Source organism: Anabrus simplex, chromosome 1, assembly GCF_040414725.1.
Source record: "Anabrus simplex isolate iqAnaSimp1 chromosome 1, ASM4041472v1, whole genome shotgun sequence".
NCBI classification, from domain to species: domain Eukaryota; kingdom Metazoa; phylum Arthropoda; class Insecta; order Orthoptera; family Tettigoniidae; genus Anabrus; species Anabrus simplex.
In genome coordinates, this window is record NC_090265.1 from 665,331,003 (window position 1) to 665,399,542 (window position 68,540).

The 68,540-nt window shown below is 40.8% G+C and overlaps 1 protein-coding gene across 1 annotated transcript; it reads right to left on the bottom strand.

Moving 5' to 3' along the window:
• Nucleotides 1–18,084: 18,084 nt before the first annotated feature.
• LOC136871789 (protein lethal(2)essential for life) lies at nucleotides 18,085–25,455 on the bottom strand. Its single transcript, XM_067145378.2, has 4 exons — nucleotides 25,346–25,455; nucleotides 23,862–24,071; nucleotides 21,517–21,738; nucleotides 18,085–18,308 (listed from the first exon to the last, which is right to left on the bottom strand). Exons 2-4 carry the CDS (start codon nucleotides 24,069–24,071, stop codon nucleotides 18,207–18,209), a joined length of 534 nt encoding a protein of 177 aa, XP_067001479.2. The 5' UTR covers nucleotides 25,346–25,455; the 3' UTR covers nucleotides 18,085–18,206.
• Between the last annotated feature and the right edge of the window lie 43,085 nt (nucleotides 25,456–68,540).

The following is a 68,540-nucleotide window of genomic DNA, read 5'->3' on the forward strand; positions in this document are numbered from 1 at the left end:
CTTAGTGGCTAATTTCTTTATGGAGCATTTTGAGGAAGAGGCTATTGCTACGGCGCACGTCACACCTATGATGTGGTGGAGGTATGTTGATGAAGCATTTGTGGTCTGGACACAAGGTCCTGAGAAACTTCATCTATTTCTAAACCACCTAAGTCAGCAACATCCTTCAATAAATTTCACGATGGAGATGGAGTCGGATGGATGCCTTCCTTTCTTGGATGTTCTAGTAAGAAAGAAACCGGACAGCTCCTTAGGACATACCATCTATCGTAAGCCTACCCACACAAATCGCTATCTTCATGCAGATTTTCACCACCATCCAGCATAAAAACAAGGCATTCTCACGACACTCGCCAAGAGGGCGAAACGAATTTGTGAGCCATCAAATATCCAGGTGGAGATGGACACGCTCAAAGTCGTGTTCAAGTGTAATGGTTACAGCGATTTGCAGATTCATAGAGCCCTGCATCCCAGAGAAACGACCAAACAAAGCTCACAGAAGGAAGATGTGAAGGGAACTGCCTATTTGCCTTACATTCACAACACCACAGATCAAATTGCAAAGGTCCTCCGGAAACACAATATAAAACCATGTTTGGCACTGCCACTAAAATTGCATACAGTCTGAGTAAAAACAAGGACAAATTGTCCCCACTTTTGCATCCTGGGGTATACGAAATTCCCTGTACTTGCGGTAAGGTATACATCGGCTGAACATGCCGGTCCATTGGTACCCATATCAAGGAACATGAAGGTAATATTCGTCTCAACCAACCAGACAAATCGGCAACAGCTGAGCACGCTCTATCATCGGGTCATGATGTCATTTTCCAAGATGCTCGACCTCTTACCCACACTAGACACTACAGGTCCAGGATTATACGATAAGCTGTGCAAATATGTAGAAATCCTAAAAATTTCAACAGGGACACTGGATATCAATTAAGTAATACCTGGTTGCCAGCCATTAAGAATTTACGTAGGTAGTTCCTCTCCCTGTCCCTTCACTATTGTTATTTCGTCTCTGTGTTTTCCAAATTTGTACGTTCCTCACCGCCAGATGTTTCATTCCAGGCTTGTGTCAATGTCATATGTTACGTACACATGTTATGTGAACCTCTTAGACTGATTCTGATGGTTCGGTCAGCTTCTGCATCGAACACTAGCACTGTGCCACGTCTGGGGAGCCATCTGGTGGTGAATGAACGTACCATTTCAACATCAATTATAACGTCTAAATTTAAAAGAGTCATTGTTTAAGAACCCTTTCTCGTGGACAGTCGAGATTTTCTTCTGATGACAGAGCACAGTTCTCTGCGAAACGTAAAGAATTTCACCTTATTTTCTTGACACGGCATAAGTCCAAAAGTCTATACAGTATTATATGACTACATTGCTTGCATCTTATAGAGTGTGGAGGTCGTGGTTGACTTTGGCGTTGTTTATGCCTCTGATGTTATTCTGCTTCCTGTCTACAATGTTCACGCTCAAATTGTGCAACAATGCAACAGTATCTGCAGTAGTTATGTACCAGCGAGTGCAGTCTTCTGCAATGGTATACCGAGTACTTGGATCAATGTTAAATGTCAGTGCTCCTGAGGGTCTTCTTAATCTGATCTTTATAGCACTTCAGAGGGGCACCATGGGGTCTCCTGCCTGTGCTTATTTCACTACTCAAAAGGTGTATAGCAACACTAACAAGATATTAAGAATCAATAACGTCACACAAGTTTTAATAATTATTTTGACACCCATGAAATCCCTTGTGGTTTAATAGGACGCGATGATTGCTATAACAGTTTGTACTTTCCATATATGGTAATGTATCTAAATCTAAGAGGCTTTTCAGTAAACTAATCTCAACTAAAGACAGAAAAATGGAATATTTTAGAAATGAAACTGGACTGTATAATGGACAGGGGAGTATGCTGTCAATTCTTTCGTTTCTAATGGTTACGGATGAAATTGTACAGGAGATAAAGGTAGCATATAGAAATGGGCAGATTAAGTTATTATTATTTGCAGACAGTATTATGGTCTGGGGAATGAACAGCAAAGAAGTACAAGAACAACTTGATCACTGAATAAGAACTTTGAAGAGTATGATATGAAAATCAATGCAGAAAAAAGGCAAGACCATGATGATATCAAGAGGAGAAAGACAAGGGAAAGGCAATGTGAAAATTGGTGGTCAAAGCCTTGAAATTGTTGACAGTTTCAACTACCTAAAGAGTGAATTAATCCAGAATATAAGGCTGGACATGGAGATTAGCAAGAGGGTGCAACAGGGCAGTGCATTCTACCAGAGTATAAGAAATGTTGCCTGGAATAAGGAAGTACCAAGGAAGTGTAAAGAGATAATGTACAAAATGTGTTGTGCACCCGAATTAACTTATGTGGCTGAGATCTGGACAGTGACAAGTAGGGAGGAGAGTAGAATTATGAAATACTTAAAAAGTATGATAGGAAAGACAAGAAAAGACAGGTTGAGAAACAAAGATGTGAGAAAGGAGGTTAGAATGGAAAACTTAACCCTCTTGGAGCCAAGAGCCGATCTAGTCGGCCGCTCCCCATCAGCTGGAAGAGGCCAGAGCTCCGCCTCCACTCTACTACTGTAAAGTGCCAGGCCGTTTTCAGTGGAAATACATGTATTTTAAAATTCACGTATATCTACCGGTGTATAGCAAATACCGGCATGAAATTTTCTACATATCGACTACGCAGAATAAGAAACTGGTTTGGAGTGATATAAAGAGTCAAAAACGTTTTATTGTTGATTTATAGTTGTCGAAAACGTTTATTTTTAGGAAGAGAAAAATATTTTCGCACTTTCTCTCTCAATATCTACTTTGAAAAAATAATTTACGATACAAAAGAATATACGTAATTATGTATAATGTATTTCTAAATACAATTCTATAGAATAACTAATTTGAACGAGAAAAATAAAAATTCAAACATATGTCACTAATAAAAACAAGACAATTTTACTCACCGATAAAATTCGCGTGTATGTATCGATGTTTGGCAAATACTGACAACAAATTTTCTATGTGTGGACAACACAGTATTAAAATAATTCTGAATTATTAAATAAGTAAAAAATAGTAGTTGATATTATAGTTTTTTGTTTTCAGAAAAAGTAGTTTCTTGTTTTCTGTTGTAGTATATATTAGAAAAATAATTTTACAATACAACAGAATTTACGAAATTAAGAAATGTATGGCACTAAAGCCGTGATTTGCTTTGAACTACTAAGCGACCGCTGCTCAGTTCGGTACCTGCACTTTACGAGGTGAATCATGGTCAGTGAGACAGATCCTCTCAGTAATTATTCTTGGTTTTCCAGACCGGGGTCCCCTACCCTCAGATATCTCCTCAATTGCAATCACTTAGGGTCACTTAGATTGAGTGAACCTCGAACCAACCCTCAGAACCAGGCGAAAATTCTTGACCTGGGCGGGAATCGAACCCATGACCTCCGGGTGAGAGGCAGGCACGCTACACTTCGCCCGCGGAGTCCGGCATTTAGGTAATGATAGAGGACTATATGTGACTATAAGGTTTAGCAGAGAGTAAGTGAAAAGTAAATAGAAGTGTGATATGGGCGGAGAATCAGACGGTAGGGCATGTTTAGGTCCAAGAACTTTCTTGAAGGAGACAGGAGGTTGAGGAATGTTGTCGGGTTCATTGGGACAAATTTCCACAAAATGTTCTCCAGAGACAACATCATCATCATCATCATCATCATCATCATCATCATCATCATCATCATCATCCTATTCGTTATCACTAGTTTCATCTACCACCATATTCAGAGCAGCTTTAGTGCTGTTAGACACAATTAAACGTCTCTCCTTTAGCTGCGGTGATTCCGCGGACGTGTCCGGTATAATTTCGTCGCTACTCTCTGAACTAAATTCCCTATCGCTATCCGATAAATCATCAGCGTTAACTTCGCACTGTTCTAAATACTGCATTAATTTATTGTCATCAATACCTGCTGAAAAATTATCACGTGAATAACATGCCATTTTCCTGTCACAAAACCACTCACTGCAAGGAGCAATCTCTTACTGACCGGTTAGCGGTATTTGTAAACACAGGAAACGACTCTTGTGAAAGGTATAACACCCTCTTAGAACTGCCAAAGCAAGGCCAGGCACACAATGACGTGTAGCCCCTTTACTACCGGTTGTAACAAAAGTATGCACTTCACTATAGGTTGCCTCAAAATTACGTATATCACAGAATTTTAAGCCGGCCGATGTAATCGGCTCTGGCAACTTCCGACTGGATTGTTAACAGTCGACCAGATCGGCTCTGGCAATTTAAAGGGTGGATGCTCGCACTACCGCCTGGCACCAAGAGAGTTAAATAAGAGAATTGATAGGAGTAAACTAAGATGGTTGGGACATGTAAAGGGGAAGGAGGAGAAAAGAATACCAAAAGAGATGATGAAGATAAAGTTCGAGGGAAAGAGAACGAGAGGGAGACCTAGAAGAAGGTGGATCAATTCAAAAAAGAGTGCAAGAAGAAGAAACCTGGACTGGGACAAAATGATGGAAGAGGAATGGTGGAAGGAGAGAGGAAGGTGGAGAAGTGCCATCAATGCCCCAACCCAGCAGGAGCAGGATCAGGGGAAAGGATGATGATGATGATGATGATGAATCTCAACTCAAATTTCTTTTAAAATCTCCAGATGCCTAGGAATTGCGTGCCGGACTGTAAGTCGAATTATGATAGCACTGTAAATGAAAATGAAAATCCACAGCCTGTTTCCAGTCATTCGACCGGGTCAGGAATGGAATTAATGAAGCCCCATCTAGCGACGAGGATAAGAAATGTGCCGGCTGCCAAAGCCTGTCGCACTCCTCTGGGGCAATGATTAATGAATGATTAATGAAATGAAATGATATTTGAGAGTGTTGCTGGAATGAAAGATGACAGGGAAAACTGGAATGTCCAGAGAAAAACCTGTCCTACCTCCACTTTGTCCAGCATAAATCTCACATGGAGTGACCGAGATTTGAACCATGGTATCCTGCGGTAAGAGGCCGACGCGCTGCTGCCTGCGCCACGGAGGCTTCAATAGCACTGTAAAACTGAATGGAATTTCATCAACATTTTCATTCCCTAGAATAGGCAAGAAAACAGACATGGATGCATGCCATTTTGCAAAGAGATTAATATCCAACGCCAACATCAGTTATTGATGAGGATATTACACCAGAGGTGCATCCTGGAATCTCCACCGAGGCATGCTACCAGTAACTATGGAGTAACAAAATGTTTTTTCTTTCTTTCTTTCCTCCTTTCTTTCTTTCTTAATCTCTTTACCCTCCAGGATTGGTGTTTCCCTCAGACTCAGCAAGGGATCCCATCTCTACCGCCTCAAGGGCCAATGTCCTGGAGCGTGAGACTTTGGGTCAGGGGATACAACTTGGAAGGACGACCAGTACCCTTCCCAAGCGACCTCACCAGCTATGCTGAACAGGGGACTTGTGGGAGGATAGGAAGATTGGAAGGGATCGACAAGGAAGAGGGAAGGAAGTGGTCATGACTTTAAGTTAGGCACCATGCCAGCATTTGCCTGGAGTAGAAGTGGGAAACTACGGAAAACCACTTCCAGGATGGCTGAGGAGGGATTTGAAACCCCTGGATTTGAACCCCCTCTACTCAGTTGACCTCTCGAGGTGGAGTGGACCCAGTTCCAGCCCTCGTACCACTTTTCAAATTTTGTGGCAGAGTAGGGAATCGAACCAGGACTCCGGGGGTGACAGTTAATCACACTAACTACTACACCACAGAGGCGGGCTAGTAGAACGATGTATTAAGTAAATTCTAATTATATTAACCCTATTTAAATGAAGGTGAATTCGACCCTGCGATTCTTTTTGCAGAATTCCTTGGTGACATCACTGTAGAAGTCCTTTAATCTCAACAAGATGATCTTTTTCTATAGACATCATTCCCAATGCAGAGAGACGATGTTGACTTTCAGAATTGTGGACAAAAGATTGTATTCGCTTTAGGGTCAAGAAAGAGCATTCTACAGATGATCATGCAGCGGAATAGATATAATCCATGTGCACAATTTACAAAGCTCGGGAAGACGGCTGTGAAGTCCACTGGTCAATAGGAATTTCTGGATTTGAGCCACAGTGAACATTGCCCTCAATTCTGATTTAAGTTGTACTATATCAAAATATTTTCCATAGACTTTAATGAATTTACTGAATTGTTCTTCAGGAAAATTGCCAGAAGAAATTAAAATTTCTTACAATCAAGCATTTCAATGAAGGACACATCTCCTAATGAACAGAGGCAATATTTTAACTGTGCTAGAATAATATTATATATTTCCAGGTAAACCCTCCTATACTCATCTTCAACCGAAATTGAAGTTCTTCCTTTCTTCTCTTCCTTGGTGGATCAAATTTCTCTTCTGTTCTGTCCCAGACGTTAGCAAATCCACTGTTTTGCATTGTACATACTTTGTTTCTAAATAATTCACTTCTCTGGTGCAAAATGCAATGTCTAGGTTCTTAGATTGAAAGATGTTATATGTAACATCAGTCAATGAAAATATTTCATTAAAAACGTTCAAAAGAAAATTGAACTGAAATTCCATTAACTTTGCAAGAAACCCGCTTGCCTCATTGATTGTATTGTTATCCCAGTTCCCAGGTCCCTCCAAAATACTTTCGTAAAGCTCTTGGAGAGGAGCACAATATTCCGGGATGGTCTGTACTAAACGACTAGAATAGTTCTACCTTGTTGGAGCTAAATTAGGAAAGCTTTTCTTGAGGATACTGTCCAGCATGTTAGTTCTCTTAGAAGAACTACTAAAAAATGTTGCACTGAGCTCGATAGCTGCAGTCGCTGCAAAAAGTTAGTTGTGCAGACTTTCGATGGAGCAGCAGTGCTTGCAGGTCAGCTGAATGATGTGCAAGCTAAATTAAGTGGTTCCTGAGGCTGTATTCACCAACTGCTATGCTCACAAGCATAATTTAGTCCTCTCTCAAGCCATGTCATGCACAAAAGAATGTCGTATATTTTTTGCAGCAATGAATGGCTTTGCAACATTTTTGTTTTTTTGCAAGTTGCTTGACGTCGCACCGACACAGATAGGTCTTATGGCGACAATGGGACAGGAGAGGGCTAGGAGTGGAAAGGAAGCGGCCGTGGCCTTAAGGTACAGCCCCAGCATTTGCCTGGTGTGAAAATGGGAAACCACGGAAAACCATCTTCAGGGCTGCCGACAGTGGGGCTCGAACCTACTATCTCCCGAATACTGGATACTGGCCGCACTTAAGCGACTGCAGCTATCGAGCTCGGTGACCCAATAAGTACACACATAATTACATTCGATTATGAATGACCACACTCCACTAACTGATGTCTGTTTATAAAGTCTCTGTCCTCCTGATTGGCAGCCCACTCTTACCTGGAAGGTGGTAATCCTGATTGGCAGCACACTTTTCACTTTTACCTCGCACGCTCGGTTGCCTCATTCAACAGCTGCATGCATACAGATATGAACACAAGGCTACTGGCCACCATAACACACAACTGTTCCTTGGCTCCACTCCAGAGAAAGTCCACCACTCACACGGCCAATAGAGTCAATACCCATGGCCACTCCACACAGTGAACTACTTAACACTAACAACTAAACAACGGTTACACAACAGCAGCAATTCAACAGTGCTAGCCAGCAGTACAATACTCCTCACAACAATGACTGTTAACACTACTCCAGTTCTCCAGCTATTCCACGATGGTCTACGGTAGCAGACACACAGTACTCCATACTCCAAAATAACAATACTCAGACACTGATACAGCCATCAATTCTTCCGTCCCCATCAAACTACTCACTCAACACTCCGACATAACAACTGATGACAGCCAGCCAACTGCCATCCAGCTCAGACTATCACTCAGTCACCTGTTCACAGCTAGCCTCCTTTTATTTTTTTTAATATCCAAATGGTGGAGTACTCGAATATTTGGGGCTCAGCTACAGATGGATCATTTTTGGTGCACCTTTGAGAAAGTGTACAGGAAAACCAGAGGAAGAGGCCCTTGGACCAGCTGAAAGGTCCCCAGTCTGGCTTAGTCATCCCTTCCAGGAAATACTGAAGGGCCCTACGACAAGAGCTGGCACTGTTAAATCGTTCTGTAACTGACCTCTTAGTAGAATTTTACCAGGCAGGATATGATAGTACCTAGTAAGCAGATCCACTTGTCCTTCTTGGGATCGCCAGAAATGAAGTACCGTACGCTGAGTGGCCTGACTGCAATGTTCGGAACGTCAAGTCCATGTGCACCTGCTGCTTCTGTGTGACTGGTGTGCACATTGTCTGGTCGAGCCAGGTTTATCCATGAGCTCAGATCATGTTCCAAGAATAGCCATGTTAGATGTAAACCCATGGTGTGTGTGGAACTTTGCAATCTCATCACAAGAATTTGTTGCAGTGACCCGTTGGTCATCTTCATCACACAGAGGGAATTCTTCATTGTTTGTATGTATCTCTCTGTTTGGCCATTGTTCTTTTCTGACCCCGATGGTATTAGGTTTGTGAATTCTAGTCTTTAATTTTCACGCCCTTCATGGTCCTTGTCTTTCTTTGATCGATACCTTCATGTTTTCAAGTGTCGGATCCCTTCCATTTTTTCTCTCTGATTAATGTTATAGAGAGCATGGTTGTCCAGTTGTACTTCCTCTTAAAACAGCAATCACCACCACTACCACCATAATCCTGCAGGCAGTTCTTGAATTCCAGGCCATTATCAGAGTGCAATTGTCAAAATAGCTGTCACTGAAGTTGTTGTTTTGACTTCCAGCCACTTAGTGTAGGCATATAATGTATGTTTAATGCCAAATAAATGATTCAATGGTAGGTGGCACTATACCTATCCTGTTTTGGCCCTCTTCACTTCTTATCCTCACTTGCACCATAAGTCAAGAGCAACACCTTAAATATCCCATTTCCATCCCAGTTAGCTGCATTGTTAGGGTTACCATCATTTCCCATACCTCTGAGCTATGGCAATACTGTCTACTTTTCCTGGGGATATGATTAGTGTAGTGGCTTATCTGCCAGCTTTCTACCCCGACAACCAAGCTTTAGTTTCCAGTTGATCCTCAGTTGGAACTACTGTATCACCTGAAAATTCACATGGTGTCAGAAAGGGTATCTGGCTTTACACCCCTGGCCAAAACCCAGAATGAGCCAGGTAACTCCAGCAACACAAGAAATAACTGGGATAAGATGAAGAAAGTTGATATATTCTAACTTTAGTTTTTAGTCTTACTTTTCTTAAATCCATAGAACAGAATTTGGGTGTTTGGTAGCCTGTTTCCCTTAAGCAATATTCTTTCTTATTTCTGTCTGAATTGTACCATTGCTACTGATGACATCAATATATCTGAGCTTATCGACTCCCTTCACAAAACTTTGTTCCAAATTCAACAACATATTCTGTTTAGTCTAACTGGAGAATCCCTCTTAACATACTGTGGGATTAGCTCCCATCATCTTCTGCCAGGATAATTTGATTATAGGCAAAATTTTGCAAAGCAAAAAAGCAAAGTCATCTCTGTACACGCCATGAAGGCTCCTGAAAGGGTGGAAGGTAAAGGCTTCCTCTATCTATAACCTTGGCATTTGGCAGGGTAGAGTGATTAGCTCTATGCCTGGCTGTCTTTGCTCCCAGGAATTAACCTGGTGCTCGTTTTTGGAGTAGGCTGAGTGAACCTCAGGGTCATGTGCACCTACGAAAGTGGAAATCTTGTGTTTTTAAAATTTTTGACTTCCTGACAGCGAATCAAACCCACGTAAGCAAAATGTAGAGTAAACATTTTGTCACCATTGATTTAAACCCCCATATTCTTACAACACCACCAATTTTCTTAATGCAGATATTAAGCACATTTTAAAAAATGTTGGTGCAATTACAGTCTTGTCACAAACCCTTACTCCAAATAAATTTACCTGAAACATGTCTACCCACTTCTGTTCTACTGGTTATGTTAGCATACATTGATTGATTGATTGATTGATGGCATTTACTGCTTGGATATACACATTCCTTACACCATTTCTTGGTATTGCCTGCCATTTTATACTGTTTTTAGGACTATGAAGACTAACTGAGTTTCAAGAGTTCTGTTAATCTCTTGTCTAAAATTTTTCTCAGGCAGAACAATTATCTTCCATCCATTCTGTTCTACATCTGACCCTCTGTGGGTAGGGGAGATAAAATACATCCATGGTTTCTGTCCTCTGTTGTAATAGGCAGCTGAATGGTGCACCATATGCTCTCAACTTGGGAGCATTAGTTGATCACCATAGTTCCCCTAGCTGAGTCTGTGGCATTGCTTCCACTTACTCGGGTTATGAATGAAGAACTGGAATCACAGATAAGGCTTTTAGTGGATGCTGTTATATTGCAAAGACCAGGGCCTCTCAAACACACAAATTCTCACGCGTGCAAACCGAGGCGCAGAGGTTTTATATACTGTGCATCAGCCCAGACAAGCATTTTGTCTCGGGCAAGCTCGGCTCAACTCTGCTCGGTTGGCGGAGCGCTGCAGAGCAAGTGAGGAAGGGGGAGACAGGCAGAGCGAGCGAGACAGGTGTAGGGAAAGAGAGAGACAGCGTTATTGCTTAAAATCCAGGAGTGGGTGTCTGCACTCTGATAAACCTAGCGGAGTCATCTTTTGCACCTTGCACTGTGCAATGCACTGGTACATGTACCCTGAGAGACCCTGGTATAGAGTAATAAATAAGAAGTTACAGGATTGTGAGCAACTGCAATAAGACCCTGCCAAAGTTGTGAGATGAACTGCAGACAATGGTATATTGGTGAATGGTGTAAAAAGTCAGATTGTAAGTTCCACCAAGAGGAAGTCCACTCAGTTTTAGTTGCTGTGTTGATGCAGTGAAAGAATATCATGGGGATCACTGTAAGTACCTAGATATTAATATAAGGAAAAATCTTCATTGGGATAATCACATTAACAAGGTTGTAAATAAAGTTTATAGATCTCTTCATATGGTTATGAGAGTATTTAGGTGCTGTAAAAAAGATATAAAGGAGAGGGCTTATAAGTCACTGTAAGACCCCAATTAGAGTATGGTTCCAGTGTATGGGGTACTCACCAGCATTATTTGATTTGATAATTGGGGAAGATCTGAAGGAAAGCAGCACGATTTGCTCTGGGTAATTGCCGACAAAAGAGTAGTGTTACAAAAATGTTGCAACTTCAGGCTTGGAAGACTTGGGAGCAAGGAGACGAACTGCTTGACTAAGCAGTATGTTCCTAGCTGTACATGGAGAGATGGCATGGAATGACAGTATATCCACTGGTAAACACTTCTCTGTGGCAAAATATTGTCCCCGTATTGTGTTGAAAGTCTTCTATGAATTTCCACTCCTGGTAAACCCTCAGACCACAAAAATGGATTACAGAATGCTGTTCTTCCTTGGTTCAAACAGAGAGTGGCGGAGCCGTCTTTAAGTGGCAACAGTGCAAGCTGTACTAATCTGAAACACTGAAACCTACCACAGATGTAGACAATGGTGCCATCTACCGGCTGGTGAGCACACAACACCATAGAGCTAACCTAAAGACAATTAGAGCAAAATTGCAAAACTGCCTATTCCTCTCGTAGCATTTTCCACTTACCTGGCGCATACTGAAAATCTGATCCTGACAGCCTCCCTGTGGTCTGAAACCACACTGGTTTTCATCCAACTTCCTCTCAACCACTGATCGCACCATCCCTTCCAAGACGCAAGTGATTACTTTGCCTGGTATACTAATCAATGAGATACCTCGATAGTTGTTGCAATCCTTCCTATTCCCTTGCCTATAGATAGGTGCAATTACTGCTTTTGTCCAATCTGAAGGTACCTTACCAACACTCCATGCTAATCTTACTACTCTATGAAGCCATTTCCCCCTGCCTTCCCACTTTACTTCATCATTTCAGGTCTAATTTCATCTATTCCTGCTGCTTTATGACAATGGAGTTTATTTACCATCCTTTCCACTTCCTCAAGCGTAATTTCACCAACATCATTTTCCTCCTCCCCATGAGCTTGGCTGTTCGCAACACCACCAGGATGATTTCCTTTTACATTGAGAAGATGTTCAAAATATTCCCTCCACCTCTCCAGTGATTCCCTGAGATCTATTATGAGTTCACCTGAATTACTCAAAACACTGTTCATTTCCTATTTCCCTCCCTTTCTAAGATACTTTATTACTGTCCAGAAAGGTTTCCCTACTGCTTGACCTAGCCTTTCCAGGTTATTACAAAAATCTTCCCACGACTTCTTTCTGGATTCAACAACTATTTGTTTCGCTCTGTTTCTTTCATCTACGTACAAATCGCTGTCTGCCTCGGCCCTTGTTTGGAGCCATTTCTGATAAGCCTTCTTTTTACGTTTACAAGCTGCTCTCACTTCATCATTCCACCAAGATAATCGCCTTTTCCCATCTTTACAAACAGTTGTTCCTAGGCATTCCCTTGATGTTTCTACTACAACATCCCTGTATGCCACCCATTCACTTTCTATATCCTGAACCTGCTTACTGTCTACTGTTCGAAACTTCTCACTAATTATATCCAGGTACTTCTGTCTAATTTCCTCTTCCTGGAGATTTTTGACCCTTATTCGTTTGCAGACAGATTTCACCTTTTCTACCCTAGGCCTAGAGATACTTAGTTCACTACAGATCATATAGTGGTCTGTATCATCGAAAAAAACCCGGAAAACTCGTACATTCCTAACAGATTTCCTAAATTTGAAGTCGGTTAAGATATAGTCTATTATAGATCTGGTACCCCTAGCCTCCCATGTGTAACGGTGAATAGCCTTATGCTTGAAGAATGTATTCGTAACTGCTAAACCCATACTAGCACAGAAGTCCAGCAAACGCCTCCCATTCCCATTAGCTTCCATATCCTTCCCACATTTACCTATCACCCTTTCGTATCCCCCTGTTCTATTCCCAACTCTCACATTGAAATCGCCCATTAGCACTATTCTATCCTTGCTGTTGACCCTGACCACGATGTCACTTAATGCTTCATAAAACTTGTCAACTTCATCCTCATCTACACCCTCACATCGTGAATACACAGAGACAATTCTAGTCCTAATTCCTCCAACTGACAAATCTACTCACATCATTCGCTCATTTACGTGCCTAACCGAAACTATGTTGCATGCAATGGAATTCCTGATAAAAAGCCCTACCTCAGACTCTGCCCTTCCTTTTCTAACACCCGTCAAGTACATTTTATAATCTCCTATCTCTTCCTCGGTATCTCCCCTTACCCGAATATCACTTACTCGTAGCATCCAGATGCATCCTCTCTGCTGACTCAGCCAGTTCTACTTTCTTTCTTCCATAAGCCCATAATATTGATAGTTCCCCATCGAATTCCATTTTGTTTGCCAAGCTGTTTCCAAGGAGTCCCTCGCCTGTCAAATGGGAGTGGGACTCCATTACTCCCATAGGTCCGAGGCTTCCTTAAAATGTTCTGAGCTCGGTAAATTCATGAAGCAGGATGCTGCCCTACTTGCACATAGTCCAAGTGAGGATCTCTCCTGTAATGAGTTATGGACCGCCGGTGAATTGTGTAGTCCTAGCCGCCTGAGCACAAGGAGGGCCAGGACTCAGAATATGTCCGAGGTGCCCACTCCCATTCCATAGCAACTGGTATCCCGACTCTCAGGACCACTTACCAGGCCACTCAGCCATTGCCCATGGTTCACGAATTAGGACATGACTATAGTAACCCACACCATGAACCATTCTAAAAAGTGAAATGTAAATAAATTTTAATATATAGTATTGACTAGGCAGATTACCCATCTCTCTCTATTTACTCTGATTTTAAGTCAATACGGACCCAATACTGGCCATTATGGTCACGATTATTAATAATGTAGTGATGAGAAATTGTATATCACCACCTTTCCTACCCTGCTGGCCAACATTCTGGTGATCAATTCCACCGATGGAATTCAAACCAGCTGATCACAGTGTCAGACCATAAAGACTTGATGCCTTAACGATCGTGGCCACTAAGTGGGCTATCCTGTAAAAATGTCAGTGTGACATAAAATGTTCTTCCATCAAGGTACTCAAGTTCCAAAGGTGAATTTGAAAAAGAAATCAATATAGGTAACACAACTGCATAATAGCCAATGAAGAGATCCATGGTCAGATATTGGACAAATAGTTTTAGACCTCTAATCATAGTCCATCAACATATGCATTTTCCTATTATTAAAATAATTCCTTATATTTATTCAAGGATTCAAAGATTAAAGATCAATTATGAGAAGAACAATTTTCCTGTATAAACAGGAGGTTTTTAACATGTTGATTTTAAATAATATGAACTGAAGAACAACATGTGTTTTATTAACTTTTTATACAGTATATTGAAAAATAAGGCCTCCATGACTCGGGCGGTAGCGTGCCGGTCTCGCACCTCTGGGTTCCATGGTTCAGATCCTGGTCACTCCATGCGAGATTTGTACTGCACAAAGCAGAGGCGGGACAGATTTTTCCCCGGGTATTCTGTTTTTCCCTGTCATTCATTCCTGCAACACTCTCCAATATCATTTCATCTATCAGTCATTAATCATTGCCCCAGAGAAGTGTGAAAGGCTTTGGCAGCAGCACAATTCCTATCCTCACCGCTAGATGGGGCTTCATTCCATTCCTCACCCAGTCGAGAGACTGGAGACAGGCTGTGAATTTTCATTTCCATATTGAAAAGCAAGTCTAATGAAGTTGTGAACTGCTTGTGTTGAAATAATACAATAACAATAGTACATAGAGCCTTTCAGTCGAGTAATTATTACAACCTAGATTACATGTTGTAATGGTTTAGGTTACATTATTGTCTTCTGCGCAGGTCGGCAATCTTTATTTCCAAGGTTGCTACACAATTTATTTTATTTATCGTATGTATTTTAGTGCTGGGAGTGTCTGAGAACATATTCGGCTCGCCTAGTGTAGATGTTTCTATGGGTGACCTATCCATCTGGATGTGGAATAATGAGGAAAGGAGAGGGTGCAACCCGATGCCGGCACATAGCGTTATCGAATAACACCACAGGATCTGTCAAGGTTTTAACGTCTCCATCCTCACTTCACACAAACATTGCTGAGGTTTGGAATTGAATCCAGGCTTTTGGCACACAATCTACGCTGCCAACCAATATTCTGATAGTGAAATCTTTTTCTACCAACAGGACTCAAACCAGCTTAATGATCCAACACAACCAGGCGGGCTGCTACACAATCATTTAGAAGAAATTGAACATGTTACACATTACAAATAACTTTAAAGTTGCTTCAATGAAAGGTGGGAGCATAGTCAATAGTTCAAGATAAAAACTGAGCAAGCACAAAGCACCTTCATCAAAAGGAACTCCTAACAACCACCTAAACTTGGACCCGAGACTTCAAATGATCACGGGATATATATTTCACTACGATTTACGAGATGGAAGGACGGGCTTTTGACCTACACCCTGTTTAAAAGAGTGGGTCTATCAACAAACATTATGAATCCCACACATGGGGAGAGAAATTCCGAGGCGTTGAAAATTCTCTATTAAAAACGGAAAAAGGAACCATTTCAGGCATGTACCCTATTTACTATCAGCGTCTATCTAAAGTTGCAGCAGCTTGTAGGTACAGCACAAGTAACAGATACTATACTTGTAGCCACAAACATCCGTCGTGACAGACAATGCCACCCTGAATCGATGCCCATTCAGTATCAAACTGTTCATTAAGCAGTACATACAGCAAATGTGTAGCTAAGGTACAATTCCACTACCACTTTGAAACTTCATGACAGCACCTCAATTCGTAAGTCACTGTGGACAGAACATGTTTATTTTCGGGCCTTGAGATTTGAGATACGTGCATGTGCAGTAGCCATGCTTACCACGGATCCACACGACGACCATAGTAGAAATTCATTTCCAAGGGGTCAAGGACGCAAGTACTCTGGTTTGGATGTTGAGGAAAATATCATTCTCAACGAAATGATCGACCACTGTGGCTCGATGGCACAAGCATAATCATCCACCACGGCAAGACCTTGTCCACGGTGGCAGTAAATCCTCTAACTATATGCTTAAGGTCATCATCTCATACCAGACCAGTTTTGTCCCTTGATGGAATATGTCAACCAAACATGATCCCACCCCATGTGGCACGAACCCTATGTTGCTAATGCAGAGGTGCCAACTATTACAGATTGCCCGTAATTATTAGGGAATTCACCTCACGATTACGGAGTTATGGTCAAAGGGGAAATTACGGAAAAGCCAACATTATCACAAAAAAATAATTTTCGAGGGAAACAAAAGAAAAGGAAAAATGTTGAGTCCTTTCGAGCCTTTCTCCTAAATCATCTTTATTTCAATGCTTGCGAGTTGGCAACGATACTTATTCGATTGCGACTTCCTTTTGCTACCCATAAGCGTTGTAAAATACATCGTGAATGAAGGAGCTCAGGCACTGCTCTTCTCTACTACAAATCCTTCAGTAATGTTGTATTTGCTGTGTTAAGTGTACCTGGCAGTTGACAGAAAGATTGAGAAAGAAGTGAGGCCTATATTAAGCACATCTGCACTGGAATCGCTTATGGTTCAGAAAATGAAAATATCACAGTCGGAAGGATGCTTCACGAAAAACTACACTGAAAAACGGCTGCTGCGGGAGAAACAAGCTACAAGGAATGTTTTATCACAGAAATAACAGGTTGCCTGCAAATGTTGTTTAATATGATATACTTTTGGATAGATTGCTAGAGGGAAGGGCAAAAGGGGTGTCTTTATCAAGGAAGGAGTATGCTTTGGACTCGACTCAAAATTTCTCGGGGGGGGGGGGGGGGGGGGGAGGGCAGAGGGCGATTACTGATAATCCACTTCAAAGTTGGCACCTCTGCTAATGGCACCCCAAAGACTAAAGGCACGTTCCATCTCAATTGGATCGTGTCCACACTGCGTAGGCCATTTTATGGATAGAAACTTAACCGAGACTTCACCAGGAAAGAGTATGCTTTCACTGTTCCTCATGCCATGGGCTGCAAGTTGTCGCCCAACTTCAACGAGCTTCCCTACTGTGGGGTTTAAGAGAAGCATTTGGGACAAGTCCCTCATTCACTAGCCAATTCACAGCCCGACTTCACACATTCACTCTAACGGCAATAGCAGAAAGTGTGCAATATGCTAAACGCAAAATATTGAACCTCCCGGCATCCATTGCTGGTCAGCAACAGTTTTCTTCTCCAAGAAATACTTCCTAACTCTGGAAACTAGTGATGGGCAATGCTCTCTCTCAAATCCAGAGACTGATTCTCTTGTGCTGCAATCTGTGCAACATTCCAATAACTGCAAGTTTAAGTTTAATAGTTATTGTGTGAAATAACATTCTCGCATGGCAATTTGTGCCAATAAATTTTGTCAAAAGCCTAGGAAAGTACTGCATCTTCAACTACGAACCCCTAAATACCATTAAGGTAAGTGAAAACGGAATGCGTGTCTGAAACAGCTCCAGGAGTCGTCTAGCTGAATAACCTTGCATAATCTGTGTTTAACTGTAGATAAGATCTACACCTACCTGGATACCTCGCAATTGTCCTCGATAGGGTAACTTCTTGTGGAGCAAGCCCGGCCTGAGGTGTTCTCCAGGACGACTCCCCTTCAGCAATACAAGATTAAATGCCAGATCATCCTACCAAGTATTTCTGCAGAGATTTTACTTGTTTTGAATATAAACAGCGGGCTGTGCTCCAAGCATGCTGCATTTTGGAAAGTCTTAAAAGTTTTCAAGTACAATTAGAAATTCCACACTGCAGTCATATACCTTGGTACCTAATGACAAATACCTCTGGAACATTTCAAGGAATTTTTTCCCTTCACCACAATATTGAATATTGAATGCAGGGTTTGATGATGTGCACTTAGTTCTATACATAGCTTACACATCAGGTTAAGTTGAGGCAACACAAGTTACGTTTCACAAGACACAGTTTATTAGCAACATTTTAAATTACAAAGAAATAAGTAATAGGAATCAGTCTTAGAACAGTCTTCTACATTCAATACAGATTTTGGCAAAGTGATTTGAACTTGGAACCAAGTTAATGGACCATTTTCTCTTCGCTCTTCTTTCCCTCGGTCACAGCTGGAGCATTTGTCTGGGTGATTGGTATGACCTTTTCGTCCTTGCTTTCGGGCAAAGCCTGAAAATAAAACAGTTTAATAAGCAAGCAGCTGTACAAGGTTATCCAATGTTGGTTGGTTACACCAAAATTTTTTTAAGTGGTGCCACAATGAGACAGTTACACCAGTTCAATACACAAACTGTACCACTATTCAGAAGGACAACATGAACCCTTGACAGCAATTAAAATTAACCCCTCAGCGCCGACCTCTATACGTGGTATAGACCCATACATGGTTTCACATTTACGGCTTTAGCTCGAAGAGTTTTGGAGTTATTGATATGCAAATTGTTTTGTTTCCAAGAAGACATTTCTGGGTTTATCAGTGTTGTAAATAAGAATTGAAAAATAGTTATAATGTAGTTGTTTTTGCAAAGATAATTATTTGTCAAATAAGTCTGAGCACTAATCTCTTGCTTTTTTAAAAGTCTGTTTGCTTCATTCGTTCCCACAGAATAAAATAAAGAAATGATGATCTGAGAAGTTTGTCTTTTCGTGTGATGTTCTTTGCTCCATTTGTACATTGGGAGTGCGGTTTATTTATTATATTTGTCTTTATTTCTCAGCTTGTAATATTTTCGTAACTCTCCACGAGCGCTCTGTGTAGGCAACAGTTAGTGCTGCTTTCTGTCATACGATACGAGAACCAGTTGTTCATGGTATATATCTCGTTTGAAAGACGTTGTCTCGATCTTTTATCTGACATATGTATCGAGTTGGTTTGTTTTGTCATAAATGTTATTCCCCTCATTCAGTTTCGTCCTGTTGCTTTCGGTCTCGCAGCAGCTTCACCAGTCCGTGTGACGCGCCGCGCTCAGCCGAGGTATGACTGACAGTAACGTGCTTGAAATATTGTATAATTCAGATAAAAGTTTAATCGGAAGTAGTAGCGACAGGATAAGCAGCAGTGATAATGAAATAGATGAGGTAGCAGTGGTAAATGATGAGTGACGATGAGGAGGAAACAGTACTTGGAAATTTCGTGTAAGAGACTATACATAATTATACAGGTCAAAGAAGTTTTCAACGGTGAATTCCGATTGCTAAATTCTCTAATAATACTCACAGAGGTCACAGAGACAAATATTGAGCAATTATCTTATCGGGTTCAGCTGGTGAAAGGTTTGTTTACAAAATACGCTCGGGAGGGAGAGGAACGAAATATTCAAGGCCGGCGCGCATCAGATAATACAGTTCCAAGGTTGCAGGAAAGACATTTTATCATGAAATTAGCACCCAAGAGTTGGAAATCCAAACCTCAGAGACATTGTATCCTGTGTTCAAAACACGGCAAAAAGAAGACGTCAGTGTACTGCTGCCAGGAGTATGACTTGAGTCCCTGTCTCAAAAAGTGCTTCGAACTCTATCACACGGAACTAAATTACTAAGGAAATGTGGAACAATTATGTAATTATCTGTATATACATAGCTCTGTGATAAGGAATTCCAAATTTCGTGAAAATCGGGCTACTCTTATACTTGTAGTAACGCTTTAAGTGAATCGATGCATTTCAGTCGCACGTAGTTGAAATCTCATCCGGCCGCGGAGTAGAAAGCTATTTAAATGGCTGCGACGCTGAGGGGTTAAGCATTGATTAATTTACTCCAAGAGCTCACAGTTATAATAGAGTGCCATTTGAAGTGGGCATTTCCACAGAATGAACTATCACCAAAACAATACAAAATAAATTCTTAACATACCGAGCCTCTTACTCCTGGTTACACCATGGGAGATGTGTTGGACAAAGCAGAGGCAGGACAGCCACTCCCCCCCCCCTGTCATTTCATTCCAGCAACTCTCCAATACCATTTCACTTCGTCATTCATCAATCATCGACGGAGCTTGATAGCTGTGGTCGGTTAAGTGCAGCCAGTATACAGTAATCTGGAGATAGTGGGTTCGAATCCCACTGTTGGCAGCCCTGAAGAGTTTTCCGTGCTTCCCCCCCCATTTTCACACCAGGTAAAACGCCTGGGGCTGTACTTAAGGCCACGGCTCCTTCGTTTCCTATCGTCGCCATAGGACGTGTCGGTGTGACGTAAAGAAAATAGCATTTATCATTGCCCCCAGGAGTGCAACAGCTTCGGCACAAACCCTATCCTCACAGCTGGAGAGGGCGGGTGCTTGATTCATTCCATTCCCGACCTGGTTGAATTAAAATGCTCTAAGACTTGTGGACCTCAGTTTTGGCCAGCGGATTGACGTGCGAACATATGCTAAAAATACAATGGGTGGGTATAACGATGAATTAGGAAAGAACTAGGCATTTTTTGTTTAAAACAGAACACAAAGTGGGGAGGGGGGCGGGCGACAGCAGCAACCAGCAAGTCTTGTATACATCTGGTATAAGATATTGGAAGGCGTAGAAGGGAAAAGTTGCTAATGAAAAAGTCTGGTGTACGTGGAATAAGAACTGCCACCAGAAAGCAACTTTTACTGAACATTAAGACCATGGCTATCAAACTACTGTATTGGAGGCTTGACTAAGGAACAGATCGGTCATCGTAAAAATAACATTGTAATGGAAGTACATCGCCAGAAAGAAGGCAGTTAGAGAACCATTATGCCATCTTTCTATCCAAGAAAGGACTATTGATTTTAAGTTTCCTAACACATGGGTGACAGGCCCCGAGAAATCTTGGTTCTTCTTAAGTTTTGAAATGTCTACTTTCTGCCAGTTCAGTCGGAGCGCTCGTGGAATACGATGCTAGACGACGATATTTTAGAAGAATTATATGCCGATGATCATTCAAATGGATATAGTGATAATGAATTAGTGGAAACAATGTCAGAGTGATAGTGGAAGCGATATTAGAGCCTCTATACGCCGTAATATACCTAGTGTGCTTATTTATTCAAGTGACTGACAACTATATAAACATCAATGACAGGTTAGAAATTAATACTGAAGATGGCTTTGTAAAGGCAGATCCACCAACTTTAAAAGACAAAATCTTGACTGGTTTAATATTTACATTTTTATAATCAATACCCTAGTATGCTTAGTAGAAAAATGTCCGGTCCACAGGGTATGTGACAAGCTCAAGCATCCGGTGAGCAATGTGTTAAGAACCCCAAATGGGGCACATCTTCCTTAAGCAAAAATTAAAACTTGTGAAATGTAGTAGCCAAGATACATGCAGAACTATGTTTACAAAGTACAGGAAGTATGCATTACAACACACTAAAACACTCCCTTCACATGTTAACAGATTAAAAGCTTACCTTTCTTGGTCCTTCAATAGTGAGGATACCATCTGAAGACAATTTTGATGAAACAGTGGCAGGATCCACATCCTTTGGAAGGGCATATCTTCTCTGAAACTGGCGCGAGATGTAACCATGTTCATCCTGGCGCTCTTCGTGCTTTCCTTCAATTAAGACAGAATTGCCAACTGTCTTCACAGTTATTTCTTCAGGTTTGAACTGCTGGACGTCCAGATTGACCTGGTAATAGAGAAACATTGAAAGATTCAGGAAGATATAATTATTCTTAATCTCTTTATTTTCACAGATGCAGAAGAGTAGCAGAATGAGACTCTACACTCTGCAAAGAAGTAAATGCAATCTCGTGCAATGGCGAGAGAGATTAGGGAATTGGGATGAAATGTGAGAAAGCTAAGAATAGTAACTAAAAACTATGAAAAAAGAAGCTAAAAATTAGGAGGATTAGTATAACTATTCGCGGGCGACGTGGGAGCGATGTGGCAGTGCGTTATCTTTAAACGCCGCAGAACCGTCTGGGCGCTGGAAGGCCAAAAAGTGGGTGGAGATAGTCTCCAAGCAGCTCAACATATTGCGTACCATTCAAAGTCTCTTCCAGAACAATTCCATACCAGGAAAATGCACCCCACACCATAACACTGACCCCAGCACCCTGGACCGCACCTTTGAGGCAGGCGGGATCCAATGCTTCATGTGGTCTGCGCCACACATGGTGCCTCCCATCGGCATGGTGCAGTGGAAATCATCCGTCCGACCACATCACGTTGCACCATTGTTCCAGTGTGCATCCCTGGTGACTGGCAACAAATGCGCGTCGTGCCTAGTGACGTTTAAAAGTGGCACCCGTGTGCGGTGCCGGCTCCCATATAACCTATGTTCCTATGGATTGTCCACTGGGAGACGTGTCCAGCACAGCCTTGATGAACTCCGCGATTTGTTGCCGTCTGTCACTTGACGATTGGTCTGGGATGTCACCGGTGATGGTCATAGAGGGTGGCTGGACGGCCGGTTGTGCATCTGTTGTGGACGGTGATGCCTGCATTCAACCATTCACGATACACCCTGGACATGGTTGATCGTGTGAAGCCGAATTCCTGCACTATTTCCGAAATCGTACTTTCCATCCGTCGGGCACCGACCACCATATCCCGTTCGAACGGGGGTCAGCTCAAGATGTTCCCCATATTACACCTGTCGCATGCAGAGCCACTGCTCACAAGGTCTCCTATACAACTGCTGCTGGCACAGGGGGCATGTGGTATGCAGACCACACACACCTGTGCATCAGTGCTCTATCCCAAGACATTTGCTCAGTCAGTGTAATTCAAACGAATTTTTATTTAAGCAAATTTAACAATGTGGCTTTGTGTTCAGTCATTGAACTTTTGAATGTCTTTCCTCCCTATACTATTGAAACTGAACAGGAGTGAAATTAAAATTGTAACATTGAAACTCTAAAGAGGAAAATTTTTCAGCAGGAAGACCTTATGAAGCAAGGTTTGAGATGTTTTGTCAAGGCATGGGAGGAAGGAGAAAAAAAAAAAAAAAAAAAAAAAGCATGGGGGAGAGAAAAAGACTAACCGCATGGCACAACAGGCCCGAAGGCCTGCAGATTACGAGGCGTCCAGTGGTCAGCACCGGATATTATGCAGCTATTCCTGGCTTTCCAGACCAAGGCTGCTACTCCACAGTCAGCCTGTTCCCCAATTGTAATCACAAGGCTGAGTGGACCGCAAACCAGCCCATAGACGCAGGTACAAATCCCTAACCTGGGGCCTTAAGATAAGAGGCAATCAGGCTACCCCTACACCATGGGGTCATCCTCAATTTTAAAACAATTGAAACTGCTGGAAAGATCTAGAATTTACAGTGAACTAGGTCTTCTGGTATGTGCTAGGTTTTAACTTCTGTTAATGACTTATTCTTTGTTTTGACAACAAAGATAACCAAGGCAGAAGTGACGAAAGTTAATTCTATTCCTTAATGGTAGGAATGTTACGAGCATAATTTTCACAGGGTCAGTTGGTGCATGCATTTCAGTGGGCCTGGCAGAAAAACACGCAATAACCTTTGGCTCTGCAAGAGAAACATTCTTAGCACACCATTTCAGCGATGGCCAAAGCCATGTAGAACAGTCAAATGGCGCTGCCGAGAATCCAACCAGCCTTCGTGCCGAGGATTGAATATGCAAATAATGTTCCAAAACTGCCAATTTAAGATAAACTTCCAAATATTTTTTTTAAACAATCCATACTGTATGTATTGTTCAGGTACTACCAATATGCATACAGGATACCAAAATACTATTTTAAGTGTAAATATAAATTAATGATTGAGAGAAATACCTTGAAGCCATCCTTATCATACTGGACATTTGATACTCCACTGTCACGAGCAGTTATGTGGCGCCAGGGTCTGTAATACATTAGACTGCGACGAGGAAAGAGCAAATCGTCATTCAAAATGCCCATGCCGAAGTGTTGATCAAACAGCGAGCGTGGCAGAACATTCCAGGCATCGTCGAAGACTTCGTTCAATATTGGTACAAGAGACATCTAGATAGAGACAAAAAAAAAAAAAAAAGACAATCAGATCAAGACAGATTAACAAGCATTTTAAGTTAAAACGGAAGCAACTCTGAACCAAAGTAATTCAGACTAACAGACATAGGCCTACATTAAATATAAAGTACGATACTGGGATTTAAAAAAAAAAAAAAAAAAAAAAAAAAAGACGAGCATGATATATCAGGGATATAAAAGGTTTCCATTCAGAGGAACTCAAGTAAACTTCGTACTTTTGAGGTTTCCTTGCTTACACGCATCATTTAGCGGATGCCCTGAACATAGGGGTTCGTTTCAAGATAGTTGCGCAAATTTAGTAGTTATGCATTTTTATTTATGTAGTCATTCTGCAGAAGTTTACTTTGAAGAAATTTCATTATTAAAGGCCGCAGGATGGGACGAGGTACAGAAATCTAGTTTTGTACGTATTAGTCAGCTCAGTTTTGAGCGTCGAAAAGGGCACATCCAGTAATCCCATTTGGGACCATTTCGATTTCGAACAGTGCTGAAGAAGGGACCACTTCCAAGCATCTTTCTGGGGTAGACAGAAAAATGAAAATGCCAAGACTAAACTGCAGCTGTAAATGACAGTTCGAAACTCGAAGTGAACTAAAAAAAAGAATATCAGCTGTTCAGCAGCTGGCTTAAGCAGCGTATGAGATACCGTACCTTCGCGCTTTGGATGTGCTGTAGTATAAGGAGAACTACAAAGAAAAATAGCAATTGCACCCAACGAAGCTTGAAAAGATCAGAACCCGTCTGCGAGTCTGGGCGTTACTCGCCAACTTGTATCCTGCGGACACCACTTTGTCAGCACTTTTTTTTTTTTTTTTTTTTTTTACAGAACCAACTCTACAGAACAGAACTTCTCATTCGTTTAAAAGATATACGAATATACCAAGTTACAACCGAGAAGTTTTACGAAACATCGAAGCGGCTAAAATAGTGCATAGAAATCTTCGTCGAATTGGTACAAACACCGGTCGAAAAATAACACGAATGATAACGAAGTAGTATCAACTACGCAGTTTTGAGAAACTATTATCACAATTTTCAACACCAACAGCGCTCATATTTAGTCGGTGAGGGGTAGGCGAGACTGGCCTAGCGAAGTTCCGAACGCTCTTCGAAGAAAAAAAAACGCGCACCTAAAATTAAGCAGGAAGATGTTCCTCCCCATTAAGAGGTTTTAAACCAAATTCTCTATACTGTAACCCATTAGCTAATACACAGTAATACAAATGTATAAATTTCAATAGACATACCTTGAAATTACACCGCAACGTTCAAGTATCGCAGGAACAGTCACTCTCCAACCTCAAACTCAGAATAACTGAAATACTTGCTGGAGCGGGCTTTTATGCTGCTCCCACCTACCTCGAAATATCTCGAACTCTCTCGATACAATTTCGACCGATTCCAGAGAGTTCTAGATGCGGACGTGAGTCATCGAGGCACGAACTTCATGTGTCGGCAAGTATGATTGGTTGAAACACGCTGACGTCAGAACAGATAGTGGTGGGGTAAATAGAGGATGCAAACAACTGAACAGATCTAGAGAGCGCGAGAAAAAGCGAGAAAGTTCTGTGAAATGAACGATCTGCATTTGGTTTAATATAAACCTGAGTGGAATAACCAGCTCGTCCTGCAGAGCGCAGAATTCTATTATAGGAAAATGTGGTTTATTTCTGATACTAATGACTAGCAAATATTCGACTGTTTAATAAAATAAACATTTAATGTAAGAAGGTGAGCCTTTTATGTTTCTTACGAAGGTCGTGTCTGCGTAGGTGATTCACAAAACTTACTTTTTCGATTACCTAAGTCAGTTTGATATGCATGGGTACTTTAATTGTAAAGGGGGTTACTTTTGTTAACAGGGGTTTCGCTCAATTTAACTGGGTGTTCTTTGATATTTTTAAAGCCAAATTGTCACTAAGTAAACACTGGTCTAATGCAAAAGCAGTAATGTGTATGTTATTTTACACAATGACAGTAGCTGAATGAGACCTTGCATTTTACGAGCACGTACTTGAGCCGCACGTTTATTAAATTACCGTCCACCAATCATTAGAACCGTATGCTACACATTTCTTCGCTAGCAAAACGTTTTAGGTGACCCACTTCGCAATGTGTATCGTAATGGAATTTACTGTACATTCTACTCCTTGCTCACATTGTTAGTTTCTAGTGAGATGGTGGTGGTGATTATTGTTTAAGAGGAAGTACAACTTAGCAACCATCCTCTATATTATAACACTAATCAGAGAGGAAAATGGAGGAAGGGATTCGACACTTAGAAAAATGGAGATATCGATCAAAGAAAGATAAGGGCCATGAAGGGCGTGAAAATGAAATACTCCCTAAGATTCGCAAACCTAATAAAAGAAGAGAACAAGAGTTGACCAAGGGAGGTATGATAGGATAGATGAAAGTGAGGAGCCTGGCACAAGTGGAAGCAATGGCAGGACTCAGCTAAGGGCCCCGTGGTCGTCAACCCATGCTCCCAAGTTGAGAACCCCTGGGACCCCTTTTATGACAGGCAGGGGATACCGTAGGTGTTAATTCTACCGCCCCCACCCACAGGGGGAGTTTCTAGTGAAATTTGAACATAAAATAGTGTTTTTTCGACTTGTGTCGTAGACCTAAGGCAACGTTATCGAATTACGTATATCCCTTTCCTCCATACAATGGATCTCTCTTCCTTCAGTTGACTCTAACACCGATGGATAGGAGACTGTCTTCGGCAGGACACTGCAAGTGACCGATCTTAAATCAAGGTCATCTGCTAAAAAGGATGATTTTAATACCTATTCGAAGTATAATGAAAGGACATGTGCTCAACATTCACATACGAGATTGTACTGCTTTAAAATAATCAAAAGTGCATGTAACCAAACTGGCATTGGTAATTTCTGACATAATTTGAGGATCATGTCTAATAAACCTGGAGGAAGGTTTATAATTAAATGTATAAGTTAGATAAATTTTCGAATTGCACTAAACGTGTTTATTTTGATCAGATTATTATGCTTTTATAAACATTTCCAGTCAGCCGAATTCAAACTACTCTGCGCATAATGTAAACTCGCATAGTTGCATAGCCTAACTGCAGTTAATTTAGGAGTTTAGGAGCGCATCTGTAAGTACCACCATACAGAGTGGCTACTAATTTGCGACTTTTCTCGCATTTAACGAAATATACAAAACTGTATGATGGTTTTGGTGGAGACAGGAGCAGTATCCTTCCATATCTAGCCTAAAAGGAATTATGTTCAACCTAATTAGCTTCGTAACTTCCGTCGAAAATTTGCTAGTGGTAGCGTGCTTGTGAAAACATTGTGTTAACGTCTCGTTTCCTTTAGTGTGGAATCCATTCCCTACCTCAATGCTTCCTCATAGTCGAGGGTAAGTACTGTTGAAAAGGGAGGAAGAGTCCCTTACAGCTGGTGAAGGGCGTGGCGTTGGTGAAGGGTCTGGGTATAACCACGTCCTGAGAAAAGTGAACCTCGTTCTAAAATAATTCCTATGAAATCGGCCAGTTCACAGTTTACGGCCGTTATTTGTCATTAATTACGGAATACACATGCCACGTGATGTATGCTGTAATTTAAATGAATGTATAAGTAAGGGATGTTATAAAGCTATGCTTTTTAATGCTAACTTCGGTTCCAAACATAGGGAAGCTCTCCATTTGATAAATACGTTAACATAATAGAACAGTCCTATGGTCATGAGCGTATATTATAAATACAATACAAATACATTTCTTTTAAATAATACCGAGGTGGCCTTCGATTCACAGATTCAATGGACAGTCCGTGTTGTTCATGGTTAATGACTGGTGACAAAACGCTTATTACATTGATAACTGTGCTGTAACACAATTGAGATGCAAGATCAGTTACTTTTTATTCTAACCTTGTGATTTATATTACAATATGGAGTACTAGTAAAAATAAAATGGAGAGAAATATGGAATAAAATGGGATTTATAGGCCAACTTAACTGAAGAAAGTACCCGATGTAAGCTAATCCACGGAGGGTTAATATTAACATTATTCCTATATTGAATGCAGTAGTTTTTTGAATCAAACGTAGCTATTAATATCTTTCCCCGTATTGTTCTTGCTGAGAAATGCCCCAACTTGACATACACTTCATATCCTGGTTGTGAATTTTTGGATTTTCAAAACCATCGTTATTACAGGAAATTCGTATTGAAAGTGCAAAATGAAAATGGAGAATGACACGCGAAATCTCTATTTTGGGTGAATCAAGGCAATTAGAATATTCTAGAAGTCTACTGTTGCTTCTTTCTTAATTTTATTTATAACACCGTTTCAACAGTCGACTGGCTCCCTTGGAGGTCTATTCGTCATTTGTCACTTATGTACTGTGTGGAAATGGGAGTCGTGACAAAGGGCAGGATACCCTGCCCTCGGTAAGGGGAATATAACGTTCTCTGTTCCCTAACCAGCAAACCTGCCTGCTACTAAAACGGTTTTCAAATCCGAAACCTATCTATCTTGAATATTACAGGTGTTTTAAAATCCGAAGTAATTGAACGACTCGTAGGACTGGGCTTTCTCAACACAAAACTAGTTTTTTTATTTACCAGGAGAAAACTACAGCACCTCTTAAATAGTTATTAGTGAATCGTTGGCAACATCACTAAACTTTTTTTCTTCATAGAGTATGTTTTTATTTGTCAATGCCCCAGTTCTTCGTTGTAAATAAGAAAAAAGAGATGCAATGCATAGCGCCATACTTGCATTCTTATTTATTTGGGGAGCAGTATTGTACTTAATCCCCATGATTAAACGATCATTGACTTTAGATATAATATAAAAGACAGAGGTATAATTGGATTTTGGTTGAAGTAATATAAGTTTCAGCCTGTGTTTGGAACACAGTTTATGGATGAAAAACTCCGAAGAGAGTCATTTTCACGAACTCCTCATGTTTATCATTAAGTTACAAGAACTGCGTGCCTAAAGTCAACATTTTAAGTATTCTTCTGCAATTTTATCGTACCATAACCAGAAGGTCCTCTTGGAAAATTTACTTTTCTTTATTTATTGTTGTCCTAATCACTATCACAGTTCTCGCGCTGTCAAACTTCAATGGTAAAAGGCAAATGGCCCTGATAAAACAGCAGTTTGCTTCTGTAGATTTAGGATAGATTTTTTAATGCAGCCCAGACCTCCCCCTCCCCTTTCGCTATTTATAATACTACTTTCCCACAAAATTGTACAAAATATTGACGTAGCTTATGTCAATAATAATATAATGCGCACCACAAAAGAAAAAAAACTACTAAATTCGGAGCTCCTAATTTCATAAATGCTAAATATCTCCTTCCAGCACATCAAACTCCAATAATTTTAAGCTTAACAGTGTCATGTTGGTACTACTAAAGGTATAAAGAATTTATCTTGGAAATAACTCTGTAATGTATAGTTAATTGTAATTTGGGAAGGAACAGTTAGGTTCTCATTCTCTTCATCCCCATTTCCACACCAGGCAAATGCCGTGGCTGTGACTTTTAAAGCAACAGACGCTACCTTCTCGTCCTTGCGTCGCCGAAAGCCTTCGATGTATTAATGCGACGTAAAACCGCTATGGGGTGGGAATCATCACATCACAGCCCTCTTGCATTTACATTAAATGAAATGGCTTAATATTTGAAAGTTCCTGTCTTATGGCAATACCATGCTGGCTGGTCTTGTTGCCAGCTTCTGCTACCAATAGAATTCAGTTCTGTGACAATGTGGAAGTATAAATAAATAATGTTATTATTCGTTTGTCTCCAAGTCTGAATAGTTTTTCCCTGGTGATAGTTTTCCTTTTAAACTTACTGCTGTGGCAAGTTTAAACTGAGGAGAATATTGGGGGCAAGTTTACTACCCGCTTTGCAGTGATGGTAATAAGAGTACAGTACAAGAAAACAAAGAATTTGGCTGAAATACGGTTAACACAAATATTACTCACTTACAATTACAAATTACATTTTCAACAAGTAATCATTAAAATAAAATTACTTCAATGGTCGCCAGCCTTAAAGGAAGCCGACTTTTTCTTTGCATGGGACTGGAATAATATCAAAGTTTGTAGAGCAAAATATAATACTTCATTTTGTGTTTTTTAAACAGACATTAAATGGCTATCATTGCGTAAGTGAAACTACGCATATTTAACCCAACTCGTTCGGTCGTAAAACTTCCGTGGGACAAAATTCCAGCACTTCGGCGTCTCCGAAAATCCTATAATAATACCTGAGATTTTCCTCTAAATCATCTTACATTTCATTATGGATCTTTCTTTCCTTCTCCGACTATCAGACTTACCGCGGGACATTTTAACAGCCCTTTCAACTGGCATTCTCATAAAATTCCCCAATCATTTCAAACTCCTGATTTTTATTGTAATATCATGCGAATTGTGGTCACCAAGCAATTCCTGATTCATTCTGGTGTGCCATTCGCCGTTATCTCGAACTGGTCTATATAAACTTTCCTTAAATATTTTCCTCTCCCATGTCCTAAACATTTCTTCAGTCCTCCCGCTTTCTGTGTGGACTGTAGGAAGATAGCACCCCTCTATTTCAAAGTAAGTTCAGGTAGGATAGTATGTATGTTCAGTCCTTAGCCCTACTTTCGGATTTTTTTATTATGGACCCTCGAATTTAGGCTTTAACTATAAACGAACCTATAGGCCTATTGCAAAGCGAGTTTTACCAATATTTCCCTTGTTTAATTCATTAGAATGTATAAGAATTAATTAACCTCGAACACAAATTATATTTTTTATTCGGGGCTGTATTAAATGTCCGGGTTTTTGCCTTCTCTAGCAAGCGCTCACTTAGGAATATGTACATGGAAAACTACGTGCCTGATGGTAATGAAATTTTCATATGTTAAAACCACATGTATTCGTAGTGTAATACTCAATTTACAATTTTTTCAACAACCCCAAAAAATGTTATCATTTTTCTAAAGCAACTTTTTCTCAGTCCAAGATAAACGTAGAACAGGAAACTTCGGCTTGTTTTGAAGTACTCAGTCGTGGTTATCAGATATTACAACCACTGTGACCGTACAGTGTGGTACTGAATTTATGAAGAGCAATAATGATTGGAGGTTGTATGTACGCCGGAGACAGCGATTAACGGCAGACGGGGTGGTGAAACCTGGTGCTGTTTTGCTGCGTACATTCGCCCCGGGCAGTTGTGAAATGGAATGCCCTTGACCTTGGTTTGTCCTCACGCTATTTTCAGTCTGAAAATTCCCCTTATTTGGAGCCAGTCATAATCAATATGAATGACAGCAGCGCCGATTCATCGGAACACAATGATTTTTTTAGACGAAAAAATTGTGTGATTTTTTTTAACTTTTAAATTAGGAAGCCAACCATTTCTAAACCTACCATTGAAGGTCCAAAGCCCTCATGAGAAAAGGTGATGGGAAGTGGAATTTGTACGAGGAAATAAAATTAAAGGTTGAAAGTAAACGAAAAGCTGTGCTCGTTGAGCGAGTGAATACTACCGAACGCGGTAACACTGCGCCCAATTTCACCACCCCGCACGCTGAAGCGCACGGTCCAGCGTACACAACACCGCCCATCAATATTATTCTTCATAAATTCAGTACCACACTGTACAGTTACAGTGGTTATAGTTTGTGATAACCATAACTAAGTGCTTCAAAACAAGCCCAAGTTTCTTGTTGTACGTTTACCCTGGACTGAGAAAGAGTTGCTTTAGAAAAATAACGGTTTTGGGGTGGTTGAAAAAGTTGTTGTAACTTGAGTATTACACTATAAATACATGTAGTTATAACATATGAAAATTGAATTACCATTCATAGAGAAGCTAAAAACCCGGACAATATTTAATACAGCCGCAAATAATTTTTTTAAAAAAATTGTCTCAACACCCTAATGTAGAATTAAACAAGGAAAATATTGGTATAACTCACTTTGCAATAGGCCTATCGGTTCGTTTGTAATTAAAGCCTAAACTCGAGTGTCCATAATTTTAAAAATCCGACAGTAAGACTGGTTGGATTCTCAACAACTCCGCTGCCGTAGATGGCCTAGGCACTGAAAAGGCGTACTAGGGAAATGAGGAGTGAGGTAGTTTCCCGTTGCTTTCCCACTGAAATGCATGCACCAACCGACCCTCTGAGCAACATTTTCACACCATTCATAGCAGGGACTGGCTGCATAGGGAATGGCATTACTAGCATCGCTCATACCTCAGTCACTTTCATACTATCCAAGCGAAGGATGACAGAGAAAGATCAATGAAAGTAACAACATTGCTCTAGCCTATAACATGTAGCATGAAGCTTTGAGATACGCGGAAGTAATTATAGCAGCCTGTGCCTAGAAAGAGAGAGCCAGTGTTGTTGGCTCTGTCACACTCTTCTCCTTTCTCTCTGTATCGCAAGCCACGCAGTTAAGCGAGACCGGAACTTTCGAGAAGCAAAGGTTTACCGAATAAACAGAAGATAATGGAAGTTGCCCTTGACCTGTGGGTTTCAATAGGCACTGTTGACTGCTTTACTGCATCGTAATTATCTTGGAAAGAGTTTTAAAAATGAATTTATATTTCTGTCAATAATACTGTCAATAATAATTTAAAGTTCAACTGATTGGTCAAAGAGTAGCTTTCGTTTCAGAGGGTCACGGATTCGATTCCTAGCCTGTTTTTTCTGGATTTCCTTCAATTACACACCACCTCAAACCAGCCCTCAGATCCAGGTAAAAATTCCTGTCTTAGACGGGAATCGAACCCGGGGCCTCTGTGTAAGAGGCAGGCACCGTAAAATAACAACGACGATGATGCTGATGATGATGATGATGTATAGCCTTCGTAGAGGCCTGATGTAGGTCTTTCGAGTAATAATAATAACTCTTGCTATTTAATATGTAGCTTCCTCCGAGGTAATAATGACATTCAGGGTACTCACGAGACCGGTCGTGCTGCAATAGCATTTCTGACCCAGTAAGGAATGCAATGGCAAACTACCTCACGCCTCACCATGTCTGGTACGCCTCATTATAGTACAACGACCAGTTTATGCGGTTTCCGTATGACCGCACAACCTTTATTTTGAGGATTCAACCAGCCTCCGGGCTGAAGACTTAACAATAATTATTTCCTGGCCTTTTTCCCCAATGATCTGCGGTCGCATCAGAGTGGATTTAAGACCAGTTTTATGGCCGGATACACTTTCTGACGCCACAGGTCTATATTGAGGCATGTATTAATTATTGCGTGTTTCCGTAATGGTTGGTAGTGCGATGTGCTGTATGTAAGTTAAGATGTGTATTAAGACGAGCACAAACCCCCAGCCTCCGAGGTAGAGGAATTAACCAAACGCGCCTAAATCCCAGGCCCGACCGGGAATCGAACTCTTGGCCAAATGAGTCGAAGGTCACTGCGCTGATCACTCTGCCAAGGAGCCGGATGGTATACATATACAGTATTTTTATTTCGTCAGTTTACGTCCAGGTTTGGTTTCTCCCCCGGACTTCTACCGCCTCAAGGGCAGTGTTCTGGAGCGTGAGATATTTGGTGGGGGATACAGCTGCGGAGGGGGACCAGTATCTCACCCAGGCGGCCTCACCTGCTATGCTGAACAGGGTCCTTACGGGAGATGGGAGATTGGAAGGGATAGGCAAGGAGGGAAGGAAGTGGTCGTGGCCTTAGGTTAGGTACCATCCCAGCATTTGCCCGGAGAAGTGGGAAGCCACAGAAAACCATTTCGAACAGTCCTCGTACTACTTTTCAAATTTCATGGCAGATCGAACCCGGGCCTTCGGGGGGTGGCAACTAATCACACTAACCACTACACCACAGAGGCGGAAATAATAATAATAATAATAATAATAATAATAATAATAATAATAATAATAATATCGTGTGGATATTTCTAGACTAATGCAGTCCTGGTAAGCCATACCCTCCCACGAGGTTGGTCGGCGTCTGCCGTGTATGGGAAACTGCGTGTTATCGCAGTCGTGTTATTGTGTTGTGCGAGGTCTGTGAGTTGTAGGAATGTTCGGTCGACACAAATACCTAGTTCCCGAGCCAAGCGAATTAAGAGTGTTAAGATTAAAATCCCTGAGATGGATAGCTGGCGTCACCAAACTGGATTGCATCTCCAATGAATCCATCAGGGAGAGATTTAGCGTTGCACCAATTCAAGAAAAAATGCGCGAGAGTCGTCTACGATGGTTTGTGCATGTCTAAGGGTAGACGTCGACACTATCGCGAGTACGAGTTACATGTTAGAAGTCGCCGGCAGGAGACCAAAAGGACGATCTAAACAGCGATGGGCCGATACCCTTCGCAAAGATCTGAAGAGTATCAATCTCCACCCTGACGGGACCCAGGACAGAACTAAATGGAGGCAACGAATCCATGTAGCGGATCCCGCCAGCAGGAGGGACAAACGCTGAAGAAAAAGAAGAAGATTAAAATCCCTCGACTCGGCCAGGAATCTTACCCGAGAACTGAAGGCCAAGACGCTGACCGCTCAGCCATGGAGTTGGACACCCCTGTGGGCGAGGGTGGAAAAAATACACCCACGATATCTCCTGCCTGTTGTAAGAGAAGACTGAAAGGGATTCTCAGTTTACTAGAGAAGGCTGATAACCACGGAATCAAAAGCTGAGTATGGCATTGCTTACACTTACTTGTGCCAGCCTCCTAGCTTTCATATTTCCTATCCGACCTCCTTTGGTTAACTCTTGTTCTCTTCCAACCCCGACGTTATCAGGTTTGTGAAGCCTAGGAATTCGTTCATATTATCGCTCGTTGATGCCCAACCCTTTCTTTTGCCGATAGAAGCATTCGAGTTTTTAGACCTCTTCCGGATTTTCCTCTGAGAGGATGGTTGCCTAATTGTACTTTCTCTTAAAACGATAATCGCCACCAAATCACCACGTTATTTTCCCCCTCCTCTTTTTCGTTTCGGACTGCATTTATTTATTTATTTATTTATTTATTTATTTATTTATTTATTTATTTATTTATTTATTTATTTATTTATTTATGTAGTGTATGGCTGTTAGTGACGGGAGTGTCTGAGGACACTTTCGGCTCGCCTGGTGCAGTTCTTTCCGTTTGATATCCACGGGTGGTGTGCTGCGTGTCTGACTGTGAGATGATGATGATGATGATGATGTAGGGAGAGGGTGATGCCCGTTATCGGCACATAGCCACATAGAAACATATACAACCAAGGCTATGAAATTATTAGGCATTCTCTACCGCTTCACATACATTTCTGATCCCACTGCTCTTCGTCATTTCTTCCTCACGATCATTCAACCTCTCTTCAACTACTGCTCTCCGATTTGGACAACAGCCTCCTCCTCCAATATTAACCAGTTAGGCAGAGTAGTATTCTTCTTTGTTGCAATTGTTAGGAACAGAAAACCCAAGCTCAGAAATCTTTCTACGGAGCAGGTATTAAGGGCAACAAATGTGTCACCGCTACACATCAGGCTACAGGTAGCTGACCTGAGTTTCCTCCACGGGATTTTAAATGGGCATTATCGCTCGGAACATCTTGTCTCACTTTTCTCTCTCCGTGTTCCTTCCCGCTCCACCAGAACTAAACACTCTCCACATTTCCCACACTCAGCACGCAATACTTGATCTTTCCTAATCCGCCACCCAACTGTCTTTAATAATGTTAATAGGAGACAAGAGCTTTCTTTCTTTTTCTTTTCTTTTTTCTTTACGTCGCACCGACACAGACAGGTCTTACGGCGACGATGGGATAGGAAAGGCCTAGGAGTGGGAAGGAAGCGGCCGTGGCCTTAATTAAGGTACAGCCCCAGCATTTGCCTGGTGTGAAAATGGGAAACCACGTAAACCCATCTTCAGGGCTGCCGACAGTGGGAGACAAGAGCTTGATATAGCAACAAGTAAAAGTATATTCGGGAGGGGTGTAAAACAGTCTCTTAAGGATAAGTTGATTGTGAAGTGGTTATACTGCCATTTTGATCCACGACGACTTGGCTATGAACATGGACATTCCATGGATTTCGATTTGAACAGTTATTAGCAGGCTGTGTACCTGATCTTGCTATCTTCTGTTATGTTTGTTATATGTTATCACGAACGTTTACACTTGTTAATAAGTCTGTTGACAGCGCAAGTGAAATTTGCTCAGTGTGCTTTGTGAACAACTAAATAAATAGCCTACTCCTGTCGAATAACACCAAGGGGTCTACTCGTACTCCATCGCGAGGGACGTATCACCAACTGCGTCATATGCCCTTTCTACATACGATCACTGCGGGGATTTGTAATTGAATCAAGGATTTTGGCACGCAATCTAATGATTATAAATTGTATACCACCACCTCTCCTACCTTGCTGGCCAACATCCCCATGGAAATTTCTTTTACCACCATAAGGACTTGTTATATAGCAAGTCCATATGTGTGACAGTTGACACTGCGACCAGGGTGTGTTAAAAGCGGCAGTGGAAGAAGCAGACAAGTAAGCTACTAGTTTTTACGTGGGAGTTGATTTCGTAGCCGGCCCTGTGTTCAAGAGGTAGCGAGCCTGTCTCTTATCCGAAGGTTTTAGGTTCAATTTCCGGCCATTAAGATATTTTCACCTGGATCTGCGGAATGGTTCGACGTCCACTCGGATTACGTGGAGACAATTGAGGAGGTATCTGATGGTGAGACAACGGCTCTGATCTAGAAAGTCCGAGAATGACGGCCGAGACGATTCGCCGCGCTGACCAAACATCACCTCGTAATTTGAATGCCTTCGGGCAGAGCAGCGGCCGCTTGGTAGGTCAAAGCCTATCAGGACTGTAGCGTTGTGGAGGTTTATTTGTTTGTCGATTTTTATGAGGAATCCGAACCATTTCCAAAATCCCACTTGCACTGACCAGAATTCGAATCGCGGTCGCATTGGTAGGGGGCCCATGCGAATGCCATTCGGCTACCATGCACCAGAGGAAGAAGACATAATATTTGTCACTTAATGTCTTTATTCGAAAGCACTGAAAGTATGGGATTAAAAGAAAAAGAAAGTCAAGGTGCAGAGCTTGATATTATTTCACTATCGACCACTATGTTCGGAAGAACAGATGGTGGTTGACGAAGAACCTCCAATCAGCTGTTGCCATATCTCCGCTGACCGCAGAAATCATCCATGCCTGTGGGGAAAAGCAAACATGTTGCCACACACTGCGTTTGCTTCCAACATGTGATTTGAAAGAAAAATTAAATCATTAAACGTACCTACGTAATGTTGCGTAACAAATAAAAATGCAATCATTAAACGTAGTGTTCCGTAACGTTGCGTAACATTCTCTTATTCTCGTTCGAACAGTGATTCGCGAAATCTTCCGCATTTCAAAAAAGAAAATGAAAAACAAAACACATTGTCTTGTATCTAAATAACTCAGTTTAAAATTTAACAACGTAAATGTTATACTCTATATCACGAATAATGATAATACAATAATAATAATAATAATAATAATAATAATAATAATAATAATAATAATAATAATCTAGTAATATTTTACAGCATTCTGGGTCAATTGGTTGACAGCACACTGCCCAATGAATAGAAAGTCTACTGCAAAAATGTCCTAGACTGTGGATTCCAAACAAATAAGGTCACAAGTAAAAATGTCCAGAAATGATCAGAATGGGACAGAGAATTCCATAATCGAAATTCAGTAAAGCACCGCATAAATGTCCGCCTCAGTGGCGTAACGGTTAGCATTGTTAGCTGCCGTCCTCCGAGGCCTGGGTTCGTTTCCCGGCACTGCCAGAAATTTAATAATGGCAGTAAATGTGGTTAAAATGGTACATGCACATGCACACTGGGGGTGTGACTGAAAAGAGCTGCGCCACCTCGGTATGAGGACACGAGTTTACTTACTTGCCGCATAAATGAAAAAATGAAATAACGTATGGCTTTCAGTGCCGAGAGTATCCAAAGAAGTTGGGCTCGCCAGATGTAGGTCTTTTGATTTGACGCCCGTAGGCGACCCGCGCGTCGTGATGAGGATGAAACGATGATGAAGACGGCAGTTACACCCAGCCCCCGTGCCAGCGAAATTAACCAATTAAGGTTAAAATTCCCGACACTGCCGGGAATCGAACCCGGGACCCCTGTGACCAAAGGCCAGCACGCTAACCATTTAGCCATGGAGCCGGACACTGCATACATAATAAGTATGCTAAAAATAAAAGATGAACTGGAGGGATTGTACGTCGATACAAAGAATGTAAGGGCAGCAATACTGTAATGCTGTGTCTGCGGGACCCCCTATGGGTGGGGACGCAGACGAAGAATACACCCACGGTATCCCCTGCCTGTCGTAAGGGGCGACCAAGGGGTGACTGAATTAGAACATGAGACTACTTGTAATTACTGCCGTCACGCGAGGAACACCATGGGTCGCCTTTACTTGCGAGTAGTACCACTATGTTAGGTACACAATAGGTTTGTGATTAGTAGCAACAGAGGGTAAATCAGTGTGGGTTTTACAGTGCCCGTGATTAGTACCGCTATATGCGGAACATCACGGGCTTACGTTGCCTGTGATTAGTATCACTGTACGAGAGGCACCGTGGGTCTGCATTGCCTGTAATTAGTACCCACTATGTGAAGAACACCACGGGATAGTACGAGTCCCTGCGATTAGTACACCTACGTATGTGAGGAACACCATGGGTTTGCGTTGCCTATGAGTAGCGCTGTAATGTGAGAAACACCATAGGTCTGCGTTCCCTGTGCGCATTACCGTACATTATCTGTGAATAGTCCCACGAATGTGGAACACCTTAAGTCTACGTTACTTATGATTAGTACCGTTACATGAGAAATACCATGGTTCTTACTTTCCTAGCTATAAGTATCATTATGAGGGGACATTGACGGTGATTTTGGACCCCTTTAGACAACAAACATCATCGATTCAGGATTGTGCTTTTGAAGCAGCCCCTTGGTCAGTATATACTGTTGTTTTAGGTTAGTTTCTGGGAATGTTTTAAGTTCGTCTCTCTTTTTTTTTTTCTAGTCTGTGGAATAATTTTAGAATTGTTTTTATCTTTCAATATTGTGAGCTAGATCCGCTGATTATTTTAAATTCATATTCATCCATTCATCATCACGTTTTAAATTCTGGTCAGTGGATGAGTTTTGGACTTTTAAATTGTCATTACATTTTGTCTCATTTCGTATCGTTACGGGTTGACGACCTAGATGTTAGGCCCCTTTAAACAACAAGCATCATCATCATAATCTATATTGTGGCTACTCCAACCACTACTCTTATACCTTCATATCTTCCACACAATATAAATAACATTTGTTTGAGCGCCAGTTGCTTTTTTAAGAAAAACAACAAAATTCGGTAGAGCATACCTCTTACATCAATTATCTCAAGGCGTGAGGTGATAAACTCACATATCTGGCAATATACAGGGATATGGATCAGGACAATATTAAATTACTGTTGCATTTCTACAATTGAGGATTGTACATGGAACTGGAATCACTTATTATAATTAAAATAAAACTGAGTTTATGACTATAATTTACGTCACAATGAACAATCATTGACGTCTTTTAATTTAACAAAAAATATATATATAGTGAGATTTGCGGTACTAATAAAAGGAAAATTTAATCTAAACAGAAAAAAGCTATTGGCATGAACTTGAAGTGAGATGTGATATCGCCGCTGATTACATTCTTCTTCATGTTATGAATGCATAACATGTCTGATGCTTTAATTACCTGATGTTTGCATACACCGCTGTTGAACTTGAAATTCTTGGGAAAACCTATGAGCTGAAGTCGGGAGCCGTCTGCTGTTATCTTCTTATATAACAAGGAGTTGGCCTACATACCATGTACGCGTGTAGGGAGCTCCAATGTAATTACGTCCACTCAATATATTATAAGAAATTGGAAAATAGTATTGAAACATCTTGTGAAGTCCATCCTCACAAGAAGATGATGTTTCTTTATCAGCATAGTACCCGTCTCTGCTCGGATACAACCACCACTTGTAGACTTCCTCGATTATTACTTCTTCAAACACAACTCTTAGCTCTGACCATCACTCGAAGACCACTTCTTCCATTTGATACATCTGACTGATACATATTATCTGATAGATATGATCTGAATACCTCTCACCACCGTTGCATCGACTTTTATAACCTCGCGATGACGACTCATCTCCCTACTCTCTGTTCATCCCTTCCACTTCAACATACAGTAGCTGGCGAATACTGACACTTGGTCGCAATCACGTGCCCACGCACTGATGTCATCAGTCAAGTGTTGTCTAAGCGTGCCCAAGCGGATTGCAGATGACTAAGTTTCATGCGTCACCGGGAAATCTACTTGCACATAACATTCTCAGTTAAACATAGCCTCGATTGCAAAATACTATGCCAGCTCATCTAGCCGGAGTTACAAGCCACAGCCTGACTAGATGAAACCAACAAATCTCACTTACTACAATACAGAATAATTACAAACAAATTTCACTTAACCTATGATTAAATACAATAATATACGTGATACCTAATTATTACAGTCTAAATGATGAGAAACAGAATAAAAAATCTAATGAATCGGGTTAATAATAATAATAATAATAATAATAATAATAATAATAATAATAATAATAATAATAATAATAATAATAATAATAATAAATACTGAATGGAATATGTAACCCTGTTGTACGGTTACAATATCTGCGGGCACTTTCATATCAAAAAGAAAATGCGTGCTGGCCCCGATGTAGAAGAAAACTTACGTTGCACAGTATTACAAAATTTTGCTTACATTTCATTGTAAAATTATTAATTTACATTTAACAAATTTATCTGGACAACTCATGGTATTGCATATTCAATATCTGCGGGCATTTTTCATATTGACCACCAATAACTGTGACTGTGAACATTCTGATAATGACCAGTTAATGACTGTGGACATTTCTGATAATGCCCATTAATAACTGTGATTGTGAACATTTATGATAATGATCATTGATGACTGTGGACATTTATAGCAAGGGCCATTAATAACGGTGGGCATTTCTGACAATGTCGATTTGATGACTGTGTACTTCTCTGAAACTGGACATGAGCATTAGTAGACATTTTGCTATGGACTATTGATTAATAATTAGAGTGAGGATTTTGGGAGCGTGACTAGCTCAGGCTTAGATGCTGGCTCCCCGCCTAAAGGGCTGAGGTTCGAATCCCGGCAGATATTGGGTGGCTCCAGCGACCTCAGAAATACTCGGAATAAGTTGAACTGAATTAGATCGACTATTTATATGCAGTAAAAATGTCCAAAATACGCACGCAACTTCGCACTAAAACCTTGAAGTTATGCACTTAGCTATAAAGAGAAGGTTCCTCAGTATTTGATCCAGAGTACCCTGACCGTTTATGAAGGTACAGTAAAGGAACCCTGTATTATCAGGCACACCGTTCCGAACTTTCCACAACAATTTTCAGTGGGCGCCGTGTTTAGCTTGGCTTCCATATCTGTCACCACTGCCAGAAGAGGCTTTTCGGCAATGTAACTTCACTGAGTACCTAAAGACCTAGGAAAGGTTTTCATTCCCCTAGAAGGTAACGCCTTCTCTCTGGCCAGGAGATTCGGCAGGTTGGAGTTTTGAAGGAGTTACGGTAGGTGATGGGAGGGGAGATTAGAATCAATGAAGGAGCTGGGTGGGGGTTTCGGCCTCTTGACTGAGTGCTTTATTGATTTTTTCAGATATTGCATGGTTTTACATTTTTTTACATTTACATTATAATTTTCAAGATTACATTTTTCGGTTTACAATTTGTTTTCCCTTGTTTTTCAATATGGTTAATCTTTTGGTTTTACATTTCCATAGGTGTTACGTTACAATATGAGGATATAGTTTTACAATATTGTTAAAAAAATTGTACAATTTTCATAGGTGTCGCAAACCGAAAGAAGTGATCCCCCTGTGGTTGGGGACGGTAGAATAACACCCATGGTATCCCCTGCCTGTCGTAAGAGGCGACTATAAGGGGCCCCAGGGGCTCTGAACTTTGGAGCGTAGGATAGCGACCACGGGGCCCTTAGCTAAGTCCTGGCATTGCTTCCACTTACTTTGCCAGGCTCCTCACTTTCATCTATCCCATCCGACCTCCCTTGGTAAAATCTTGTTCTTTTCAGACCCCGACGGTATTACGTATGGAGGCCTAGGGAGTCTTTCATTTTCACGCCTTTCGTATACCTTGTTTTCCTTTGGCCGATACCTTCATTTTTCGAAGTGTCGGACCCCTTCTATTTTTCTCTCATTAGTGTTACATAGAGGATGGTTGCCTAGTTGTACTTCCTCTTAAAACAATAATTACCACCACCACCACCACCGAAAGAAGTGACGAACTATGAATCAGCTGTTTCTTGTCAACAGGGTTGGAGCCGAGCTACTTTTATCACGTTCCGAAGATTATTAGAGCTGACAATTATCTGTAAGTTACCTGAATGGCAAGCTAATTGAAACTACGTACTTCCCAGAAACCATATCTCCGCAGAACCTTCCGAGAAATGGTGGGACAGTTCAGTACCTGAAGTTTAACACAAAGGTATTCATTCCATTGTGCCATACATTCCAACTGACAATAGTCATGCATTCCTTGACTGTGTTTCCTAACGTCTTTCTCACTTAAAGAAAGTTGCTATAAATTTGTATGGAAAATGACAAAGTAAGCACAAAATAAAATGAATATATCGTCGTTGCCGGGACATAACCTCTTATGTGAAATATTTTTAGCTTAGAACATTGGCCGGTAAGGTTCTGTCATCTAAGGTGCAATATTGTGTGAATACGGTCAAGGCATTCTCGCTCGTCATATGTATGTGCTGCGGGTCAGTATATCTCCAAAAATATTATCACATAGGAGGTTTTGTCCCGGCAACGACGATATGCATTTTTCCCCAAAACTCAAAAATATGCAAAATAAAATAGTTCTTATTTTTTTTTTAGTTATTTCGATATTATAAATATTACTTAAATATTACACTTCAATAAGAACATGCTTTTATATGCAAATCCTCGGTCTACTGATAATCTAATTAGTAATTACAGTCGTACGTTGTTGACGATTGATTTTAGCAATAACTTTGTTACCACTACATATATAGGTAGGTATTTAAACAACGTTGTTACTACTGTATGTAACATAATTATTTTCACTCACAGTGTTCAGGTAAGTCATTTTAGCTACTTGAAATTCACAGTAACTATGTTTCTGTAATAAGTAGGCCTTCGCTAAAACAAACCGCACCGTTTTTATTCGCTACTGGTACTGTGATATTCATATTTTGTCGCGTACAACATTGTTTGTTGCAGGGACCCATCTGTTTGTTTAACGTCCATTACAGCTAAACAATCTTATAGACGTGAGGGTGTCGGAATCGTGTTGTTCGTTTACAACAGTGCCGGGCTGAGTGGCTCAGACGGTTGAGGCGCTGGCCTTTTGACCCCAACTTGGCAGGTTCGATCCTGGCTCAGTTCGGTGGTATTTGAAGGTGCTCAAATACGTCAGCCTCGTGTCGGCAGATTCACTGGCATGTACAAGATCTCTTGTGGGACTAAATTCCGGCACCTCGGCGTCTCCGAAAACCGTAAAATTAGATAGTGGAACGTAAAGCAAATAACATTATTATTAGTTTACAACAGTGGCGGTTCGTGCATTGAAGGGCTTTTGGGCGCCGCCCCGCCACCTTTTCAAAAACACTTAACGTAATTTTCACTCTGTAACTGATTACATAAATGTAATGTAGTTCAGTCGAACTTATGGTGGTGTGCTATTCAGTTATACAATGTTATCTTTATTATTCTGCCTTATAAACATTTTGCTTTTCTATTTTCAAGGAAATGGCAAAGGCTTTCAGATCCTGGCTGCTGTCCAGCAAGTACGAAGTTTCCCCTTTAGCCTTGAGACACTCGGGCTGGGCTGAGGGAGGAGAGCCCTCGCCCCTCGGTAGGTTTTTGGTACGGGAGGAGCCTTGGGGGAAATACAATAAATGCGCAGTAGGGGAAGGAAGGGAAGGAAGAATGCAGGCGGATGTTAAGGGCTGCCCGCCAGAGCTCACAGCAATATCGCCAACCACTTCACAATGTAGGGCCCATCACGTCTTAACACTAATATTGTTAGAGATTAATTCCAAAACACTTTACAAAACAATGCATTTCATTATACTGACTATTTAAACAATCCATTTCTATAAAGAAGCTAAAATAAAGATTCAAAATGTAACCATAAAGTGACGGCACTATTGTAAGCTGATCAAATTGTTAAATACGTCTTCATGCTTGAGATTTGAGCAAGACGAGAGAAATTCGGCCGTGCACTGTTTATTTGTTTTCGTGAATGTCGTTATTATGGATTGTGATCAGTGAAACAATGCAATGCCATAGCAGTCGTGATTGCAGTAGCTGTTAACCTGTTAATGGGTGTGCATAAATGACATTGTAGTGTAGTTAATTAAATAATTAATTAATGTTGTAGTGTAAGCAGATTTCTATTCAGAATCGTAAGTTGACGGAGCAAATTGACCCTGCGGTTAGAAGCGCGCAACTGTGGGCTTGCATTCGGGAAATAGAGGGCTCGAACCCCACTGTCGGCAGCTCTGAAGATAGTTTTCCGTGTTTTCTTATTTTCACTCCAGTCAAATGCTGAGTCTGTTCCTTACGGCCACATCCGCTTCTTTCCCACTCCTAGCCCTTTCCTATCCCATCGATCTGTGTCGGCGGTGTGACGTAAAGCAGATTGTAAAAAAATATAAAAAATCGCAAGTTGAAGATTTCTTGAAGTTTCGAAAATGAATTGTCCGACGTATGAATTAATTATATCTCTGAATTTCTAACAGTTTGGACTTTAAATGGCAGAAATATTATTTTATTCCTTTTCTAAGTTGGTGTCGATATCTCCATTATTAACAACTGCACGCGGTAGCGGCGATTGGGATTAAAAAGTGTGTGTGTGGGGGGGGGGGGGGAGGGAATGTATAGACAACAGAAAGTATCCGGGTCTGGGGCATATAGCCGGGGGGTGGGGGGAGTAGACATCAAATTTTAAAAAGCCATAAAATGGTAAGTTTTTTATGCTCTCTGAACGAAGTTCGATAGAGACATGAAGGTTGACAGTCTACCAACTTATGTGCAGTAATAATAGTACTATACAATAAAACTTTCACTAAAGGAACAATAATTACATATGCATTACACTTAAACAGAAGTATGGCGTGATTATAGAATTCAAAAGTAAAAAAGTAATTTAGTGTTTGACTGCACAGTAATAAAGTAACAGACACTAGACAGAAATTAACAGACACATTATAACTGAGTGAGACTGCCAGACTGACCAATGCGCGCGGCAAGCGGGTGACCTTGGCAAAATTATACCCCTGCTACCTTTCGTCGCAGAACATTGCCCTGCGGGTCTTCACTGCTTGCTGTGGCACTGTACAATTCGGTTAGCCGCGACGAACGACATTTTTTACGTATTTCAGCTAAGTATTTTTTCTTAATAAAGAAATTAAGGAAAGAATTGGCTGAAAAGACAACAGAGTTTGCAATTTTTTTTAGAATTCCTAGTTTCAGGCGGCTAAAAGGAGTAAAAATGTAATATTTTTCTCCGCAAAGTAATCGCCGATACTGACTGCACGGAAAAACTTGCACATGTTTCACAAACTCCTTAATACCATTTCAGAATCTGAAAACAGGATATCGGTATCTTTAATGGATTAGAAATTACTTCGGTATATAGCATCTTAGGTGAATAACGCTATAGGGTATATAGGCCTACCTCATAAATCCTTCGTGGATGTATCTACAGTATATTAAAAAAATACAATTTTGTCTACACTTCAGACTTTTGCCTCGTTTCGTTTTTATCTCCGATTAGCTGTGTGAGAGTTCGGGTTTCACTTTTGTCTGTTTGTGTGAATATCTCTCTCACACACACACACAATATATTTTTATGACTTCGGTGTGTAAATTCGCCGGCCCCGCGATGTAGAGATAGTGTGCCTGCCTCTTACCCGCAGGCCCCGGGTTCGATTTTTACCTGGATTTGAGGGCTGGTTCGAGGTCCACACAGCCTACGTGATTACAATTGAGGAGCTATCTGACGGTGAGATGGCCAAGAATATTCGTCGTGCTGACCACATGGCACCTCATAATTTGCAGCAGCAGGCCTTCGGTCTGAGCAACGGTCGCTTGGTAGGCCATGGCCCTTCGGGGCTGTTGCGCCATGGTTTTTGGTATGTAAGTTCAGGAATATCCGAAGAGTGCATTAGTATACGGTGGCATAGCAATGTTAAAGGGACCAAAACAGGAAATGTCGCATTTCTCTGTTAATACTGTATTAGCGAATCGAAAAACTGCGCATCACAAAAGTTGTCCGATCTCTAATGTTTTATGTACTATTATCTTACGAGTAATAAATATTCGTGATTATTGCACTTTTCATAAACTTTCAAATATCTCCACGAATATTTGTTCTATCTGCAACGTTAAACCTTTAGCAAAAATAAACAAATAATAATAAAAAGAATCTTCTAAATAGCAGCAGCAGTACCGCTGAAATAGTATAAAAGCTAACGCGTCAACGCAACGGCGAACTTAACGGCATGTCTTCAATAATTAACCAAAGTTAGACTTAGCAGAGTGTTTCCTCATCTTGCATATCCTCACTTTCTGCTAACTATATAGCCTGTTTTCATCTTCCTCTACTCCGAAAGCCGTAACAGTAATTAGTGGGACGTACCGACGTAAAAACAAATGACATCATTATTCACCTTCCTTTGGCTTCTTTTCCTACATTTGTGCGATCTGATAATAATATCACATAATCTTGCTGTTCTTCTTGGTGTCTTCCATTCCCTGCATAACTGCTTTAAAAGTTAATTAATATATCATCCTTATATTTCCGCCTGATTTTTCTCGTTTCTCTGTTGTTTATACAGTGAATGAGATCTCCAGCAGAGGAGCCATGCCAGAGCGTCGGATCCCGTGAGATATTGGAAGCGAAGGGACACTGTGCGTGATCAATACTTAACGAAGTGACTACGTGCTTCTTGCTAGAGGAGGAATGGAGAGGAAACTAACTGCTGTACCTTTCGCCTTCTGTTAACTCTAGATCAAGATGCCTGGTCACCAGTGGCGTGGCGTGACAACGTGGTCTAGATAAACTTGGTGGGAAAAAAAAAAAGTTTAGATTTTTTACGCAGTCATATAGGCAAACATTATTTCCATACCGGTAGTTTAATCTGTATAAATAAAATCGTAACGACCGTGTGTCTGTACATTGACTATTTTGGCGAAATTTCCGTACAGTTATCCGTTTCAGGTGTAATAATGATCATATGCATATTTTTTAGCTTAGGTGTCTGTTTGTCTGAATTCTTATAACTTGAAAACTACTGAATATATTTCTACCAAACTTCATATTTAGAATCCGCCTGCCCTTGGGTAGGTTTTAGGGTCAATGAAAATGAAAATCCACAGCCTGTTTCCAGTCATTCGACCGAGTCAGGAATGGAATGAATAAACCCCCATCTAGCGGCGAGGATAGGAATTTTGCCGGCGGCCAAAGCCTGTCGCACTCCTTTGGAGCAATGATTAATGAATGACAGGTGAAAAGAAATGATATTGGAGAGTGTTGCTGGAATGAAATATGACAGGGAAAACCGGAGTACCCGGAGAAAAACCTGTCCCACCGCTGCTTTGTCCAGCACAAATCTTACATGGAGTGACCAGGATTTGAACCACGGAACCAAGCGTTGAGAGGCCGGCGCGCTGCCGCTTGAGCCACATAGGCTTCTTTCTAAATCTCTGAACTGACTGGGAGTTCATACGAAACCGAAACTGTGATTTTTCACTCCTACAAAATATACACAACCAAATATAATGGATATCAATTTCTAATCGTCGTCTTGGTCTCCCTCTACTCCTCTTACCCTCCATAACAGAGTTCATTATTCTCTTAGGTAACCTATCCTCCTCCATTTGTCTCACATGACCCCATCACTGGAGTTGGTTTATGCATACAGCTTCATCCATCGAGTTAATTCATAACTTAGACTTTATCTCCTAGTTCCAACTACCCTCCTGCCATTGTTCCCACGTGTTTGTACCAGCAATCATTCTCGCTACTTTCATGTCTCTTACTTCTCACTTATGAATAAGATATCCTGAGTCAACCCAGCTTTCGCTCCCGTAAAGCAAAGTTGGTCTGAAAACAGACCTATGTAAAGATAGTTTCGTCTGGGAGCTGACTTCCTTCTTACAGAACATTGTTGTTTGCAACTGTGAGCTCACTGCATTTGCTATACTACACGGTGATTCAATCTCACTATATTACCATCCTGGGAGAACACACAACCTAAATACTTAAAATTTTCTACCTGTTCCAGCTTTGTATCACCAATCTGACATTCACTTCTGTTGAATTTCTTACCTACTGACATCAATTTAGTCTTCGAGAGGCTAATTTTCATACCACACTCATTGCACCTATTTTCAAGTTCCAAGATATTAGACTGCAGGCTTTCGGCACAATTTGCCATTAAGACCAAGTTGTCAGCATAGGCCAGACTGCTTACTACATTTCCACCTAACTGAATCCCTCCCTGCCACTTTATACCTTTCAGCAGATGATCCATGTAAACTACGAACAGCAAAGGTGAAAGATTACAGCCTTTGTAACCCCTGTAAGTACCCTGAACCAAGAACTCATTCTACCATGAATTCTCACTGCAGCCTTTTTGTCAACATAAATGCCTTTGATTGATTTTAATCTACCCTTAATTCCATATTCCCCCAATATGGCAAACATCTTTTCCCTCGGTACCCTGTGATATGCTTTCTTTAGGTCTACGAAACATAACTGTCTATTCCTCTCGTAACATTTTCCACTTACCTGGCGCATACTGAACATATGATCCTGACAGCCCCTCTGTGGTCTGAAACCACACTGGTTTTCATCCAACTTCCTCTCAACCACTGATCGCACCCTCTCTTCCAAGATGCCAGTGAATACTTTGCCTGGTATACTAATCAATGAGATACCTCAATAGTTGTTGCAATCCTTCCTATTTCCTTGCTTATAGATAGGTGCAATTACTGCTTTTGTCCAATCTGAAGGTACCTTACCAACACTCCATGCTAATCTTACTACTCTACGAAGCCATTTCATCCCTGCCTTCCCACTTTACTTCATCATTTCAGGTCCAATTTCATCTATTCCTGCTGCTTTATGACAATGGAGTTTATTTACCATCCTTTCCACTTCCTCAAGCATAATTTCACCAACATCATTTTCTTCCTCTCCATGAGTTTGGTTGTTCACGACACCACCATGAAGATTTCCTTTTACGTTGAGAAGATTTTCAAAATATTCCCTCCACCTGTCCAGTAGTAATAATAATAATAATAATAATAGTAATAATAATAATAATTGTATGGCCTCAGGTACCGTGTGCAGACATTTCAAGTTGATGCCATCTGGCTGTCTGCTCGTCAATTTCAACGTTCCGTTTTACTCTAGGCCCACTAGATGGCAGACCGAGTAAACCAAAACTGTCTTGGGTGTCTATGGCTGAGATTTAATTAATTTTGTCGGGTAAACACGAAATGTGTCACCAGAGATCTTTAACATGCCGACATCGTATGGCATGGAGTGTCGAATGGACTTTTTTTCCGCCCTTCAAAAATCCAACTACCTCTGCCGGGTTTGAACACGCTATCTTGGGATCCGGAGGCCGACACTCTACCACTGATCCACACCTGTCCAGTGATACCCTGGGATCTGTTATGAGTTCACCTGAATTACTCAAAACACTGTTCATTTCCTTTTTCCCCTCCCTTCCTTTCTTTATTACTGTCCAGAAATGTTTCCCTGCTGCTTGACCTAGCCTTTCCAGGTTATTACCAAAATCATCCCATGAATTCTTTTTGGATTCAACAACTATATGTTTTGCTCTGTTTCTTTCATCTACGTACAAATCCCTGTCTGCATCGGCCCTTGTTTGGAGCCATTTCTGATAAGCCTTCTTTTTACATTTACAAGCTGCTCTCACTTCATCATTCCACCAAGATGTTTGGTTTTCCCCGTCTTTACACACAGTCTTTCCTAGGCATTCCCTTGCTGTTTCTACTACGGCATCCCTGTATGCCACCCATTCTCTTTCTATATCCTGAACCTGCTTACTGTCCACTTTTCAAAACTTCTCACTAATCGCATCCATGTACTTCTGTCTAATTTCCTCATCCTAGAGATTTTCTACCCTTATTCGTTTACAGACAGATTTCACTTTCTCTACCCTAGGCCTGGAGATACTTAGTTCACTGCAGATCAGATAGTGGTCTGTATCATTGAAAAATCCCCGAAAAACCTGTACATTCCTAACAGACTTCCTGAATTTGAAGTCGGTTAAGATGTAGTCTATTACGGATCTGGTACCCCTAGCCTCCCACGTGTAGCAGTGAATAGCCTTAAGCTTGAAGAATGTATTTGTAGCTGCTAAACCCATACTAGCACAGAATTCCAGCAAACGCTTCCCATTCGCATTAACTTCCATAACTTCCCCACATTTACCAGTCACCGTTTCATATACTTCAGTTCTATTTCCAACTCTCGCATTGAAATCGCCCATTAGCACTATTCTATCCCTGCTGCTCACCCTGACTACGATGTCACTCAATGCTTCATAAAACTTGTCAACTTCATCCTCATCTGCACCCTCACATGGTGAATACAATGAGACAATTCTCGTCCTAATTCTTCCATCTGCCAAATCTACCCACATCATATGCTCATTTATGTGCCTAACAGAAACTATATTGCGTGCAACAGTATTCCTGATAAACAATCCTACCCATACTCTGCCCTTCCCTTTCTAACACCCGCAAGTAAACTTTATGATCCTCTATCTCTTCCTCGTTATCTCCCCTTACCCGAATATTACTTACTCCTAGTACATCCAGATGCTGACTCAGCCAGTTCAACTTTCTTCCTTCCATAAGCCCCATTAATATTGATAGCTTCCCATCGAATTCCATTTTGTTCACCAAGCTGTTTCCAAGGAGTCCCTCACCTGTCAAATGAGAGTAGAACTCCGTTACTCTCATAGGTCCGAGGCTTGCTTAAAACGTTCTGAGCTCAGTGAATTCATGAAGCAGGATGCTACTCTACTTGCACATAGTCCAAGTGAGGATATCTTCTCTAACGGGTTAGAGACCACCGGTGGATTGTATAGTACTAGCCACCTAAGCACAAGGAGGGCAACGACTCAGAATATGTCCGAGATGCCCACTCCCATTCCATAGCAACTTGTATCTTGACTCTCAGGCCACTCAGCCGTTGCCCATGGTTCACGAACTAGGACATAACTACAGTAATCCACACCAAAGGCAAAAGACCTAGAGGCAGATCAAGGAAACAGTGGATCAGTCAAGTAAAGCGGGACCTGGAAGGAAGAGGAGTGGAATGGCACCAAGTTGAGAAGGAAGAAATGTACCTGGATAGACAAAGATGGAGAGCGCTCATGTACTGCACCCGGGTGACTGGAGACGGTTAAAGGATAATGATGATCCTTCTATGGCTTCAGTGACACCGGAAAATCACTTAGCTCTGAAATACTTGGCACTAGCAGACCTTTTAATTTCAGTGGACCATGTAATTATTTCAGGTGACAAAATACTAAGAAATATAGCCACTCTTTTAATAATTCTATGGAGTGAACTTACTGCAATGTTGAATCTGTCAGTGACATCACTGAACTCTGATGTATGGTGGCCCATATACCATAAGAAAATGAGGATCTGAAACAAACTATAGGTAAATGTTTCACGAACCTTTAAAAATAATTCCCTACAAATTTGAGCTAATTAAACCCAATATAGTTCATGTACTAACTTAGCGGAATGCAAACATTTTTCAAATACTGTCCATAATGTTTTTTTTTTATGGTCCACTTAGTTGAAATCTGTTTGCAGTATCTTGAGCAACTATGCAACAAATGCTTGAAAAACTCTTTCTCATCATACTAAGGGACAGTTTCTTCAGAAAACGTCTGCTGGCTTCTGCCAGAATCTTCTTGACTCCAGTAGTTTGCAGATGATGTTTAATCTTGATCCATGAAGGTGTGATGTCACTGTCACGTTTGCTGCAGAATCAAATTCAACGGACTAGGAGGGATTTGGATAAGTACAATAGAATTACACTCAGTCTTTTCATGGAGATTAGCATTAACTTGCATACTGAACATTGGGCCTTGGTAGACAGGATAACATATGAGCAGGCCGAACGTGTAAAAGAGTATAGTAGAGCAAATCAAGAAAAGAAATTTCAGAAAATGGTCCAACGCAAACCACCGGAATTAGAGTATAACAAGGTCATAGTAAATAGGTCTGATAAAGTACTAAACCAGAACTCAATATCAGTGCTATAGAAAGGTTTTAACTTTGCTGTGGCACCAAGAAGAATCCCAGTAGAGATGATTGTCTGTGAGGTAGAGTGTGCCATCAGAGATTTACCGTTAAACAAGGTGGAAGAAATCCGTCAAGATGTATCTTACGTGCTGAAAAAAGTGAAGCCACCATGTCAAAATCTGACCAAGGGCGAAGTTAAAGAAGCTAATTAATTTTGTAAAGACGATAGTATAATTGTAATTCTGGCTGACAAGGGTAATGTTTCAGTCATCATGAATACAGCTGATTATGAAACAAAAATTAACAACCTACTTGAAGAAGAAACGTATAAGAAAGTAAAAATCCCACTAAGAAAATTAATACACAAGTGAAGAGCTCAACACTTCCAGAACAATTGCTGAAGACCTTACTAAATTCAGACCTGGTACCTCCAGTCATTTATGGCCTCCCAAAACTACACAAGAATGACATGCCACTAAGACCAATCATGAGTGCTATTGGTTCTGCGACCCATGAGTTAGCCCACTATATTTCATCACTGTTGCAGCCAGAAACAGGGAATACAGAATATCATATTAAAGATCTGAAATACTTCTTGCAAAAGTTACGTGAGCTACGAGTGGACGAAGGTGACATCCTGGTAAGCTTTGATGTTACATCACTTTTTACTAATATACCAGTAGAAGAAACACTTGCTTACATCAGACAATACCTGTCTGAGGACTTGACCAATCTGGCAGCAGTTTGTTTAAAATCCACTTACTTCTACTACAAAGGGGATTGTTATGAACAGACAGAAGGAGCAGAAATGGGTTCGCCTCTGTCACCAGTGGCTGCTAATGTTTTTATGGAACACTTTGAGTCTGCTGCATTAAATACAGCACAATTGAAACCTAAGTGCTTCTATCGTTATGTGAATGATACATTTTTGGTCTGGCCACATGGAAGGGAAACATTAAATTAATTTTTGGAACACCTAAATTTCATTAACAGTAAGATCAAATTCATGATGGAAGTAGAAAATGAAGGTAAATTATCTTTTCTTGATGTGTTAGACCAGGCCATACAATGTACACAAGAAACCTACACATTCTGAAAGATACCTTCATAAGTCCTCACATCACCAAGAAAGCAGGGTGAATAACGTTGCAGACGCTGATAACCGCTCAAGTGCATTAATAGAACTGACAACATCCATGAAGAAAAACGGCTATACATCAGGAGACATAGCACGAGCTGTGAAGATCAAGGAGCCTAACGGATAGTACCCACCAGGACTACAGTAAAAAGTATTCCTTTCTTATGTGGCAGGTATAACTGACAGAATAGGGCGTATTCTTAAGAAACACAATATAATTCCAGTTTTCACCACATCCCTGTTTCGACCATTCAAAGAAAAACCACTGGGCGTGTATGAAGTTCCATGTGGTTGTGGTTGCTCATATATTGGCATGACAAAAAGGCTTGTTAGCACCAGGGTGAAAGAACACATTAGGTCGGTAAAGAATGTCGCTCTTTCATCCTCCGCGGAGAATGCCATAAGCCAGTCTGCCATAGCAGAACATTTCTACAATACAGACCATGAAATTCTCTTTGACCAGGCGAAAGTCATCACACCTGTAAAAGACTTCTATGCTCGACTGGTAAGAGGAGCCATAGAGATAGAGCTGTGCCCAAATAACATCAACAGGGAAGATGGCTTCAAGTTATCAAATACATGGAGACCTGTACTGCAGAAATACATACATAACACCACCATGGAACAGCGAGATGCACTCACGACAGAGGGCGGTGAAGCACAGTATGACGATCCTTGAGTCCAGTTAGTGGGGTAGGCCGTGGATAGTATGGTCATGACTTCCACGTTTCTTAAAATTTCTTTGCTCACTGTTAGTAGCAGAACTTAACATGCCCTGATGAAGACCAATGCAATTTGGTTGAAAGCTCGGCTTCATTAAATAAATATAGTGGCTTTAATCCAGTATTTGTTTATTTATTTATGTTAATACTATGAGCCATGAAAACCTGCGTTCATTATTTAAATTACGTGTTTAATCTGGTAGATTTTGGGCTTTTATATAGGCCTAAAGTAATACAATACTTTAATAAATAAACAAAATACATAAAAATGAATTACAGTACCAAAATAATATCAATTTCTTTTTCTTTTTGCAAAAAAATAGCAGCCCCTCTTCATCTTCACTGGATGAATATTGTAAAAACTCGCTGTCATTTCCCATAAAAACCTCAGTAGCCCAACCAAAGAGGATATATCTAATGAAATTTATTACAGGGAAGAAAAAAGAAAGAGCAAACATCAGGGGGCAATGATTCAGTTTTCCTCAGTAGCCCAACCAAAGAGGATATATCTAATAAAATTTATTACAGGGAAGAAAAAAGAAAGAGCAAACATCAGGGGGCAATGATTCAGTTTTTCTGCACACGTCATAGAAATGTACGGCTCGGTACATACTTTGAACCGTGAACTACTAGCGGCTATCAGTGATCGATGCAAAGGGGTGACAGTAGAACATGGACAAATACACGAACACATTTTTTTAGTGTGTTGGAACGACCCATGTATCAGTACAGGAACACTGTTGGAAAGGACCTATTGTTACTGACCACTGCAGTCAGAGAGAGAACTAGGTGACTACCATGTATAGAGTAAGCGATTCAGTGTCGATATATATGATTTGAAATGTTGGTCCCTTAAGAAACAACAGGAAGAGAAACTCCACGTTACAGCTACTGCATGTATAGTATCTAATCCAGATATAACAAGATATTTAATGGATATTTTATTTAAGAAGACTGGGTGGGGGTGGGGGGTGTGCATTGAGTAGGTGGATATCTGGTCATTCTGCAATGATTTAAGGAGGTTGACTAATCATCCTTCGTCTTCAGCATTATTAGTCCTGTTTAGGATGCAGTGTTGCTAACACGCATTTCTCTTCTCCAAACCTCTGGGTCATAGACTAGCAATTCATCAAGACCCACCTTCTTCATATTGGGGCTGATAGTCTCTCTCCATCAAGTTCATGGATTAAATCATCATCTGTCACCAGGTAAAACCGTTTCTAGCACTCTCCCACATAACTATGATCTCACCTCATAACACGGCACTACCAGCATAATTGCAGCTTGAAAATCTTTTCAAATACACAAATCACATTCAGCTTGGTCCTTATGGTTTAATTTCTTCCTTTATCTAGCCTTGTCCATCTGCATGCCTGTTGCGCTGTTTTTATATATATGATCTCTAGTTTTCTTTCAGAAGGTTTGATCTTTGGAACTGTTTCTAAAGCATACAGTAATGCCAAGCAGATAGTGCACTTACAGACTGTGCTTTCTGAGGTTCAATGGCATTTTCTTGTAACACTGAACTCTAGTTGGCACACTCCATTTGACCCAAGCAGACTGAAGCCTCCTATTTATCTCTTCTGCGGTTTCTCCATCATTCCAAAACTCTGAGCACATATATTTGAATGATTTTGCCATTGGTATCTTCACTTGTAAATGTACTTGGCCAGCCAAAAGTTGACTAATTGACTACTGGTACCTGTTCAGTAGCAAACACTCCAAAGAACTGCAGATAATGTTTGATGACTGGCAAAAGGCACTGTAGAGAGCAACTGTCTTCAATTAGTACAACTTCTCCATTTAGGCCTCTTTCCCAATTTATTGGGGTCGACACTTGTGCAATTTTATGATCGGATGTCCCTCCTGATGCCAAACCTATGTGGAGGGATGTATTCACTATTACATGTTCTTGTGGTGGTTTTCATAATGAGGTGAACGTGGATGAAGGGAAGGGTAAGATGAATGCAAACACCCAGACCTCAAGCCAAAGGAATCAACCATGCACACTTAACATCCTTAGCCTGGAATCGAATTGGAATTAAAAAGGACAAAATGGGGAAATATTAATTTATAGGAAGATGAATTAGGGATTAGAATAATTTATCAAGGGAGATGTTTGATAAATGTCCAAGTTCTTTGAAAACATTTAAGAAAGGACAGGTAAACAACTGATAGGGAATCTGCCACCTGTGTGACAGCCCTAAATGCAGATGATGGTGATTGATTGAAACAACTGGAGCAGAAACCCCATATCACAGACATGAAAATGCTAAGATGAAATTGTGGTGTGGCATGATAAGAAAGGAGTACATTAGAGGGAGCTTTGAAGTGAAACCCATTTCTGAGAGGTGAACAATCTTAACTGGTTTAGTCACATTATGAAAAGATCTGAAGACCCATAAAAATCAGGAACGTGGTAGACCCTTCACTAATGAACTAAGACCTACAAAAAAGCTCATCTCGTTACATAGACGACCCAGACCACAAGTTCTCGAAATTGTATTCTAAGAGAGCTGACTCCAAATAAAATAGGGAAAATTGAGTGGTGAAGGAAAAGAAGGAAAGACACTAGTTAATCACAACTGACTTGGAGAGGATCAGCTAAAACGAGAAATATTTGAAGTACTCTTGTGGATGGTGGGAACATTATGCAGCAGCAAATGAAGAGGCCCAGTAAGAGACAGAACAACTAACCCCACTCCATTTCCCTCAGACAAATCATTACAGTTTTGGTCAACCAAAGGAGTGTAAATATAAGTTACCAATAGTGTACAGAAATTTGCCTCTTCTATTGTCCATTATTGTACATAAAATATCCTTCCAGTTACTTGTGCCTTGAGTGACTTTGCCATTGGTATCTTCACTTTTAAATGTATTTGGCCAGCCAGAAAGTTGACCAATTGACTACTAGTACTTGTTCAGTAGCAAACACTCCAAAGAACTGCAGACCAGCTAAGATGGAATTGTGGTGAGGTTCTTACTCTCACATTTTCTGCTCAATCTTCATTCCAACCCTAAATTTATTATATTTTTAAGTTGTTAATGTTGCCAGAAACCTGCTCACTGGAACGACAATGAATGCAGCAAAATGGAGTTACAGACCACTCAGCATAGCGGTCACTTTCCTTTCTGCAACAACACTTTGAAGATCCCTTAATCATTTTCCATACCTTCTCCACTCCTCAGATCTCATGCCCCCAAACGACTACATTCGGGATATAGGGGAGAACGGGGCAAGTTGACGATGATAAGCTTCCTTTCAACATTCCGCCGGAATGTGATGTGATTTACGCTGTGATGATATGTTTATTATTGTTTACTTTTTTATGCAACATTTCTACAATATTCAAAGTTCTTGTTTTAATTTTTTCATAAAGTAGTCAAGTTTAATTTTATATAAATTCGTCATCTTGTTTTTAGAAATTCCTGCTAAAATTAATAACTAGGGTCTACTGTACACTACACTGAATACAAGAACTGTGACAAAAACAGTTTTAAACTGCAATAGGCCTATACTTAGCCATATGACTGTCCACTACCTTCATAACTTGAGCAGTCTCTATGCCACCACACTTTACAGTTATTGCACTGAATCCACTCTTCATTTGGAGGATGAACATACTTTCACTCACACACAGGGCCTGCAGAATTTTCTTGTTGTCGATTATTGCCAGATTCGGATATGAAGCCCAACTGCCTAGCTACTTTCTTCTCTAGGTTTTACTTTCCTGCTCTTTCTTCACAATTTCCTTTTAATGAAGAATGTCTTTCATGGGTGTACTGGTTATGATGGATGCTGATCTCCATAGCTCTTTTTCTTATTGTGACAGGCCTTTAAGCTTGAGGTAGTGGTCGAATATCATATATCGTTGTTGTTAATGTTCTGGGCTGTGGTGATATTGACACTTCAGGTTGTAGAGTTTTATCACAGTGATTACTGACAGCCGTATCTTCATCTGAAATTGAAGTATCAGGGTCCGAAGGCATATCTTCATGTTGATTACGCTCATCATATGCTCCTGAGGTAAAAGGTTGGTGCTGTTCTTCATAATCTCTTCCTGTTGTCACTGTTGGAAAGTCATCTACCTCATCAAATATTGGTAGGTTGAATGGCTCAATTCCACAAGCTTCAAATCCTTTAATGGCATTGCTCATAGTTGCATTACAAGACATGTGATATTCTTTAACAACATGCATTGTGACTGTCATGCTTACTTCATCCCAGGCCCGTCTGTCTTCCATTGATAATTTCTAGGCAATTCTGCAATTAGCGTAATAGCATGGGTGGTCTGGGGTAAGATGACAAATTCGTTGACTTGCCCCCGTCATCTTGCCCTGGGCTGGTTAGGAAGTGGTTTTGCCCTTATAATCGACAGACGTCTTACAGTCAAGACTCAGTTAACACTGAAGTAAGTTGGAAATACAATGATATTTAAATAAAATAAAACAGTTAATTCGTGTTGTGAACGCACGAGTAGTAGAAGCTTCCTGCACATACCTCGGACATTTTAGTGTGACAGCGTCAAACAGACAACCCCCTACCACTGCTTGTCTCAGACCGAAAGGAATTTCCTACTATGTGTAAGTTATATGAGTGGGATATGGGGCTCAAGGCCACGTGGGAGCCAACTTAGGGAACAGAATACTACAAAAGTTATGGTTGATTCTGTCGTATCCTAAGGATAGAACAGGCTGGGGACTGGAAAGGGTTCAATGCACAACTTTCTGTTATAATAATAATACCAATTCAAATGGCCTTTTGCTGAGCTGAAATATATTGAAATCAACAAGCAAATTATACAAAGATGTGTACAAAAGTTTACACAGTTATGAATGAGTAACTTTCTCTTCTTAACAAGGGTACTCCCTAATCTGATTACACTTCAAGCTACTTAAGAAGTCTTTGGTTCCCTGTGTCTCTTAAGGAGTCTGTTTTAGTAGATATTTATCTTCCAAGAAGGATGAGCTTCCTGCGGTGTCTTCTTTCCTCTGTCACCTGGCTTCCCTTGCTCTCACCGAAACTCAATGGGTCTTTAACACTTCACACTGCTCTAACCATTAAGGGAATGCAGTTCTCTCAGGCTCTATATCTAATTCTAGGTTCTCATCACGGTATCACGTACTCTTCCCTGTAACAGGCTGCCTTCACCTGTTCGTACTGAGCTCTAAGATTACTGTCAGGTTAACTCTGTGGTTACTGAGCCTAGTAGTCCTGCATGTCTTGGAGTCTTACTCTACTGTGCATGAGGTTACTACAACTGCTCATCTTTATCCGTGGATAATCGTACTACGTCTGACCAGTCGCTTATTTCTTGCTTGAGCCTATTCCCGTATAGTTTGGAAGTCTACTACTCTTGACTTTCCTTTGAACTATTTCTTGCAAAGTCTATAGCTAAATTTTTGCCTCCTTCACAGGCTGTCACTTGATCAACTTTTAAGACTAAGACCAAGACTTTTTTACTGTATGCTGACTGATTACCCTGGGACTGTCAGTAGCTGGGTGATTGTGCAGCTATGTGACCAACACTCTGACTGTCTGCCTGGCTGACTTCACTTCCTGACTGCCTAATTTTGCGCTCTGCACCTCCTTAAATAACCTCTTGTTTTTCTCGAATCTACTGTTCAGTGCTCGACTTCGCCCTCCTTGTGACTCTGAGTTGGCCTTTTCCTATTGGTTGGCACTTTCCCTTACCCAGGAAGGTTGTTGTTATCTGTGCTTTCTAGAAGCATAGAGAACATGGATATTTCCATTGCCTACGTGCGCTTCTGAAGTTCCCAGCTACTGCTCTTAGAATATTTACATACCAAATTATAAGATTGGTACAAACATCCTGTGATATGTCCTAATGTTTCGCCATGCTCTGGCTTTTCATGAACTGCACTGCCTCTGTGGTTTCTCATATATGTATTAAATTATTCTCAAATATATTTTTATCACACGGAACACTTTCACTTTTTCTAATTATGTATTCTACTAAGACACTGTCGTAGGTCTTGGGATCGATTTTCCGTTTTCTTAAATCTATGACCCTTTTCTTACATAGCTTGTCATACTGAGAGGTCGCGGTTCGACTCTCGTTCGAACCATTCGCCCTTCCGTACACAGATGGTGGGATGTGTCTTGTCGGAGACAAAACAATTCGTCATTTTGCGCCGGTTTCCCCTACCAGTGGTATTCAAAGTCTTTGATTGGCGTACCTCCAAAATCCAATTGTTTTACCTTCGTACCCCTGAAGTAGGAGTATATTGTGATTGTACCAGAAATAACAAATGATTGTTGTTGAATGCAAAATAATATTAACTATAATTATTATCATCATTCACAGCTTATCCTGAATGTTCATAGTCCACGTGGGCACTGTGGCATGAAAGAGTTGTGGCCGGGGATGTAAGGTCGCATGCTCTTCCTGACACCATCTGAATATCCCACTCCAGCAACACCAGAAATCAAACTATGGTTGCCGGGATGATAGACAAGCAGCTAAGCCATTACACCACCCTGTTCCAATAATAACAATGATGTATTATATAATGTATCATCGCTGGGCAAAGGAAACCTCGTAACTCCTTCAGAGTAAAGTTTACAGAAAATGCCCAAAATTGAGCAGTCAGCCATGGCCAGAGGAATGTTCCTAGTATTTTCATTGCTTAAGGATAGTCCAATTATTTGAATATTGGAGTCTTCTGTTTCCTTCTCTGGCAACATGGCGAGCCTTTAGAAGGCAGATGAAGAAACGTATTTTTCTCGTGAATGGAATTACGAGGTTTCCATTGCCTAACAACAATATACAATATATACGAGTATAATTATTAATGCAGCAATTACTATTGCATTATATACACTCCTAAGCAAAGCAAGGTCATCTCCGTATAGGCTACGAAGGCCCTTGGAGGGGTGGAAGGTAAAGGCTTCCACTGTCCTTAATCTTAGCACTGGATGGGGTAGAGTGGTTCGCTCTACACCCGGTCGCCTTTGCCCCCAGGAATTAACCTGGTACTCATTTTTGGTGTAGGCTGAGTGAACCTCAAGGCCATGTGCACCTCCAGAAGTGGAAATCTCATTTCTTAAATTTTACGACTTCCTGATGGGGATTAGAACCCAGGTCCTTCCGGGCAAACCGAGCATGCCTTTACCGCCTCGGCCAGGCAGCCCTTCATACCTCCTACTGAAAAAAATTGAAGTGAATGAGTGGATTTCAAAACAAAAAAAAATAAAAAAGAGGAATGCAGCATAAGTAAGGAGTTTTACATACCATCAACAGGAGGTACAAACTGACACATATTTCAGAATGAATAGTTCGGAAAGGGGACTCTGTGTAGGGGTAGACAAAAACAGCAGGCTCAACTATTTTCTGAACAGCTCACTGAAAACCATTAGAAGCTACTATAAATTTGTGTACCCCTTGAGACGACCCCGCGCACCACACTTTGAATAGTAATGGGGTATACTGAAAGAATCTGTTTTCCATCTACAAATGTTTCTGAATTATGTCTGAAAATCTACAGGACCGTTATGAACAATGCATGATACGTGATAGTGCGCATTTTGAACACATGCTGTACTGACAAAGTTATAGTTGGGTATAAAACATGACGCCTCAGTTCTTGGAAGTGAGCTGGAAGCCAGCGGTCAAACGCACACTGCATCCTGCTGAGTTACGGAGTTCTAAATGATCCTTGTTTGGTGTGGGGAGGTTGCTAGACCACTTTCTTCCACCCTTTCGTCAGTCTTTACTCTTATTTTCTATCGAGTGCAGTAGACGATTTGGCAACTCCGGCTACAATAGACGTAGTAAATCCTATAGACGCTGAGCAGCTGCTGGAGGGTAGTGGTGTGAGGTAAGGTCGTCATATTTTGTCCCCAAGTATACACGTGTTACAATCACATGTATGTCAAAATGACTAAGTATACTGTTATTTTCACTCCCATTCCTTTGTACAATACTTTCATTTTTTGAAGTGTTGGATCTCTTTCCTTTTCTCTTTAGGTAAAAACAAATTTACTCATGGTGCAACAGAACGTTAGAACTTTGCCCTGCCAAGATGACTGCTGACCAGGCATATAACCTACAGATACTGGACTGCCATTTGGTAAGCGTGATGACACTGCAGCTGTATTGCTTGGATTTCCAGACTAAGTAGCTCAGATGAGCTCGAGCTGGTGGTTTTTGATCCCGGCCAAGTCTGGTGCTCAAACGTGTCAGCTATGTGTAGGCAAATTTACTGGCATGTAAAAGAAATTCTGCTTAACAGCATTTTGGACATCTATTAATGTCATTTCATGCCATCTCTCCACTGATAGCTTGGAACATACCATTTAGACAAATGGCTCATCTACTTATTCCTACATCTTCACAGCCTGAAGTTGGCAACATTTTTGTAATATCGTTCGATCTTTTCCAGTTCTCATATCAAGTAATCCTGTTGTGGTCCCATACACTGGAACCATGTTCTAATCGAGGTCTTACCAGAAATGTATATGCTTTCCTTTACATACTTACTAATTATCCTCATAACCATATAAAGAGATCTGTGACTTTTATTTTTATAAGTTGTTTTACATCACACCGACACAGATAGGTCTTATGATGACGATGGGATAGGAAAGGGCTAGGAGTGGAAAGGAAGCAGCCACGGCTTTAATTAAGATACTGCCTCAGCATTTGCCTGGTATGGAAAATGGGAAACATAGAAAACCATCTTCACGGCTGCCGACAGTGGGATTCGAACCCACTATCTCCCGAATGCAAGTTCACAGTTGCGCGCTCCTAACTGCATGGTCAACTTGCTCGGTGACCTTTATTTGTAACCTTGTTAATGCGATTACCCCAGTGATTTTTCCTTGTATAAACACCTAAGTACTTATAGTGATTCACATGAGGTACTTTTAACTCATCAATACAGTAATAAAAAACTGAGAGGACTTTTCCTCTCCTGTTCATCTCACAACAAAGACTTTGTGTAGTCTTTGATAATCCTGTAACCTATTTATTGCTCTATACAGTACAACATTATCTGCAAAGAAAGAAAACACCTTATCTGTGATTTACTCATATTGTATATTGTACTGGTTACGACATGTACATGCATATTTTTTGAGAGTTGATCGTATTTTATCACCACGCGTATTACTCCGTGCAAGCCTGGTTTGTTTACATTCAGCAGGATGAGCAAGCAAGCTGAGAACAGCTGTATGCGTAACGTAGCCGCAGGGGCTAGTTAGATCACCCGCCTGTCATGCCATGTGCAGCTAGCCTGAACTCGTATGTTCCAGATTCAAGCGTCACACCTTCCGGAAGATTCAAAGGAGAAAAAAAAATACAACTCCCATAATAACTGTGGTAGTGACTTGATCAACATGTCATCTTAAAGGGAATTACATAAACGTCGCAATGCTTGAATTTCAAGAAAATCCGTCGAGGGATTCAGGAGATAATCAGCTTCACGGCATATGTGACGTAGATGTCCCAAACCAAATATAAGGAGGGCTCAATATAGCCTGATATCTCAGTCAGTCAGTGACAGTCGAGTAGTCAACGTGGCCCTACTCGCTGCCATTATCGTCGGAAGCTATCTTCATGTGGTTATAGCCTCACTGAGGAACTCTGAAATTTTCTAAGTCTTTATAAATGGGACTTGCAATATTTACGAGTGTTGAGAACTCTAATTTTTCGCCAGTACGACTTGGTAATATTTACCAGTGTTGGACTTTAACTTTTCGCCAGTGATTATTCCAAGACTTGTCATATTTACCAGTGATGGACTTTAACTTTTCGCCAGTGATTATTCAAAGACTTGTCATATTTACCAGTGATGGACTTTAACTTTTCGCCAGTGATTATTCAAAGACTTGTAATATTCACGAGTGATGAACTTTAAATTTATTCGAAGTTTCCATGAGCATAGACTTGTGATCTTTGCCAGTGATTACTTAAAGACTTGTAATTTTCTTTCATTACTGAAAGTCTTCATGACCACGAACTCGTCATTTCCATGAGTGTTAAAGAGTGGATTTTTGAAAGTCTTTATGAACATTGTCTCGTGATTTTACTAGTGGTGAGAAAACTCATTACTCAAGGTTTTCATTAACTTTGATTTATTCTGCGAGTGACGAAGAGCACATTTACGGAGTTGATTCTACCAACCTCATTGTACTTGGGTAATGTGATTACCCTCAACATCGTCAGGAACCAGCGGAGGTCATCACGAGCATCGGGAACTTGAGGCGTATTCGGTGCAGCCAACCTGGATGGTCCGTCCGCATCTTGATGGAGTACTTGGGCATCTTCTGGAACATGTTCCAGCCGGTGCGGCCTGGTGAGCTGGAGACCCGGGCCATTTAAAGGACAATGTGGAAGACAACCCCTATCTACCATGAGGTGATGTGCAATTTAACATGCATTATATGAATAAACTCTTATCAAATCAGATTCAAATTTTTCTTGTAGATAGGACCCTGCCTCCTGTACCAAGCCCTAGCTATTATTCATCCAGTTTAGCCCTGAGAACTATTCCATGCTTGCGTTGAAAATAAATCTTAAAGTTGGGCTCTTTTACTGGTACAATATATACATTTAAAAAAGCAAAGTCTTCTCCGTACAGGCCATGAAGGCCCTTGGAGGGGTGGAAGGTAAAGGCTTCCACTATCCGTAACCTCGGCACTTGATAGGTAGAGTGGTTAGCTCTACGCCCGGCCGCCTTTGCCCCCAGGAATTAACCTGGTACTCATTTTTTTGTTTAGGCTGAGTGAACCTCAGGAACATATGCACCTCCGGAAGTGGAAATCTCATTTCTTAAATTTTACGGCTTCCTGACGGGAACTCGAACCCATGTCCTTCCAGGCGAACCGAGCACGCCTTTACCGCTTCGGCCAGGCAGCCCCTCATATATATATATATATATATATATATATATATATATATATATATATATATACATAAGAAGACATAAAAGTTCAATAATACTGACTTGCCAGTCTAATAGCCCTAATTTTCATTAGCAGTCTCACATGGTATAACCTATCAAAAGCTTTGGATGGATCACTAGTGATACAGACAATTTGACCTCGTGAACCTAAAGAAAACCTGCTACATCTTACTGGAATCCTACAAGGTGAGCCTCACTGGAATAACCTTTTTGAAACCCAAACTACCTTCTATCAAACCAGTTAGTAATTTTGCAAATGTGTCAATCTCTTCAGGAAGAATGCTTTCTCAGTGCTTACATGCAACATACAGTGGCTAAAAGTGAAACTCATACACTGATGTATTGATTATGGCAATAAGGTAACTATGATGAAAAGTGAAACAAAATCTGTATTGCCTAATGCCATAGACATTACAGATTATGTACTGAAAATACAGATTATGTGGAACTATACATTAAATATAAAGTAAATAGCTTGTGTGAGCTGTCTGCATAACAGGTCAAAATGAAACTCATACAGTACATTGCTGATGTCAATGTAAACAGTACACATCCTATTCACTCCCTCATTCCTACTCAGCCTTGTGCCTAGGTTAGACATGCTTCATTCTGAGATCTGCTTACAGTACGTATAGTACATTACAAATGCAGTGGGACATCAGAATGGACAAACTTCACTGGAGGAACGTCAATGTATCATCCATTATCATAGACAAGAGAAGTAGCCAAAGTCATAAATAGATCGCATTCCACTGTACAGCACAACATAAACCATTTCAGAGAATAATAAGTGTTATATGATTTTTCACGAGAGTTTAATCCTGATGTAAACAAATAGGCGGAGCACCTTGGCTTTGCACGTGGACATAGACGTAGTTGATTGGAGAAGCAACCGTCGCACTCACTGGACTGTATGCGAGCTCGAAGAAAATTAGTACGTGGCATTAATTTAATTTTATCTTAGTTTATTACATTTAGATAGTCTGAAAGAGTACGTAATCAAATTAAAATATGGTTGTCATATATACCGGTGTGTATCTATAATTTTTTAAAATAAAACAGTGATTAAATAACGAGATATGAAGGCAGAAGGCGTGGTGTAATGCAGGAAGTCTTCTCATAGCGAGGGAAAGTCCCAAGCTGTACAGTGTGGAGATAAGGTGTTGCATCTTGCAGCAGCTGTCAGTGTCAGTATTCACAGTGAGAGAAATGGAGCAAGAGGTGCTCTAGCCTACGATAGCTTTCTTTAATATTCAGAAATGAATAAATAAATAACGTAGGCCCTAATCTTCAGCAGTAGATCTCCCTTTAGACCCCTCTGTTTAGTTTCGCACAGCTCAAAAACTGTTCCTCGTCTATTTTAGGTAATATGCGCAGCACTGTATGTCCGAACACGAGACGTTGACGGGGCGGAGGTCGATACTACACGCTCAGCGAATCACAACTCTTTCTTTGGCTGAGGCGTGGACATGCCTTGTTTACATCAGGATTAAACTCTCGTGAAAAATCATATAGTCAACATGGCAAGGAGAGCTCCACAAAATTCTTTATTAAAAGAGATGAACGCTGTTTACTTGATGATGATGCTTTTAGTCTAAAGGAGTCTAAAATCCAAGTCATCGGCCTCTCATAATGGTACTTATCGCTAGGAAAATAGGACCATGGTATTTGTTATGTTGCGGCATTAATCAAAAGAGCGTAGACTCATGGCATTCCACACAGTATGGTACTACTCACAGGTAATGAAATTCGCACATGGAATACAGACCTATGGTGTTTCGCGCATTGCGGCACCATTTAAAGGCAATGCAAACCTATGGTGTTCATCACATATGTGAACTAACCACAGGGACCTGCAATATCCTGTGGTGTTCCCCATATAGTGGGTACTAATTGTAGGCAAGCCAGAACCATAGTGTTGCTCCTAAAGTGGTACTATTCACAGGTATTGTAGAAGCCGGCAATGCACTGTCTTGCTACTAATCACAAACCTATTTGGTACCTACAATAACTGAAATTAATAGGGTTCCTCCTATTCAATAAAAAAACATTTACTGACGTGAATGAATCACATATCATTCACATAAGGTACTAGTTTCGGCACTAAACTTGTGCCATCATCAGCCAACAAGTCAAATCGGGCAAACACAATATAACTTTAAAAACAACTTTAAAACACACTATAACACTTGCACAGATGAATATGAAATAAAATATGGTACTTGATGATATTGCATTTCAGTTTAAAATCCATTAAAATGACGATGACTTCGTTGTTGTATGCACATGGCGGTTTGTCCAGCTTGTATATGTCTTTAGTTTAATCGGTTAAAATTATGCTGCGGAATTTAATATCATATGAAGTTAACACTGTGTGTGTTCTGTAGTTTGGTTCCGAAAAGTAAACATGCATATGATGAACTTGGTTGGATCCAAAGAATTAATTCCCACGTCAATATGGGTTATGGAACCTTGAGCAGCGTGAGTGATCGGCGGACATAGTGGTACTACGCGCAAGTAAAAGCGACCCATGGTGTTCCCCGCGTGGTGGTACTAATCACAGGTAGTTTCATGGTTTTAATACAATAATCCCTTGATCGCCCCTTTTAGTCGGCTCTTACGACAGGCAGGGGATACCATGGGTCTATTCTTTGTCCGCGTCCCCCACCCATAGAGGGTTGTGTGTTTGGTCCGCGAGAGGTATTTTATTTCCCTCAAGTCCGCCGGCAAGCCGGTTAGGACCCCCTATCCGCCACGTGGAAGTTTCACCTCTCCCCCTGCTACGCCAGCATGGTAGGTTCGTGGTAAGTTGACTTTAGAAGCTGAGAAGTGGTTAGGAAAGACACGTAATCCTGAAACAGTGAGAAATGTTATGGAAACATAATTATAACGTCCGAGTAGCTACGAGGAAACTTATCATTAGTGAAGTCAACATAAGGAAGAGAGTTGCATGTGCTAAGGAACACCAAAATAGGGATTTTGAATTTTGGAAAACAGTTCTCTTCACCGGCGAGTGTAAAATACACCTCTTTGGATCCAATGGGAGGGCTTATGTGTGACATAAGCCAAATACCAAAGTTCAAGAGAAGAATCTATGACCATCTATGAAACATGGTGGTGGGTCTATCATGATATGGGGCTGTATGGCTGCTACTTG

Coding starts and splice junctions, on each gene's coding strand:
- LOC136871789 (XM_067145378.2), bottom strand. CDS start 24,071: ATGTCTCTTGTACCAATATTGAACGAAGTCTTCGACGATGCCTGGAAT. Junction 21,739..23,861: donor ATGATAAGGATGGCTTCAAG/GTATTTCTCTCA, acceptor CTCTATTACCAG/GTCAATCTGGACGTCCAGCA. Junction 18,309..21,516: donor CTATTGAAGGACCAAGAAAG/GTAAGCTTTTAA, acceptor TTTTATTTTCAG/GCTTTGCCCGAAAGCAAGGA.